This window comes from Talpa occidentalis, unplaced genomic scaffold, assembly GCF_014898055.3.
Source record: "Talpa occidentalis isolate TD23 unplaced genomic scaffold, MPIMG_talOcc4v2.1 talOcc4.18, whole genome shotgun sequence".
Lineage (NCBI taxonomy): Eukaryota > Metazoa > Chordata > Mammalia > Eulipotyphla > Talpidae > Talpa > Talpa occidentalis.
Window position 1 is genome coordinate 12,083,208 of NW_023601851.1, and position 69,746 is coordinate 12,152,953.

The 69,746-nt window shown below is 36.3% G+C and overlaps 2 protein-coding genes across 2 annotated transcripts; one reads left to right on the forward strand and one right to left on the reverse strand.

Moving 5' to 3' along the window:
• Nucleotides 1-10,937: 10,937 nt before the first annotated feature.
• Nucleotides 10,938-25,662, forward strand: LOC119250706 (vacuolar protein sorting-associated protein 54-like). The gene is made up of 7 exons (XM_037518348.2): nt 10,938-11,015; nt 13,756-14,096; nt 17,487-17,616; nt 18,497-18,678; nt 19,269-19,382; nt 22,949-23,012; nt 25,590-25,662. Exons 1-6 carry the CDS (start codon nt 10,938-10,940, stop codon nt 22,971-22,973), a joined length of 870 nt encoding a protein of 289 aa, XP_037374245.2. The 3' UTR covers nt 22,974-23,012; nt 25,590-25,662.
• Nucleotides 25,663-46,909: 21,247 nt separating this feature from the next.
• On the reverse strand, nt 46,910-57,983 carry LOC119250708 (UTP--glucose-1-phosphate uridylyltransferase-like). The gene is given in 9 exon segments (XM_037518349.2): nt 46,910-47,600; nt 49,047-49,094; nt 49,096-49,152; nt 52,017-52,259; nt 52,767-52,964; nt 54,005-54,302; nt 55,434-55,567; nt 57,222-57,407; nt 57,875-57,983. Coding segments are annotated over 9 exon segments (1,275 nt in total). The 5' UTR covers nt 57,878-57,983; the 3' UTR covers nt 46,910-47,492.
• Between the last annotated feature and the right edge of the window lie 11,763 nt (nt 57,984-69,746).

Here is a 69,746-nt window from a genome sequence, read left to right on the forward strand (position 1 = left end):
CAGTGGGAAGTGTTGGCTCATTATAAAATTTATAGTTATTAAAATGGATCTTTTGCACATATATTGAGCTTTATGATTTTAAAAACTATGAATTTACTGCCTAAATTGTTGCAAAGATTGGCAGTTTCAATTACTAAAAATAAATATTTTTACTCATTTTTTATGAAGTGAAAATTTTCTGTTAATAAAAGTGAATGGTGGGCCTCCCAGGTGGCGCAGCGGTTGAGCGCTGGGTTGCGAAGCTGCCCGCGGCTGCGGCACCGGTTCAATCCCCGGCTGCTCCCCGGCCACCGGAGGAGGGTCCCACATGGCGCGAAGACCTCTCCTGCCGCCCGCTGCTCCCCTCAGCAGTGTCCTTCGGTCCTTCTGCCTGCTCTGCTCCCCGCTCTGGCTCTGGTGAATTCTCTCACCCTCCCGCGCTTCTGACTGTACCCAGTGCATGTATAAACAAACAAAAACTAAAAAAAAAAAAAAAAAAAAAAAAAAAAAAAAAAAAAAAACCTCTATTTAAAAAAAAAAAGTGTGAATGGTAATCACTGTGACAATATGTCATTTATGATCTATACTAATTTAAGTGTTGGTGAGGTTAATGGCATTTAAATACTTATTAAGCAAATGCAATATAGGGTCTACATCTATATTTTTTAATAACAAATTTTATTTTTATATTCCCCATACAATTGCAGCCCACCCATTCTGACCCCAGTCCCTCCCCTCCCACCCCCGCCCCCCTAAAAGTGTCTCTGGTTCATATTTTTTGTTGATTTTGATTTTCACTTTCTTATAGTTATTCGTTTTCCTGGTCCCTTATTTAAGTTTTCTAGATTCCTGCTATGAGTGAGACCATCCGGTATTTTTCTTTTTCTTTTTGGCTTATTTCGCTGAGCATGATCCCTTCCAGTGCCATCCATGTTGCTGCAAATTGCATGTGTTTATCTTTTTTGAATGCTGAGTAATATTCATGGTATATATGTACCACATCTTCTTGATCCAGTCATCTATTTTTGGGCATTTGGGTTGTTTCCAAAGCTTAGCTATTGTAAACAGTGCTGCTATAAACATAGGGGTGCAGGTGTTCTTTGGAATTGATGTTTCAGTGTCCTTTGGGTAAATACCTAGGAGTGGAATTGCTGGATCATATGGAAGCTCTATGTTTAGTAGGTCCAGAAATCTCCACACAGCTCTCCACAGTGGTTTGGACCAGTTTGCACTCCCACCAACAGTGCAAGAGTTCCTTTTTCTCCACACCCTCGCCAACATTTGTTGTTGCTAGTTTTGTTTTAATATGTGCCATTCTCACTGGTGTAAGATGGTATCTCATGGTAGTTTTGATTTGCATTTCCCTGATGGCAAGTGATGTTGAACATTTTTTCATATGCCTGTTGGCCATTTGCATTTCCTCTTCAGAGAAGTTTCTTTTTAGCTCTTCTGCCCATTTTTTGACTGGATTCTTTCTTTGTTGTTGTTAAGTCTCATCAGCTCTTTGCAGATTTTTGTGATCAGTCCTTTATCATTAGTGTTGGGTGCAAAAATGTTCTCCCAGTTGGTGGGTTTCTCTCTTGTTTTTGTTATTGTCTCTTTTGCTGTGCAGAAGCTCTTTAATTTGATGTAGTCCCAGCTGTTTATCTTTGCCTTCACTATCACTGCTTGGGTGATGTGTCTGTAAAGATGTCTTTGATGTGCAAATCACGTAGTGTTTTCGCCTATATTTCCTTCTATATATTTTATGTTTTCAGGTATTATGTCTAGTTCTTTAATCCATTTTGAGTTAATTTTTGTGTATGGTGTGAGGTAGTGGTCAAGCTTCATTCTTTTGCATGTAGCGACCCAGTTTTCCCAGCACCATTTATTGAACAAACTTTCTTTGCTCCAATGCATAGTCTTTGCTCCTTTGTCAAAGATTAGTTGACCATAAATCTGTGGATTTATTTCTGGATTTTCTATTCGATTCCATTGGTCTGTATGTCTGTTCTTGTTCCAATACCATGCAGTTTTGATGATTATGGCTTTGTAGTAGAGTTTGAAGTCTGGGAGTGTGATGCCTCCATTCCCTTCTTTTTTTTTCAGGAGAGCTTTGGCTATTCGGGGTTTTGGTGATTCCATATGAATTTCATCAATAATTGTTCTATTTCTTTGAAGAATGACATTGAAATTTTGATTGGAATAGCATTGAATCTGTATATGCTTTTGGTAGGATGGCCATTTTAATAATGTTTATTCTTCCAATCCATGAGCAGGGGATGTCTTTCCATTTCTTTGTGTCTTCTTCTATTTCTTTTAACAGTGTTTTATAGTTTTCTTTGTATAGGTCCTTTACCTCTTTTGTTAGATTTATTCCCAAATATTTGATTTTTTTTTGTTTCAATAAAAAAAAGGGATGGTTTTTTTTGATTCTTCTTCTTCAGATTTATTGTTTGTGTATAGGAAGGCTACTGATTTTGCGTGTTGATTTTGTATCCTGCCACTTTACTGAACTGATTGATGTGTTGAATTAGTTTTTCTGTGGACTTTTTGGGGGTCTCTATGTATAATATCATATCGTCTGCAAATAGTGATAGTTTGACTTCTTCTTTTCCTATTTGGATTCCTTGGATGTCTTTCTCTTGTCTTATTGCCCTGGCTAGGGCTTCCAGTATTATATTGAAAAGCAGTGGTGAAAGTGGACATCCTTGTCTTGTTCCAGATCTTAATGGAATTGCTTTCAGCTTTTCACCATTGAGAATGATACTGGCTGTTGGCTTGTCATAGATGGCCTTTATGATGTTGAGGTATGTTCCTTGTATCCCAAGAATTTCAAGGGCTTTTATCATGAATGGGTGTTGCACTTTGTCGAAAGCTTTCTCAGCATCTATTGATATATCATATGGTTTTTTATATTTTCTTTTTGTTGATGTGTTGGATAACGTTGATTGATTTTCGGATGTTAAACCATCCTTGTGTCCCTGGAATGAATCCGACTTGGTCGTGGTGAATTATCTTATGGATACATTGTTGGATTCTGATAGCTAAAATTTTATTGAGGATTTTTGCATCAGTGTTCATTAGGGAGATTGGCCTGTAGTTTTCCTTTTTTGTGTTGTCCTTAGTTCGGTTTTGGTATTAGTGTATATTGGCTTCATAGTACGTGTTTGGTATTGTCCCTTCCTTCTCAATTTTTTGGAAGAGTTTGTGAAGGATAGGCACTAATTCGTCTCTGAATGTTTGGTAGAATTCATTTGTAAATCCATCAGGTCCTGGGCTTTTGTTTTTGGGGAGGTTTTTGATTACCATTTCAATTTCGCTAATTGTAATTGGTCTGTTTAGGTGTTCTATTTCTTCTTTATCTAGCTTTGGGTGATTGTAGAGTTGTAGGAATTTGTCCATCTCCTCTAGATTGTTAAACTTGTTTCCATATAACTGTTCATAGTAGTTACTGATTATTCTTTTGATTTCTGCTGTGTCCGTTGTGATTTCTCCTCTTTCATTTATGATTCTGTTTATTTGTGCTTTCTCCCTTTTTTCCTTTGTGAGCCTGGCTAGGGGTTTGTCTATTTTATTTATTTTTTCAAAGAACCAGCTCTTGGTTTCATTGATCTTTTGGATTGTTTTTTTAGTTTCAATTTCATTTATTTCTGCTTTGGTTTTTATTATTTCTTTTCTTCTACTGGTTCTGGGGTTTTTTTGTTGTTCTTTTTTCTAGATTTTGAGCTTCGAGATTAGGTTGTTTCTTTGAGTTCTTTCTTGTTTTTTGATGTGAGCTTCTATTGCTATATATTTTCCTCTTATTACTGCTTTTGCTGCATCCCATACATTTAGGATATTGGTGTCCTCCTTGTCATTCAATTCAAAGAATTTTTTAATTTCTTCTTTGATCTCCTCGTTAGTCCAGTGGTCTTCCAGTAGTGTGGCTTTTAATCTCCATGAGGTAGGATAGTTCCTTGCCTTCTTTTTATGATTTATTTCTAGTTTGATGCCTTCGTGGTCAGAAAAGATGGTTGGTATGATTTCAATCTTGGTGTATCTGTTGATGTTTGTCTTGTGCCTCAGTATGTGATCGATCCTGGAGAATGATCCGTGTGCGCTTGAGAAAAATGTGTACTCCGTTTTTTTTGGGTTTAGTGTTCTATAGATGTCTGTTAAGCCCAAATGCTTATTTAGAGCTTTAGTTTCTTTACTTATTTTTTGTCTTGTTGATCTATCCATTGTTGATAGTGGTGTGTTGAAGTCTCCCACTACGTATGTGTTTTCTCCGATGTCTGTTTTCAGAGAGGACAACAGTTGTCTGATATATTTTGGTGCTCTTTCGTTTGGTGAGTATATGTTAATGAGTGTTATTTCTTCTTGAAGTATTGTCCCCTTAATCATAATGTAGTGACCATTGGGGTCTCTTTTTATTTTTTGAGTTTGAAGTCTGTTTTATCTGATATAAGTATAGCTGTTCCTGCTTTCTTTTTTGGCCCATTTGCTTGTAGGATTGTTTTCCATCCTTTGACTTTGAGCCTATTTTTATCTTTTGTAGCTAAATGTGTTTCCTGGAGACAGCAAAAGGTTGGGTTTTGTTTCTTAATCCAGGCTGCAACTCTGTGTCTTTTTATTGAAGAGTTTAGTCCATTTACATTCAGAGTTAATATTGATATGTTAGCATCTGTATTTGCCATTATGTTTGTCTTTCCTTTGATTTTATTTATTCTTTTAATAACTTTTTTTTTTTTGGTCTTCTTTCATTGTTATTCGTCCCTCTGAGGTTCTGGCTTTAGGATTCCTTGTAGTATTTTTTGGAGTGGGGGTTTATTCGTAATGAAATTCCGGAGTTTCTCTTTGTCTGGGAAGGTCCATATTCTTTCTTCATGGAGGAAAGAGAGCTTTGCGGGATAGAGTATTCTTGGTTGGCATCTGTTTTCTTGGAGTCTGTTGACTATGTCCCTCCACTCTCTCCTTGCCCGTAGTGTTTCTTCAGAGAAGTCTGATGTCAGCCTGATTGGTTTTCCTTTGAATGTTATCTGTTTCTTTCCTCTTGTCAGCTTCATTATTTTTTCCTTGTCCTGGATTCTTGGGAGCTTTACTATTATGTGTCTTGCTGTGTTTTTCCTTTCGTCGTGGAAGTTTGGTGTTCTTCTTGCTTCTTGTATATCAATTTTCAGCTCCTTCTTCGCATTTGGGAAGTTCTCTTCAATTATCTCCTGGAATATTTTCTCTGTTCCTACATCTCTCTCCTCTCCTTCTGGAATTCCTATAACTCTTATATTTCCTTTCCTCATGGAGTCAGATAGTTCTCGAAGTCTTTCTTCATTCTTTTTCCTTCGTACTTCTCTTTCCTTTTCTGTTTTGGTTCTTTTTATTTCTGTGTGTTCAAGAGAACTTATTCGTTCTTCCATTTCATCTATTCTGCTTTCCTTGCTTTTCCCGGAGTTCTTTAGTTCCTCCATTAATTCTTTGATCTCCTGCATTTCTTTTACTTCCCTCTTTAGGGACTCAATTTCATTCTTCTGACCATTGTTTTCCCTCTTTAGGGACTCAATTTCCTTCTTCTGATCTATCACTTTTTAAATCATGGCAAATTTAAATTCTCTTTCTGGAAGGCTCAGAAGTTCTTCCAAGTTGCTGTCGTTGCCATCTGGGGAGTGGTTTTCTTTTTGTGGTGTGCTTCTTTCCTGAGGAGTTGTTAGGTTGCGTGTGGTTCTTCTACTCCCTACTGTCTGTTTTCTAATTTGTCGTATGCGTTGGGACACTGTGATGCTCGGACTGACTGGCATCTTGGGTGAACTTCTCCGCTCCCCTCTGGCTCTTCCAGGAGCCATCTCTGCCTTCTGAGGGAGCTTTCTGCTGGTTTTAGGCAGTTTTTACTGAAGAAATGTCCCTGTTCTCAAATGGCGAATCGGGATGCAGTCCCTGCGCCTCCGGTTTCAGGCACACTCTTCTGCGCCCCCGGTCTGCCCCGGACGTGAGTGCCTGCTCCCTCTGTGGGCTCAGACTGCTGGTCGGAAGGGGCCTGGCGTGGAATAACTTCCCGGCTGGCTACTGCAGAAGCCTTCGGGCAGATGAACTTTTATCCACATGTATGCATGCACTGACATAGGTCTTATAAAAAGTGATTATCATTATGTGGTTATTTTCAGATCTTCACATTCACTTAGTACCTATTATGAACATGTTTTATACAAATAGATCATATTTATGTTTTGTTTATTTGTTAACTACACAATGCTGATTAATACCAAAATGCTGAGCAGCATATGTAGATAAAGAGATTTTTGTGTACATTTCAGTAAATTCCCTATGGATAACATATTCCAGATCAATATTCTAGTCTTTTAGACCACAAATTAAAAAGCACAGGTCTCTACCCAAAGAAAACTGGCAAAACATAACAAATGTAATTCTGGATGATAGTTCCCAGCAGTCTGGGGGTGAAGGAGGGAGGAAGGTAAAGAAAGGGCAGGGGGAAGGTAAATAGTGTAGTGACATTGGAGCTTTGGTTGATGGCAAGTGAAGCATGTTGAAGTGTGAAGGTGTACTCCGAAACCTAGGTATTTTTGTAAATGACAAATCAATAATTTTTTATGAAAAAATATTAAAAAGTTAATAAAAATAACTATGGGTTTCATAGAATATTTTTGGTCATCACAGTTTGAGTAGGATAATTTCTAGCTTGTTGGAGGTTGGCCAAAAAAAACCTCTTATATTGTTTTGTCCCTAAATCAATTTCACATGATCCAGTGTAGTGGAATAAGGATTTAACCATTTTTAGAAATGATCAGATTTTAGAAAAATATAATGACAAGGTTGATGTGGAAGGATTTCTTTTCAGCTTATAGAAAACACTGTATGTAGGGTAGAGATTGAGGATCAAGCAATAAAACCCTTGATATTGAATATTTCTTCTTCTGAGATTAAAGTGTGAAATTACATATGTTTGTTTTATTTTAATAGGAAAGACTAGTATCTCTTGTATTTGGACTTTTAAAACAAAGAAAACTTAATTTTTTAGAAATCTATAGTGAAGAAATGATTATTACAGCAAAGAATATCATTAAACAGGTAAGTATATATTTTTATTACATTTTGGTCTAGAATCTTGTAAAAAGTTTTTTGCATGATCCTAGTAATAATGTATGTAGCATAATAGTAATATTTTCTCATTTATTTGAACATAGAAAAAATAGAAGAAAAGCATATCCCTACTAGTCAAAAGATTATCACTTTATTTCTTTGTGTAGCTTCTTAGTTTTTTATTGTTATCACACTGTGAGTATGATTTTGAGTTGTACATGTATTTTAGCTGAATCACAAGATAGCATGAACATATTTTCATTATATAAGCCTTGAAAAACAATTTTTACTGGTTATATAATATTCTACCATTATGTTGGTTAATACTTTTTAACCTTTTCTCTATATTGGCTATTTAGTTTTCAATTTGGTACTATAAGGAACACTGACAGACATCTTTGGTGTAAACTTTGGTTTCCTTGGTTTTTCATATTTAAGACTATTTTCGTATAATTGAGTCTAAGAAGTGGAATTCTCAGTCGGAGAGTGGAAAGTATTTTTAAATTGTTTGGAATGGAGCAGAATTGCTTTCTAGAAAGTTTTTACCAATTTATACTCTCATCAGCAGTAGATAAATATTTATTTGCTCTTACCTAATCTCTAATAAATTATAAATTAAAACTTAATTTATAAATTATAATTTATTTAAGTTATAAATTAAAATTTAATTTATAAATTAAATGATCTTTGATTCTTTTACTCAGAGAAATCTCATTCACTGAACATCAGTTCTATATTTGAAAAAATAATTTTTGATGTATTGATTATACTTCATTGGTAATGATCATTAAATTGACACACATAGTTAGGATTTTAATGTTTTATTTAAGTAAGCTGAAAAAGATTATAGTCACCCCATTTTACCTTTTTCCGTCACTGCCTAAAACACTGTAAAATATTGAAAATTGTTGACAATAGGTACTAACCCAAAATATACATTGTGACTTATGTTTACATAAGCTTTCTAAATGGAACACAAGAATGTTCATGACAGCACTATTTCTAATAGAAACTGGAAACAACCCATCATCAACAGAAAAAAATAAATAGAATGGTGAATGAATAAATTTGTTTGGAGCAATGTGGATAACATCACATATATAGTGAAGAGTCAAAGGAATCAGACACAAAGGAATATACACAATCTCATTCTATGTATGTAAACATTAGACACAGGGAAAATTAATCTAAAGAGTCAGAAATTAGGAGAGTGGCTTCTTTTGGAAAGAAGTAATGACTAGAAGGAGAGCAAGAGAGGAGCTTATAGGCAATTTCCAATTTCATTATCTGAATTCTGTTTACAGAGATAAATTTCTTATCAAAGTTTTTGAGTTTAACATAATTTATACAATTTTCTGTGTATGTATGTCATATTTTTAAGTAAGTTTAAACTGCTATGTTTTAATTTCTAGACTTCTGAAGTATAAGGCTTTGTTGTTGTTTTTTAACTTTAAACTGTTTGTGTATTGCAAGGAAATATAACCTTTAAAATCAATTTTTTGGGGGATTTTAATATGGAACTTCTACCTTAGTCCTACGTATTAAAGTTTTGTGATTTTGGTGTATAATTTTGAAGAACTATATAATAAGACATTTTATTATAGTTCAAGCATACTCTGTAATAATTTAATAGGGTAAGGGTAATGCTACAGTTATTTAAACACATTTAGCTATATATGAGTCAAAACTTCTGGTAAAATTATTATCAACTTCATTGAGGTCCTTTTTATAATGAACATGTAACACTTAGAATTTGAAAGACATTAATCAATTTTTTTTTAAATTTCCAGTGTGTAATTAACAAAATTTTGCAAATAGAAGACATAGACACTGATGCTGTTGTGAAGTAAGTATAAATACTAGGTTAGAAACAATCAGCCAAGGAAAAGATTACCCATCATACTGATAGTGAGGGGGATTTAAAGAATTATTGACTAAGGTACAGGTAGTGTATAGAAAAACTTCAGTACCTTTAAGGAACAAGGGAAAAGAGAAGTTAATAAAACTCAGGAGAAAAATATGTAGTAATTGGAAAAAAATCTATGCTGTTCTCTGGAGGAAGACAATATTTCTGAGCAACCCTTCAGGAAGGGAGATGGAGCTATCAGTTAAGTACCTTTCCTATTTCCAGGCTTTTGTAAGGGCTCATGGTTCTCCAAGCTCTCCAGAGCAGAGAGTAGATGGAGAGGAATAATAATGTAGACATTAAGGGAGAATTGAAGATAATTCATAAAAGAGAAAGTGTGTCAAATATAAATTATTTACTTATCTAATTAGAACCCCGCTTAAAATTGGCTTTAAGAAATTTTAGTATAATTTTGAATTATCCAATCTGTAAATTTTTATCTTCACTCTTGAAATTCTTATTTTATTTTGAGAATAGTGATAAATAATTTGTAACTATGAATTACTCATGCACATGCATCTAAACTTTATTGACCTAAGATGAATGGCAAGAACAATTGAATTTATTAAGGCCAACCTCATAGAATGTGAATTATGGAGTTTTAATTTCTACACTTTTACCTAATGAAAACTCAATTTGAACTGTTAAAACAACTCTAAACATGGCAGAATTCACTAGTAATTGAAACAATTATTGAGACTCTATTAAAAGCCCTATGACCAGGGGCCTCTCCGGTGGTGCAGTGGTTGAGCGTTGGGTTGCGAAGCTGCCCACAGCCTCTACAGTGCCAGTTCAATCCCTGGCCGCCAGGCGAGGGACCCACATGGCGTGCAGACCTCTCCTGCTGCATACTGCTCCCCTCAGTGGCATACTTCGTCAGTCTGCCTTCTCTGCTCTCCCCTGTGGCTCTGGTGAATTCTCTCACACTCCCGCGCTTCTGAGTTTACCCAGTGCTCGTATATATAAATAAATAAATAAATAAATAAATAAATAAATAAATAAATAAATAAATAATCTTAAAAAAAAAAAAAAGCCCTATGGCCATAGAGAGTCAATTGTTTTTTATTTTCTTCTTCCCCAGGGAATTTTCTCAACTTGAACAGGAAACTTTCTATATTTCAAGTATCTTGAAAATAAACTCCTGACCTCAGCAACATTCATTCAAAATTTAGAGTAATAGTCATTGTGGTACTATAAAATATCTTTATGGAATTCTGTTTTACATTAATTTTTTACCTTAAAATTATTAATGTTAGCTATACAAATATTGTCTATACTAGTATGTATTAAGATAATATAATGTATCTCTACACTTATGTATATACCAATATATGTATTTGTATAAAAATATGTGAATAGACTTAAATGCTTATATGATAGTAAAATAAATACTAATATAATATTGGCTAATGCCTATATGTCACTTTCTTATGCACTATAAATCATTCTGATACTTGCCCCTTATTAAGAGGAGAAAATTAGAGCATGGAGGGATTAAGTAACTTGCCCAGAGTTAAAAAGCTAGTGACCTAAGGCAGTATGTCCCAAGAGCCCATGCTCTTAACCATCATGCTATATTAACTTTCATATGTGGAAAGTACTTTTTAGTTTATAGTTTGAAAAGTAGGTTATTATTAAGTTCGTTGGGGAAGATATCATTTAAAAATTTTTATTGTGGAATATATATTTTCCGCCTTTAACAAAAGTTGGTTTATTTGTCTATGAGCTTACTCTCAGTAGTCATTTAGCAGTCACATGGAATTACTATATGATAGTCAGTATACTTGACTGAATTAGCATTAGACATATTAAACAATATGCTTGGTAGTTGACTAATTCAATTCTATGGTTTTAGTTAGATATCTAATGAAATTGAAGTTTATTCTCCTGTTACTAGAGAGTAGTTAGCATGGTTTTCTCCAATTTGTAGGTATTGTGTGACCCAAACACAGTCATTGTTTTTGTTTGAATTATTTTTTCTAGACTTGCAGATCAAATGAGAATGTTGAATTTTCCTCAGTGGTTTGAACTACTAAAGGATATATTCTCTAAATTTACAATTTTTCTACAGAGAGTTAAGGTAAGCTTATGTGATTATTTGTCCATAATATCCCTAAGTTATCAGTTTTCTAGATATATAACATACGTATAGAATCAAAATAGAATAAAGTAATTTCTTTGTTTTTATATTTTTTCTAAAGAAACTTTGTTATAATTAAAATTTAAAGTGCTTAGAGTATCTTGGTAATTTTTATAGTTTTTAATGTTTTGCTTTATCTTACAAAAAATACAATGCTTATTTGGCTTTTCCTGTTATATAATAATATTTTCACTTATGACATTGCAATGCGTGACTTTCTCTAGATTATCTGGAGTTACAATATTGTGAAACACTCAATAATCCCTCCCAATACTTATTCTAGAAATTTAATGTTGCTATAAATACATTTTTGAATTTATAGTGCATATTCAAATTGCCCTACTCATGTGCTTTATTGCAGTTTTCTTTTTTTTATTTTATTGAAGTACCATTAGTTTACATCCTTGTTAGGGTTTTGACAGTATAGGATTTCTCCCTCAGGTGTAGTCACCATAGCATTTCTACCACCAATCACCAATAATCTTCACCATAGTCTGTTGTGCTCTCCCTCCTCCCCTCTTCTCATTCCTATTACTCCCTCTGGACGCCTCAGCTTCATGGTCAGCTTTCACGGGTTGGTTTTAGTATTTGAATTTGTCTTACCCTTTGTTTGGTTTCTTTGTATCCCACTTATAAGTGATACCATCCTGTGTTTCTCTTTTTCTTTCTGCCTTAACTCACTTAACATAACCTCTTCTAGCTCTATCCATGTTGCTGCAAATTACATGAGGTTTTTTTTTGTCTTTTTTTTTTTGATCATTGAGTTGTATTCCATTGTGTATATATACCACATTTTCTCCATCTGTTCATCTGGTTTTGGTTATTTTCATATCTTGGCTGTTGTTAGTAGTGCTACAGCGAACATAGGAGTGCAGTTTCCTTTTGAATTAGTGTTTTTTATATTCTTTGGGTAGATTCCTAGGAATGGAATTGCTGGGTTGTATGGCAGATCCACTTTTAGTCTTTTGAATAACCTCCACACAGCTTTCTCTAGGGGCTGGACCAGTCTATATTCCCACGAATAGTAGAAGAGGGTTCCTTCTTCTCCACACCCTTGCCAGCGTTTGTTGTTGCTGGTCTTTTTGATATGGGCCATTCTCACAAGAATGAAGTGGTATCTGATTGCATTTTTTAATTTGCATTTCCCTGATAATGTGAACATTTTTCATGTGCCTTTTGGCTATCTATATGTCTTCTTTGGAGAAGTGACTATTTAACTCTTTGGCCCAATTTTTGATGGTTTTTATTTGTTGAGGTGTATGAACTCTTTGTAGATCTTTGATATTCATCCCTTGTCAGATGTATGGTGTGCAAATATTTTCTCCCATTCAGTAAGGTGTCTCTTTGTTTTAGTTACAGTCTCTATTGCTATGCAGAAGCTTTTTAGCTTGATGTTGTCCCAGTTGCTTATATTCTCTTTTATTTTCCTTGCTTTGGGGAAAAATCTGTAAAGATATCTCTGAAGCTTGTATCATGAAGTTTTTTGCCTGTCTTCTATGTATTTTATGGTCAGATATTATATCCAGGTCTTTTATCCATTTTGATTGATTTGATTTTTGTGTATGATGTAAAACAGTACTGTTTCATTCTTTTACATGCAGCAGTATTTGAATACCTGCTGTGTGCTAACCACTACTCAAGGCATTATTAGGATTATAGTATCTCATGGAGGCAACATTCTAGGGAAAAAGAGACTTAGAATTAAAAAAATTAACATAGTGATACGAATGGGTAAAGCCATGGAGTTCTGGGAGAATAGTCAGGGAGGGCCTCCTTGTGGAAGTGACATTCGTACAAGAAACTGAATGATAAGAAGGAAATGTGTATGCAAACATCAATGTGAAGAAGATTCCAGGTAATGATATAGGAAAAGTGGAATGTTAGAAGACTAGAAAGAAAACCAGAATGTCTGGAGAGTAGTTTGTGAGTGAGACATAGGCACAAGATGAAATATGTATCGGGCTAGGTAGGTAGGCATGGTAAGGAGTATGAATTTTTTTCCTTTTAAGTAGGCACAACAATGAATATGATTGTCTGACAAGCAAGGTAGTGTTATGTTTAGTGTAACCTTTTAAAGAAGTTATGCAGTGTATTTAAGGGCGCTTTTTATTTTTTTATTTTTTTTTTTTATATAGAGGCATGTTTTCTTTCTTTCTTTCTTTATTTGTTTGTTTTTGTTTATACATGCACTGGGTACAGTCAGAAGCACGTGAGGGTGGGAGAATTCACCAGAGCCAGAGCGGGGAGCAGAGCAGGCAGAAGGACCGAAGCACACTGCTGAGGGGAGCAGCGGGCGGCAGGAGAGGTCTGCGCGCCATGTGGGACCCTCCTCCAGTGGCCGGGGAGCAGCCGGGGATCAAACTGGCGCCGCAGAGGCCGCGGGCAGCTTCGCAACCCAGCTCTCAACCGCTGCGCCACCGGGGAGGCCCTTAAGGGCGCTTTTTAGTTACAAATTCAATGACTACATAGAACTTTATTCCTAAACTTTAGGGGACTTATTTCTCTTGAGTACTTTTTTACAGGTGACCTTTACAGTATAGTAAAAGATCAGTACCAATTTTGATAAGCATGACCGTCACTCATTTATAAGATGTTAAGAGTACATACACAGATTCACTTTTGGGAACTTTAGATAAAAGATATTTTAAACCTTTTTAAAATGTGTCCTGTTTTCTTGTAGGCAACGTTAAATACTATTCACAGTGTTGTTCTCTCAGTTCTTGACAAAAACCAAAGGACTAAAGAATTGGAGGAGATTTCACAACAGAAGAATGCTACAAAAGATAATTCACTGGACACAGAGGTGGCTTATTTAATCCATGAAGGCATGTTTATAAGTGATGCATTCATTGAGGGTGAATTAGCACCTACAGCAGTTGACACTACCTCTCAAAGAAATGTATCTCCAAATAGTGAGCCCTGCAGTACTGATTCCGTATCTGAACCAGAATGTACTACTGATTCTTCATCCAGCAAAGAGCAGACATCATGTTCTGCTACTCCAGGAGGTGTGGATATTATGTGAGTATTATGGCCGCTGCCAATGTAAGGATATTTTGAGTCATTCTATGTAAACTATATGCAGATATGGACACAAAAAAGTAATTTTCTAGGCAGAAAATGGAAAAAGAAAAGTAATGAAAAGAATTAAGTTTTGTCATTATTTTTTTTTATTTTAAAAATGTTGTAAAAGTCACATAACAAAATTTCCCATCTTCACTGTTTCTGAGTACACAGCTCAAATAGTAAGTATATACACATTGTTTTACAACCTATCTCCAGAATGTTTACCTTGCAAAACAAACTATTGAATATACCCCAATAAGCAACATTTCCCAATTTCCTCCTCCACCTATCCCCAGGTAATCACCCTTCTTTCTGTCTTTATGAATTTGAGTACTATAGATATTTCACCTAAGTGCAATCATATAGTTATTTGTTCTTATGTAACTGGCTTATTTAACTTAGCATAATTTTCTCAAGATTCATCCATGTTGTAGTATGTATTGGAATTTCCTTCCTTTTAAAGACTTTTGTGTGTATATACCACATGTTGTTTACCCATTCATCTTTTGGCTATTGTGAATAGAGCTACAGTGAACACAGTTATGCGAATGTCTTTGAGCTCCCATTTTCAAATCTTTTGTCTATTTATACTCACAGTAGAACTGCTTGATCATGTTTTGGAGGGTTTTTTTTTTTTTTCTATTAACATGAAAGAGATCCATTTAAACTTTAAAAAGAAGAAATATTTTGGGGCCTCCCCGGTGGCGCAGCGGTTGAGCGCTGGGTTGCGAAGCTGCCCGTGGCCTCTGCGGCGCTGGTTCGATCCCCAGCTGCTCCCCGGCCACCGGAGGAGGGTCCCAAATGGTGCGCAGACCTCTCCTGCAGACCGCTGCTCCCCTCAGCAGTGTACTTCAGTCCTTCTGCCTGCTCTGCTCCCCGCTCTGGCTCTGGTGAATTCTCCCACCCTCACGTGCTTCTGACTGTACCCAGTGCATGTATAAACAAAAAACAAAAAAATAAATAAATAAAAGCATGCCTCTATAAAAAAAAATATTTTTAAAAAGTAAAATTGCAAGTAATTAAATAAATTATTGTTAAAACCACCAAACTCCCCACCAAACTTCCCAACTTTTTTGATTGGCCCTCTATACCTTTTTTAAAGATTTATTTTTATTTATTTATGCATACAAGAACTGGTATGTAGGCCACATGTGCAGGAGACAGGGAATGAGAGGATTCACCAGAGTCAGAATGGGGAGCAGAACAGGCAGACCTACCAAGATACACTGCTGAAGGGAGCAGTGGGAGAGACAGGAGAGGCCCCCTGAGCCGTGTGGGTCAGCTCCCTGGCCAGGGATCGAACTCAAGCTGCTGTGGCTGGAGGGCTGGAGATAGCCTGACTGATAACACAGAGACCCCTGCATCACCAGATGGCCTCTCTGTCTTTTTTTTTTTTAATATTTTGCATCATTCTTCCTTTTTGTGCAATGTATGCTCACTCTGTACTTTTTTTTTAAGATTTATTTATTTGTTTATACAAAATCTGGGGTATAGACCAGATGTGGGGGAGGGTGAGAGGATTCACCAAAGACAGAGCAGGGAACAAAACAGGCAGACTGACGAAATATACTGCTGAGGGGAGCAGCGGGCGAGACAGGAGAGATCTGCTTTGCCGTGTGGGACCCTCGCCGGCTGGCCTGAATCGAACCCGCGCTGCACAGGTTGTGGACAGCTTCACAGTGCGGCGCTCAACCGTTACCTGTGCCACCAGGGAGACCCTCACTCTGTACTTTTTAAAAGGCTTTTCTTATTTGATGTTTTTATCTTTGTGAATTTGTAGCACATTGCCAAGAATTTCAAATTCTTAATCTTATTGTTAAATGCTGTCAATTTTTAGAAATCCTTCAGAAAATAAAATTTTATTTCAATAGTAAATTAGAGCTTTGAAATTTAAGCAAACAGGCAGCTCTACTGCCCACCTGTGCCTATGCAGGCATCTCTTTTAACAAACATGCTCCTTTCAGAGCAACTCTTTCTGCACACTCATGTCTACAAGTGGCCTTTTTCTTTCCTTTTCTTATATAAGAAATAAGGGACCAGGAAAAAGACTAATCATAATAAAGTAAAATCAAAATCAACAAGCAACTATAAACCAAAGACACACTGGGGGGCGGGCGAGGGAGTAAGATAAAAACAAGGGGGAGGAGTGGGAATTGTATGGGGACTATAACCAAGATGAAAATGCATACATTGTACAAAAATGAAAAATTATGTAAAGATATATAAAATTAAAAAATTATAATATAAATTAAAAATAAATAAAATCTTGGGAAAAAAAGAAATATAAACAGTTTTGTAGGAGGTGGTATGAAATAGCTCTGGACTCGAACAAATGTTGGAGTAGAGGAAGCTTCGAGGTTAGCAATAGAATAATCTAGCATTGTAGTCCTAGCCTCATAATCTTGCCACCTTGGGTAGATCACTTGAACTTTTAAAGATTCAGTTTCCTTGTCTATAATTAGATATGTATGTATCTGTCTTAGAGAGTGAAAATCGAGCAAGATATTTCTGATGGTATTTTTAAAATATTAATTCCTCTTATTTAAAGCATTATTAAATTTGTTTAGTGATATTGTACTTCTGAAGAACAATGTGTAACCTTTCTCTAATATTTAACCCAGGAGGAATAGTTTCCCTCTAATTCTCATACATACAGATTCTTTGTAATGTCTTTGAAAGTTATTTGAATTCAACTAAAAGGGAGAAAAGTAATGCTAATACATTTAATGTGGCTCCTGGTAACAGTTAGCTGAATTCTAAACTTGGAACCAGCAGTCTTTATAAATGATTCAGGGGGATATGTTTAAAACATATTTTTCTTTTTGAAAATTACTTCTTATAACCACTGTTCTACTGTAAATTCCTTGAGGGCAGCAACCTATTGTATCCTCTCCTGTGTATAGCACTTAAACATAGTAAATGCTTAGGAAATAATTAGTTCAGTTGAATTGCACATTAATAATTATTTATAATTACAAATGAAAAAAGGACCTCCTTGCCATAGAGTAATATCCCTTTCTTCTTCCTCCTGCTGTTGCATAACCTACAGCTACCTCCTTGTACCAAAATTAGAAGTTTTGCTTAGATTTTACAGAATATTCAGTTGGAGTGTGAACTATTAAGAACACTACAGCAGAGAGAGAAAATTATCTTATGTAAGATTACGGTAAAATATTGTTTGAACTTCTTTAAGTGATTCTTTACAACAAAAACTATATATTTGATATATTACAGAATTTTTCTGCAAATGTGAATTTTATAGCTTTTTGTATTTTATTGATGTTACCTATGGAGAATAATGTGTTCAAAACTATCCCTGACTTAACCTCTTTTTATCACTTTCAGGGCCAGTGAAGACATGAAATTAACTGACTTAGAGCTAGGAAAACTGGCAAATAATATCCAGGAGTTATTTTATAGTGCCTCAGATATATGCCATGATCGAGCTGTTAAATTTCTCATGTCAAGAGCAAAGGTTAGCTATTTTGATAAAATTTTATACATAATATAATTATTTTGAAGATCTGAAATTACATCCTTGCATGCCCCTGTGTTCCCCATAATGCATATTTTATTTTTAACAATTATGTTAATTGTAGTGGTCTGATTGAAATTTAAAATAACTCAAATAAAAGAAACAGGAAAACTAATCTTCTTTACAAATGAATGATTAAAGGATTTATTTTGAAACGTAATGCCTTAATATTTAATTTGAAATGAATACTGTTTTATATGTGTATATATATGTAAATGTGTGTATAACTAGTCAAACAATGTATTAATAAAATTAATGGAACTCAAATATTGTGAAAATTGTATAGTATGACCTGGACTTATTTATTTTTATATTTTTTTTTAAATTACTTTTTCTTTTTAAGACTTATTTATGAATACAAAAACTGGGTATAGGCCAGAGGTGCAGGGGGTGAGAGGATTCATTTGAGACAGAGTGAGGAGCAGAACCGGTGGAAACAGAGGTTTGCTGCGCCATGTGGGTTAGCTCCCTGGCCAGAGATCGAACTCATGTCATACTAGCTGGAGATAGCTTAATAGTGCTGAGACTTAACCCCTTGTACTACCAGAGAGGCCCATGGACTTGGATTTACTTGAGCTAAAACATTATAGAATGGTTAGAATAAAATCTAGACAATCTTACGCTTTTTATGTTTAAATTCTTAGACTGAATTATTGAGCAATTTCATTTTAAATGAATTTTTAAAATGAATTAAGATGATCATATGGCACATTATAAAATAATATAATATTTACATTTCCTCAGCTAAGTTGGTTTTATAAAATATTCATATTTGCTATTAACTCTCTGTCATGATTTTTGTTTCATCTTTAAAATTCAGGATGGTTTTCTTGAGAAGCTAAATTCTACAGAATTCATAACACTTTCTAGAGTAATGGAAACATTCATTTCAGACACTGAACAAATCTGTGGAAGAAAAAGCATGTCATTACTTGGAGCACTTCAGAGTCAAGCTAACAAATTTGTAAATAGGTTTCATGAAGAGAGAAAAACCAAACTCAGGTATCATTATCATCTCCATTCCATTTTTCAATTTTTTTTCCTTTTCTTTATAAAATATAATTATATTTAAAAGAAGAAAACTTAATTCACTAGCCAAAACCGTTGACATTTTTTTTCTTTTAATTGGGCAGATTGTGGAATTAAAATCACATTTCTTAGCTTTTGAAATGGGACAAAAATGTTTATTTTCATGAAAGTGCTTTCCAAGAAGACACTCAATAGATTGGTTTTTCCTTTCCCACCCAAAGTAAATTCTGTTTCACCACTTTTCTTGGTTAGGCTGGGAGATATTAAAAGGGAAAGCTTTTATGAAAGCATTTGTACTGTTTATGAATGATTTTAGTTTATTACAGTGTTAATCACTGATAAGTCATGGGTACTAATAATAATGGCCATTAACTATTTGAAAACTCAGTGCCTTTTATTGCATGGACTCTCTACTTGATTTAACCAAGATACATGTAGTCTTTGTGGTTACTAAAAAAACAACTAAAGTCTTATGTGCTCACTCAGCTTTTCCTTTTCTGCCAAGGAAGATGGTGTTGAGGTATTATTAAAGTTTACCCTCCTTTCTTTATACTTCTCAATAGCCTCCTCTTAGACAACGAGCGCTGGAAGCAAGCTGATGTTCCTGCAGAATTCCAGGATCTTGTTGACTCCATATCAGATGGAAAGATTGCTTTACCTGAAAAAAAAATCAGGAGGTATGTGTATTTTTTTTAAGCAAAATTTCCTCCAATATTTTAAAATTGTTATTACTGTAATATTTCTTTTCCTTTTTGTCCTATTATTGAGGTAACATTGTTTTACCTCATTATTTTTGTATTAGAAGTATAGGATCTCCCTTCACCAGGTGTTGCCAGGCATTATTACCACACCACACCCACTACCAAGACACCTGTACTCCACCATCATAGTCCATCATGCTCCCTCTTCACTTTGCTCTGGTCTCCCCTCCTCCATCTTCTCACTCCCCCAATAATCTTAGTTCTGTAGTCACCTTCCTAGGGTTAGTTCTTAGTTTTACTTTAATCCTATTTTTGGTTTTTCTGTATCCCATATAGAAGTGACAAATATATTTTGTATGTGTCTGTCCCCTTTGACTTATTTCCCTTAGCCTAGTCCCTTCCAGCTCCATCCATGTTTCTGCAAATGGCAAGAGTTCATCTTTTTTGATAGCTGAGTAGTATTCTATTTAATATATATACCACATCTTCCTGATCCACTTATCTGTATTTGGGCACTTAGTTTGTTTCCATAGCTTGGCTATTTTGTAAATTGTACTGCAGTGCACATGGGAGTTCATGTTTCCATTTGAATTAGTGTTTATATATTCTTCAAAGAAGATATAAAGACAGGCACATGACAAAATGTTTATCATCACTTATTATCAGGGAAAAACATATCAAAACTACAATGAGATATCACCTCACATGTGAGAGTCTGGCCCATATCAAAAAGACCAAAAACAAGTGCTGGTGAGGAATTAGAGAAAAAGAAACCTTCTTGTTAGGAATGTAGGCTGGTCCAGCCCCTGTGGAAAACAATATAGAGGTTTCTCAAAGGATTAAAAATGGATCTGCTGTATGACCCAGCAATTGCACTCCTCTGTCTCTAAGGGAATAATTTAGATATGTTCTTAACCACTGCAACATATTGTTTAGACACATGTATCCATTCATTGAGCACTAGTAAGCTTGTACTGTGTGTCAGATATTGAGATAGAGATAGTTATAATTCTACTTCAAAAGAGCAAAGCTCATTGGAAAAAATATACATTAGCAATCACAAGTATTGTAGTAGTGGTATGGTAGAGAAAACCAAAATATAAAGTAACATAAAAAAGAAAACTATGAAGGAAACTAAGAAGTAAAAGATAGAGAGGTAGGACGAAATGCAGAGGAACATAGAAATAAAAAAAAAATTAATGGAGAAAATTGTCATTAGTTTCACATACTGGTTGGGTTCCATCTGAAAGAAATGCAATGTTTAAGGTATTTTTTGTGTACTAATTAGAGTGGAATTGTCATGCAATAATGTAAACTTATGTAGAACTCATCCTGTAATACTATATATTTGAAATTATGAAGTTCTTTAATGTTTTTGATGCAGGTACCTGCATTTTCAAATTTTGTGTATATGTTGAAAGTTTAATATTTTTACATAGAAATATTTTTAAATTATATACTTCATATTTGTAGAAAATGTAATTGTACTGTTAGAGAAAGACTAAGTGATGAACACTAGAGTTTGACATATAGGAGATCATTTGTAATCTTGGTAATTCAGTGGCATGATAGAGTCAGACTAGTTCAGTGATAAGTAACTCAAAAGGTGAGGAAGAGTTAACCTACCTTTAACAAATGTGATGTGAAGAAGTGTGTGATGAAGTGGCAGCTCAATATTTAAGAGAAATTAGATCACTTAATTCACTAAGGGAGTAAGAGGAGAGTTTTAAGGTAGGAGAAGTTGAATTATTTTTTATGCTTACTATAACTAGAAAGATTAATTAGAATAAGAGTGAGAAAATTATTGTGGAGCAAGGCTCCGGAATTGAATCCAGAGTTAAACAGAGAGACTATCTCTTCTACCACTATAACTAGAGAGAAGGGTGTAAGAACAGATATAAAATAGATAATTCATACCAGACAGAGAGAGGAACTGAAGTAAATGAATTTCTGTTGTCTAGTGACCATTTTTGGTAGATAACAATGTAGATTGGTAGTCAGTTTTTTTCATTGATTGTGTGATATTAGCAAAACAAAAACATTCAAATAGCAAAAGCTGAAAGAAAAATAAATCACTCTAATCATTCTAAATCACAAGTTAAAAATTATAAGACATCACTTATCTACTCTTTCAAGCTATATTTGTGAGGTGCTATGCCAGATGACTAAGACATGTTTTCTCTCCCTGCATAGATCATAGTCTTGCAATATACTGTTGGTAGACGTAACAGTTTTTAATTAAAATGATGAAGTGGTTGAATTTAACCATGTATTTTTCCCTCTAAGTGAACTGTTTATTTTCATTTCATTTCGGGAGGATAATGACAACAGGAGGTTTCTCTTACAAACCCTATTTCTGCCCTAATTTTTTTTTCTTCTCAGGGAGAAGAAAATACATGTATTAGAAGTTCATGTTTTAACATTTGGTAGTTCTTACTAAGTTAAAGGTCTTCGTTTATTATTCATTCATCCACCATTTATTGAGTGACTACCTATTTGGGTAGGCATTGGAGAAACAAAGGTTAATGGATAGCAGTTAATATTAATTGATTGTTTTATAGACAGTTTGTTTTATAGACAGTTTGTTCAAAGCACTTTACATTGTTACCTCATTTATAAGTCCATGGCACTTACTTACCATACTTAACATATTTCACAAATATGGAAACAAAGAAATTAAGCAACTTGCCTAATGTTAGATAGCTAGGAAGTCGTAGAGTTGGGATTCAGAGTTAGGTAGTCTGATTTTTAGGGCCTTTTAACTACTATACTGTGCTGCTTCTCTACCATATAGAAAATAAAGAAACAATCCCTGTCCTCAAAAAATTTAATGACCTACATAGTGAATTGTGATTTGAAATTATAAAATACTGAATTTCTTTAAGCAAATACATTTAATGTAGAACTCAAGGGACTGGAAGCTTAGGGAAGTATGATAATAAAATGATTGGCTGATTAAGGTCAGTAATCTAGCCCACTGTGCTTTTCACAAAATTCGGTATGCAGAATTTTGTTTTATAATGGTAAAAAATATCATATGCTGGAAATAAAGTGACTTCTAGATTTAAATTTTGAATAGTAAATGTATGTCTACTTTGATTATAGGTATTAACCTGTGGTCTAATAATTTTAATAAAGAAAAGACAACCAGTTAAAATGCTAGTTCTGCCTTTCCAATTTTTTTAATTACTTACTGATCATCTATTATGTACAAGACATAGATGATATGCATTTCATCAGCCTTTTAAAAGATAATGCTCCCTGTGTTTAATGGATATAAATTATGAGACTTAAAGAAGTTAATAATTGGCCAGTAATTGGCAAGACTGAAACTCAAATCCAGGTCGCTCTGATTCCAAACCCAGAATACTTTATTCTGTGACAGATTGCTTCCCAAGAAATAGATGTTTGTTTTCAGAAATAAGATGATTCTAATTCCCAAACAAGGACTATCTTCTTCAGCTTTTTCCTAGTTTAAAAATTTTCCTCCAGTATTTACTTCATCTTATATCCATGTCTCACTTATTTGCTTTATTCTCTAGCAAAAGAAGAAAGGAAACCAGCTGAAGTTCTCATTGCTGAGGGACAACAGTATGCCGTTGTTGGGTGAGTGACACTTTCATTAATTAGTTGTCAGTTATTTAAAAAGTAAGTCTTCTTGGGCCTCCCAGGTGGCGCAGCGGTTGAGCGCTGGGTTGCGAAGCTGCCCGCGGCCTCTGCGGCGCCGGTTCGATCCCCGGCTGCTCCCCGGCCACCGGAGGAGGATCCCACATGGCGCGCAGACCTCTCCTGCCGCCCGCTGCTCCCCTCAGCAGTGTACTTCGGTCCTTCTGCCTGCTCTGCTCCTTGCTCTGGCTCTGGTGAATTCTCTCGCTCTCCCGGCTTCTGACTGTACCCAGTGCATGTATAAACCAAGCAAACAAACAAATAGATAAATAAGACATGCCTCTAGAAAAATTAAAAAAAAAAAAGTAAGTCTTCTAGTTCTCTTGATGTGAACTGGGAATTTTGGATTAACAATCTAAAAGCCTACTAAGAATTCAAAAGAAATTTACAGATTCCTTTTTATTTACTGTATGTTGTAGAATTCTGTAGCTATTAGAGAATATACTGGCTTAACAAGAGAGGGATTGGATGATTTTTCTTGTAAAAAAAGAAATCTAGAGGTACACAATCCAAGGTGGTATAGTGGCTCCATAATGTTCCTTTTTTTTCCATGGCTTTTTTAGTGTGTAAAATATAGCACAGTAGTCGAAGTTGTGGGCTCTGGAGTCAAAGTACTTGTGACCTTGGGAAAGAAAGTTGCCCTGGGTATCTCATTTCCTTATTTATAAAACAAAATGTGGAAAATAATACTATTTGTACAATTATTGCAAAGTAAAGAGGCAATAAATGTAAAGTATCTGCCACAGTTCTAGCACCTAGTAAGAAGGTGATGGTTGTTGCTAGTTTTTTTTTTTTTTTTTATCATTTGTCATTAGGTTTTTTACTCTTACCGATAACTGTATTTCAAATTCAAGTTAACTAAGAAAAACATAAGTTCTAGTAATGTTAGTCTGGTATCACATGCTTTTTACTAAATGGGTAACTAAAATAATGTCTTTGTTATTTAATAGCACTTCATGGTTTAAATATTTTCATATAGACCATCTCATTTGATCTTAATAACCATATTGTGAAGTAGACATTTCAGGATTCATGTGCTTTTCTGTAGTTACAAAAATTGAAGCTTAGAAGGTTAAGTAGTTAATATAAATGACTCAAATGGAGCCAAATTTGGAGTCAAGGTTTAGGTCCCCGTTATCTAGAGCAGAATTCTTTATATTTCTTTGTTTTTTTGGGACACTGAATAAGTCTTTTCTGAAATGCCTCTATTGTGGCATTTTATCCTGTATATTAGAATTATTTATTTAATTATCTCTCTCCCTGGTTAGATTCTTGATTCCTCAAAGGTAGGGATCACATCTTAGATTTTGACTTCTCTTGGGATCTAATAAGCACTCAAAAAGTATATCAATTCTTGATATTCAAAATATCAATTCTATGATATTTTTTCTTATTTGTGAAACTCTGAAATACGCACGTTGTAAATTAACAGCTTCTCTGGAGTTCTTTCTCCTCTGGAGTTCTTTTCCTGGAAGGGGAAAGTTTATTTCAATCTCTCTATCATCTTATTCCTTTAATTTAATTATTATTTCTAGTTAAGAAATTATAATTTTAACTTTACTTTTCTGTGCTTAAAGGAACAGTCCCCTCTGGTTTTTCTGGCTTTTGTCTCCTCATGTGGAGATTACTGCCAAAACAATGCCCTGGCCTAAGGGAGAATATTATATCTTCTTAGAAAAGATTATACATGATAGGCAGTGGAATCCTGCACAATAAAGCAGGCTGTAGGATTGTGTGTGTGGATAGTATTATATGGTCTGTGACATTAAGATGGATTGACGTCTAGACACTATCTTTTCTGAATCACTACTTTCTGTATATCCTTCATACTCATAAAATACTATTTTATATATGTCTTCATTTCTAAGCATCTCGTTGGACTTAGAGATCCTATTAGGGCATGTAAGGGCTCTTTCCCTTTTACTTCAAATTTATTTTATCTCCTAGTATTATCTCTTTTCAATATCTGATATGTCCTGTTAATGAATTGATGATAACATTCTCATCTTTAGAGAACTTTTTTTTTTTTTGCTTACCAATAAGCAGGAGTAAATTGTTCTTAGAATCCATTGCAGTTTGTCTTTCACCTCACTAAGAAAATCTGGATTTAGGGTTCCTTCATTAATTCAACAGTTATTAATGAAGACCTACTATATAATAAGATTCACTGGGTAGGCTTTTTATTAGTGTTTCTGAATTAGCCAAGGGAGGGGTACTTTTATATTGAAGTGACTTACTTAATAAGAATGCTACACAAAATAATATGCCCACTGCACAAAAAAAATTAAGGAGGTACTCTTTTCAGTGTCATACAAGTTCTGATCCTGCTATTGCTTGCCCCTGAAATTGAGTGTTTCCTTAATTTTCCACTCTAGGAATCACTTACCTCACCCTAGTCCCTACTTTGCTGCACATGTAGGTAAAATATATAATTTACCAAGTACTGATTTTATATACCAAATCGCTTTAATTTTTCTTGTTCCTACTGCCTATTGGGTCATCTTTCTTTTCTTGCAGAACTGTATTGCTGTTGATAAGAATTATTCTTGAATATTGCCAGTGTGTGGATAATATCCCATCTGTTACTACTGACATGTTTACTCGTCTGTCAGATTTATTAAAGGTGTGTATGATTTTACTCTTGTTAGTGGAAAAATAGTTGGAGGAAGTAATTCGCTAGGATGTGACTGATCTTCCAATTCTAAGACATTTCAAGGTTAAGTTATCTTTAAGACATTTTGTGACATTTGATTGTAGTTGAATCACAACATGTTATTGGAAGAAGGCTGCCTGCTTACTTCCCACTATGCATTTAGTGATTCCTCATTACACTCATAGAGTTGTTAATGACATTGGAGACAGGAGATGATTTGTTCGTTAGGTGCTGAACATGACTGAGGCCACTTAGGTCAAAAAACCTGGACTGGTTTCAAATGTGCATGGAAGAATTCACTGAACTTTACAAAATTCATCTCAATAAGGTTAGATGTTTTTCTTAAATCATTCTTTAAGAACCATTGATGTAAAATGAAAATGTGGTGATAATTTTATTCAGCCATTTCATATTAACAGATATTTTTAGCTGCTAGTTTAGAGAAAAGGCTTTGTCTTTGCAAATGTCTAATCAATTCTGTCCAAAAATCGAGTTGTTATATTTTAGTCCAGAAAGGTTTTGTTTACCCTTGTGAAAATAGGATTATCCAATAAGAATAACTAGAACTGAAGTAGTTTTATGAATGTAAGCTAGATTAATTGCTGAACAACTGATTTTCAGAATTTCTCAAATTTTTTGTAAATATTTTAAATTACCTTCCCCCTCACCTTTTTTGGTCATTACATAAATAGGTTAAAATTGCTTCTAATAGAAAATTCATTTGGTCCTTGAATGAGAGAAAACAGCAATGTTTTTTATAGAACTGTTGCCACACTACCAACATATAAAAAACAGTTTTTAATAAATTGTTTAATATTTTTTCTCCTTCCTTTGTTAGTACTTCAATTCAAGAAGTTGCCAGTTAGTTCTTGGAGCTGGTGCACTGCAAGTTGTCGGACTAAAAACAATAATTACAAAAAAATTTGGGTATGAATTCTTAAATTTAATTCACTTGCTGAGGTGTTACAATGATGTTGCTATACTCATTGTGTTTTTATGGTTCTAAAAGTAACAAACACGGCTTTGTTGGCTTATGTATTACCGTATTGGAAAACTAACTTTTGGGGAAATGTAATGAGGATCTTCTACATTAATAAGTATGTTATTTGGAAGTTGCACCACTTTGGAAAATATTAAGATATAATATGTATGAAGTACTTTGGGGCGCAAGCCGTCTGAATGTTAGAGGAGAATCAGTTGTTCCATTAGTTTCCTTATGCCAACAGTGCTCATGACTTGAGTCTAACTTGGGGACAGCACATTTATTACATTGTTCTGTACCAAACACTTAAACAAAATGAAACGTTGCTTTCTGCCACTGTGTTCTTCACTTATGAAATAAACTGGGATCTGTATAAAATTAAATTTTTTGATACATAATTGAAGTCAACTAATATATTTTTTTTGTTTCTCCATAATATATCCACTCCCTGGATGTTCAGCTCTTTCTTCACGCTGTTTGCAGTTAATTGTACACTACATTCCTGTGATCCGGGCTCATTTTGAAGCTTGACTGCAGCCTAAGCACTATAATATGCTTAGGCATTTTGATCATATTACTAAGGTATTTTAAAATATTTTTCCTACTGGATTTTCATAAATTTAATTCCTCAATTGTTAAGTCTTCTTTAGATTTGTCTCTGGGATTTTAAAATACAATGTCATTTCTCATTACAGGACTACCATGACCACATAGCTGAAATATCAGCTAAACTTGTAGCGATAATGGATATCTTATTTGACAAGCTGTTATCTAAGGTAATGATTTATGGAAATTATTAGGGCTTGCTTAAAGGCCTTGTGACTTTTCATCTTATAAAGATAAAAAATGATGAAAGAGTCATATCTCTTTCAAAGATATCATTCTCTTTCCAAGATAATCATTCACCAATTGTTAGAATATTTTTTAGTTCTTTCCCAAAAAGTGAGCATCTGCTGTTGTAAAGGCCACTTATAATGGCCTAACCCACAATAGTCTAACAAATCAAATTCTTCAGGTTCTAGAAAAACTCAAAAAAAAATAGTTGCCATTCATCTCTGAAGGGGCCAGATAGGTAAGGGGAGGGAAGATTATTTCTAGAATTATAGAAACCCTATACAAAAGTAATTTTATAGTGGCTGCATTTACAAATAACACACTTTCTTTAAAACCCTTGAAAGCCTTCTAGAGGAAGAATTGAAAGAACAAAGATCAAAATAGAAAAGTAAATAAATTGTTTCTGATAGTGTATTATTACTTACTTTCCAGACTAACAAGGCACTTTGAGATGCTCTGTTATTTCCCTCATAGATACACAATTTTTTTTAAAGATTTATTTTTATTTATTTATACAAGCGCTGGGTACAGTCAGAAGCGCCAGAGGGTGAGAGAATTCACCAGAGCCAGAGCGGGGAGCAGAGCAGGCAGAAGGACCGAAGTACACTGCTGAGGGGAGCATTGGGCGGCAGGAGAGGTCTGCACGCCACATGGGGCCCTCCTCCGGTGGCCGGGGAGCAACCGGGGATCGAACCGGCACTGCGGAGGCTGCGGGCAGCTTCGCAACCCAGCGCTCAACCGCTGCGCCACTGGGGAGGCCCTAGATACACAATTTTTACATTAATTTCTTATTTGCTTCTCATTCCCAATCAGTCATTAAAAGGAGTAATATTTCCCAAAGAATTCTCAATTACATTGAGAAGATATCTTCCAAAAGATTTCATTTATCTAGCCCAATCACTTTTGCTCTATCTCACTCTTTTCCTTTCCCTAGGTTCTTCAACCCAGATCTCAGGGAGAAAACAGAAATTTCATAAATTGAAAGTCTGAAGGTTTACTTAGTTCATACTTTTTTGACCAAGAATATGCTTAGAGTAATCTTACAAAGCAAGTCACTTTGATAGGCTTTTTCTCCTACTTGGATCCATCAGATTCTGATAGCAGGAGACAAATCATGAAAAAAAAAAAACAGATAAGGTGGTGTCATTTCACACACATAGACATTTAATTTGGGGAAAGAAGAATAACACAGTAATATAATGAGTCTAAGAAGCTAATAAGTAAGGGTACATTGCTTGGGTAGAGTGATCATTAACATCTAATTTTATTACTGTCTGGACCAGTGTCCCAGCCACCATCCATTCACTCATTCAATTAAATTGTGTTAGGTAACAGCTATATATAAGGGTAAATAAGTCTTTATTCTCAAATACTAATTGTTTAATAGGAAAACTATGTCGATAACTGTAACAGAGGTAGAATATATAAAGTGTCGTGAGAACTGAATTGATTCAGTGCTGTTGTAATTTTTAATACTTTGAAAGCAGTGGCTGCCATCTGGAGAATGAGATTTAGAAAAACTATGGATGAGGCATGTATATATAAGTTCTATATTTTTAGAAGATTTATTTATGCATAGAAGAACTGGGGTGTAGGCCAGAGGTGCAGGGAGTGAGAGGATTCACCAGAGACAGAGTGGGAAGCAGAACAGGTGCATCTACTGAAATACACTGCTAAGAGGAGCAGTGGGTGAGACTGGAGAGGTCTGCTGCACCATATGTGGGTTAGCTCCCTGTCCGGGGATCAAACTCAGGGTACTGTGGTGATAATGTGATAGCACTGAGATTTGCCCCTATTTTACTTTTAAAGAGAGTTAAGATTAAAGTAAATGAAGTTGAGGTGAGGAGATATTCTGAAGGAACAGCATAAACATATGTTGATATGGAGTCATAAAAATAAAGTTTTATATTAGAGTTCTGGAGTAGACCTAAGTTCAAATTCCATGATTTTTCCCATGTTAGCCTTACAGGACCTTAAGTAAATTATTAATCTCCTTAAATCTTCGTTTCTATTTCTAAATAGAGATGATAATAATAGAGCCTCATAAGGTTGTAGTGAGGATAAAGAGATAATATTTGGAGTATTTTTTTTAATCATGTGTCTGAGTATATAGCAAGTTCCAGTAAATATTGACTACTAATGCTTTTGCTGCTGTTAATATTAACAAAAGTAATTCCTTTTACCTAATGTATTAGGGTAGATGAATCAGGAGTAAGAAACATGGTAGTGGAGAGCTCTGACTGCCAGTAGAAAACTAAGCAGTGTAAGTTAGGCTTCTAGAGGTATGAGTTATATTCAGTAAAATTCACCCTTTCTAAGTTTGATGACTTTAACAAATGTACAGTAGTAGAACTACTGTAGCCAGGACATAGACCAAGTTACATCATTGTTAAACATTCTCTTGGGCACATCACCAGTCAGTCCTCTCCTTTTGGCCCCTGACAACCACTGATCTGACTTTCATCCACATAGTTTGCAGTTTCCAGAATGTCTACAAATGGAATTATACAGAATATACACTGTTGTGCCAGATTCCTTTTATTTGCATAATGCTGTTGGGATTCATGGCTGATATAGCATGTGTTAGTGGTTTGTCCCGTTTTACTAGAGTGTTGCCCCTTGTATGGATATATCATGTTTATAGTTGATAGACCTTTGGGTTGTCTATGAAATAATGGGCTGTTATGAATAATCTTGATAAACATCCATGTGTACATCTTTGTGGGTATGTGTTTTCATTTCTTTTGTGTAAATACCTTGGAATGAGGTTGATTGATGGTTGTATAGAAATGTAAAAATTATTGATAACTTTATAAAAAACTGCCAGGTTATTTTCCAAAGCGACTATACCACTTTTTCTTCCTATTTGTGATATATAAGAACTCTAGGTGATATTTAAGAATTCAGGTACCCCAGCACTTTCTATTGTCTGTCTGTTTTTGAATGTTAGTCTAGTAGATCTGTGTAAATTGATTTCTCATTGTGGCTTTAATTTACATAATGATGAATGTGCATCCTCCATGTGTTAGTTTGCCATTTCTTAAAATCAAGTAATATGAATCATTCGGTGTTTAACTTTCTCAGTGATCCTCCTCCTCCAGGGGTAGCTAACCTCTGCTTTGGTCAGTGTAGGATACTGAACTTAGCTGAATGGTGGGAACAGTATTGCAATCCAGAGGACATGAACATAATTCTCATTATTTTTCCCTGCTAGTCTGAAGTGAAAGCTCCCATTCGTTCTGCCTGTTTCAGGAATATTTGTAAGCAAATGGCAAAAATGCATGAAGCTATATTTGATCTCCTTTCAGAAGAACAAACACAAGTGAGTAGTAATTCCTAATTCCTAAATCATTTTGAAAATATATGCCGTATAATATAATGCAGAATTGGAGTGTTTTTACATACTTTTGGCACAGTCATATATCAATATGATTGTCATCATTTTTCAGGTTGTTGTATTGACTAATGGAACATAAATAAAAATTTCTGATTTCAAAGTGCTCTTGCTCTGACAAGCCAGAGCAATAACTTTGCTAAATGGTTAGTATTTCTAAAGGGTAGATTTTGTATTTGTCCTTTGAATATCAGAGATCCTAGGTTCTGCTTACAACATTCACTATATTATTTGTTTAAAGATCAGAGTTGGCATTTATCAATGCATAATAAAATTTTAGCCATTGTGATTATAATCCAAATTGAATTTAGGAGAAACTCATTTTGATTTAATAGTTTGACACATAAAGTAACTCAAGCAATATGCCTTGTAGGTAATATTTGTTAGATCATCAGTCATCTGTAGAGACCACTGACCAGGAAAAATAACAAAATGTTAGTCTCTGTCACATGTCACCTCCTTCTTACTTATGAAGTTATCCATTCTCTGTCCCTCTTACTTCCTCTAGAAAAGTAATGCAGTTCTTTTCATTTATCAGTTACAATCCTATCCCCAACCTCCGTCTCGTCCCTCTTCTGACACTTTAAAAGTTCCAGTATTCCCGGATGGTCTCACTCATAGCAGGGATTTAGAAAACCTAAATAAGGGACCAGGAAAAAGACTAATTGCAATAAAGTAAAAATCAAAATCAACAAGCAGCTATAGACCAGAGACTACAGTGAGGGGCAGGGGGAGGAGAAGAGGGATTAGGGTCAGAAAAAGGGTGTGGGAATTGTATGGGGAATACAACCAAAATGAAAGTGCATACATTATGCAAAAAATGAAAAATGATGTAAGAATTATATAAAATAAAATAATTCTTAAAAAAAGTTGCAAAAAATGAATGATGTAAAAATATATATAAATAAAAAGAAAATTAAAAAAAAAGTTCCAGTATTCCCTTTTTTTCCCTAGTCCTTATCTAACTTAGCTTGTTTCCTCTGTACCAGGTGATCTCATTCAAGCCTAGTCATAGAATGATACAATGTTATCATACAAACCTAGTTGTATAGCTAATGAACTTAATTTTCACTGGAATTTTTGCTGTTTAGATAAGGTTGTTATTTCAGTTTTTCATCAAGTGGTTGAATGCATGAAAATGATATTTGGGAGAAGGTGTCTTTCCTAGTGTTTCTTGCCTGCACTTGTTCCTGCTGGTTTCCTTCACCATGCTACCTCAGACTTCTATCTCTTACTAACTATTACCATTTTTCTTCATGTTTCCATAGGTTTTCATTAATCATAAGCACCCTTATAATTAAGTATCATCCGGCTCCTTGAGAGTTCTGTGAAGACTGAGGGGAACCATGAAATATGGAGCACCCACTAGGGTTTCTTACTTTTTATTTCTTTCTAACCAACCATTTTTTTCACTCTATTTGTAAGATTCCCCCCACCTTAGATAGTCTCACCTTCTGGATTTGCTTTCTGAGTTCTAATCCTAGGGTAAGACTAACCCGCTTAGGGAGCTGGGCATACAGGTATTTTATGTGTTTATTTGCATCATCATTTAAGGGAAATTCACACTAAAACTGGACAAAGGTTAAAAGTTTGATATCAGTAGTGCCACTTGAAAATACCAGTAATTCTACAAAACTTTTCCACAGATGATCTTATAATTTTTCCCATAGAAAATATATTTTTCTACAAAATTGTTTCCATAATTTTTAGATGTTGCCCAATGTAGTATTGGACCACTGCATGAAAATCTGCATGCAGGAACAAATTAAGGTAATTTTACCAGTTTAAAAGAATGAAGGTATCTTTATCTTCATTATAACTTTTTGTTTTCTTTGTCAAGTTCCTATTTAATATATATCAGAATTCTCCATTTATTTTCATTCTTTTTACCTGTCATGGTTGATCCCACTTTCATATTCTAGAGAACTTCTTCCAAGGTACAGAATGACAGTACTAAGTCATATCACTACACAAGTATCACTGAGAGAACAGGAAAAGACAGCTTTATCTAACTACAGAAAAAAAAACCTATACTGAAATAATACTTTCTGAGGAGCATTTTTCAAATGTATGCCAAACAAAATTTTCTAAGGACATTTTCTCTTTCTAACACTAATTTGATATCGATAACACAGATTCTTATATCTTCTATTTAGTAGAGTGTCAAAAATATAATTTTATTTCTTTTCCAGGTGTTATTTTTAAGAACTAATGCAAGTTATAAACTCCACTTGAAAAAACAGTTATCTCATTTAAATGTGATAAATGATGGAGGACCTCAGAATGGGTATGTTTTTGCCATGGTTTTGCCACATACTCCCATATTAAATTGATTTTATTCTTTATACTGATTTTATTCTAGATTTTATTCTTTATACTGTCTTTTTCCATGATGGAGCACAAGTATGGTAAAATCAGCAAAATTTTGCATTTCCTTCCCTCTATGAAGATCTTTTTAATCTGCCTACCTGCCTACCTATTATCTATCTATGTTAAAGTGTTTTATAAGTGATCAATTACTTAACTGATATAGAGCCACCTTGAGGCAGTGTTAGTGGGACCTCCTTAGCTTCCCCAGTATTCTTCCTTTATGCACACAGGAATCAGTGTCCTACTTTGTAGTTGTGTGACCATGTGAAAGTCACACAAACTCTGTCTCATTTGTAAAATGAGAAATAAGATCTGCCTTAAATTCCTTCAAAGGATTGCAAAAAATATATGTATGTATTTTATTGTAAGCTTTTGGACAAATTGTGTTATTGGTGAAATAGTATAGTATAGTATATAGGAGAATGTAGGATTTACAATCAGAAAATTTGGGTTAAGTTCTGCTACTTACTAGTTGTATAACTATGGACAAATCACCTTAATATTTCCTGGGTATGTTATCTATTGCATGGATTTTTAGGGACATAATATTTTATTCCTTGTTAAAGGAGTTTCAGGCTTAAATTTCAAACTTACACAAACAAACTGAAAATTATTTTGAAGTCAGAAATTGACCTCACTGTAAAAAAAAAAAAAAAAAAAAGATAGAAAGATTTTGCAAAAAGCAGTTTAGAAAACTTGGGACTGCTGTGTCTGTGACCAGGCTATATCTGGCAGTAATCTGATTCTTTCCCTTTATTATTATCTGGAGGTTATTTATTTTTTAGAATAGTTATTTTTCAAAAATTTCAAAACATTCAAGTATAGTAGAGTGAATATCAAATTCTTCCCAGAGACTGTTCAAACAAACTAATATTTTTTAAGCCTCACTTAAATCATACCTTCTGCTTTTATTCTCATAACTAAATCTAGGTTGGTGGTTTGACTTTTTTTTTCCAGATTAATAGTTCTAAACCACTCACTTATTATCTATTATTTTGTTAATATAGCTGTTTGGGGGTCAGTACAACCTTAGAAATTTTCACTCACATACTTGGAGACACTAATTCTGTGCAAGTCAATTTATGTTTTTGAGTGATACTTTAAAAGATACAATTCCTTGCAAATTAAACTCTAGACTTAAGTGAGACATACTGACAAACTGTTTATAAGGAAATTTTGTTCCTGAAATGGTTCTAAAAATGTACCTTTTTTTTGAGATGAAAATCCTGTAACATAAAATGGTTTTATTTTATTTTATTTTTTTTCATGAAATTTTATTTTAATATAATTCTGTGACAGATAAATGCCTTCTATTGTTTTGGATCCTTTGTTTTTGAGATGTAGGATATTCCCTATAATGTCAGTCATTTGGCAAAGCTTTTGAACATGAGTGTGTGTATGTGTGCATTTGCTCAATTCCCACATGTCAGGCACCATGCAAGGCTGAGGACAAAGATGAGAAAGTCTCGTTGAGACATGCACAGGGTGGTGGGTGAGAACGTTCAGGACCGAGACAATGTAAGAAACTAGCATTTGGGCTTTATAGGAGCGTGAAGAGAGTGGCCCAAGCCAGTCTTAGGTGGGGCGAGTGAGCCGCAGAAGATTCTAGAAGTGACACTAGAGCAGAGTCTTCCAGGAAGGAAAGGAGCACAGGAAGTACGGTGTAGGGGACAAACCAGAAGGAATGTTCAGCCTAGGCAGCATGTAGGAGGAGGAAAGGCTGGAAAGACAGGAGCCTTATCATGGTGTCCTGGCTGGGGGGTTAGAATACTATTCTCCAAAGTTTATTTTTTTTTATTTTATTTTTTTCCATTTTTTAAAAATTTTAACATTTATCATTTTTTACATTTTTTAAACAATATTTGCTTCCCCCCACCCCCTCAGATTGAGTCCCCATAGAATCTCCTTCCCCAAGGTACCCAAACACCATCACCTCAGTCCCCTATGCTCCTCCCTCTCACTTCTCTCCCTCCTCCTCCCCTGCAGTATGTCTCTGGTTTATAATTGTCTGTTTTTGCTTTGTTGTGTTTTGTACTGTTACTATTTTTTTTTACATTGATGTTTTATTTGGTTCCCCTATATTCCTGTTACAAGTGAAACCATCTGGTATTTTTCTTTTTCCTTCTGGCTTATTTCACTGAGCATAATTCCTTCTAGCTCCATCCATTTTGTTGCAAATGACATGAGTTTATCTTTTTTGATTGCTGAATAATATTCAATTGTGTATATATACCACATCTTCTTGATCCAGTCATCTATTTTTGGGCATTTGGGTTGTTTCCAGGTTTTACCTATTGTAAATACTGCTGCAATAAACATAGGTGTACAGGTACTCTTTTTTTTTTTTTTTTTTTTTTTTTTTTTTTATTTTTTAAATTTTATTTTTATATTCCCCCATACAATTGCAAACGCCCCATTCTGACCCCAATCCTTCCCCTCCCGCCCCCCACCCCCAAAAAGTGTCTCTGGTTCATAGTTTTTTTGTTGATTTTGATTTTCACTTTCTTATATTCATTTTCCTGGTCCCTTATTTAAGTTTTGTAGATTCCTGCTATGAGTGAGACCATCCGGTATTTTTCTTTTTCTTTTTGGCTTATTTCGCTGAGCATGATCCCTTCCAGTGCCATCCATGTTGCTGCAAATTGCATGTGTTTATCTTTTTTGAATGCTGAGTAATATTCCATGGTATATATGTACCATATCTTCTTGATCCAGTCATCTATTTTTGGGCATTTGGGTTGTTTCCAAAGCTTAGCTATTGTAAACAGTGCTGCTATAAACATAGGAGTGCAGGTGCTCTTTGGAATTGATGTTTCTGTGTCCTTTGGGTAAATACCTAGGAGTGGAATTGCTGGATCATATGGAAGCTCTATGTTTAGTAGGTCCAGAAATCTCCACACAGCTCTCCATAGTGGTTGGACCAGTTTGCACTCCCACCAACAGTGCAGAAGAGTTCCTTTTTCTCCACATCCTCGCCAACATTTGTTGTTGCTAGTTTTTTTAATATGTGCCATTCTCACTGGTGTGAGATGGTATCTCATGGTAGTTTTGATTTGCATTTCCCTGATTACAAGTGATGTTGAACATTTTTTCATATGTCTGTTGGCCATTTGCATTTCCTCTTCAGAGAAGTTTCTTTTTAGCTCTTCTGCCCATTTTTTGACCGGATTATTTTCTTTGTTGTTGCTGAGTCTCATCAGCTCTTTGCAGATTTTTGTGATCAGTCCTTTATCATTAGTGTTGGGTGCAAAAATGTTCTCCCAGTTGGTGGGGTTTCTCTTTGTTTTTGTTATTGTCTCTTTTGCTGTGCAGAAGCTCTTTAATTTGATGTAGTCCCAGCTGTTTATCTTTCTCTTCACTATCACTGCTTTGGGTGATGTGTCTGTAAAGATGTCTTTGATGTGCAAATCCCATAGTGTTTCGCCTATATTTTCTTCTATGTATTTTATGGTTTCAGGTCTTATGTCTAGTTCTTTAATCCATTTTGAGTTGATTTTTGTGTATGGTGTGAGGTAGTGGTCAAGCTTTATTCTTTTGCATGTAGCGACCCAGTTTACAGGTACTCTTTTGAATCACTGTTTTTGTGTCCTTTGGGTAGATCCCTAGGAGTGGCATTGCCAGATCGTATTGTAGCTCCATTTTTAGTAGACTGAGGAATCTCCAGACAGCTTTCTACAATGGTTGGACCAGTTTGCACTCCCACCAGCAATGTAGGAGAGTTACTTTTTCACCACATTCTTGCCAACATTTGTTGTTGCTAGTTTTTTTAATATGTGCCATTCTTACTGGTGTAAGGTGGTATCTCAGTGTGGTTTTTGATATGTGTTTCTCTGATATAAGGGATGTTGAACATTTTTTCATATGCCTGTTGGCCATTTGCATTTCCTCTTTGGAGAAATGTCTTTTGAGTTTTTCTGCCCATTTCTTTTTTTTAGTATATGTGCTGCCGAAGCGAGCACCTTCTGCCCATTTCTTGACTGGATTGTTTATTTTGTTTTTGTTGAGCCGTGTGAGTTCTTTGTATATCATTGTGATCAGTTCCTTATCATTTGGATGGAGTTTAAAGATTTTTTTCCCAATCAGTGGGGTGTCTCTCAGTTTTGGTTAATGTCTCTTGCTGTGCGGAAGCTTTTCAGTTTGATGCAATCCCAGGTGTTTATCTTTGTCTTCACTATCACTGCTTTGGGTGATGAGTCTTTAAAGATGTTTTTGAGATGTATGTCTTGTAGTGTTTTACCTATATTTTATTCTATATATTTTATGGTTTCAGGTCTTATGTCCAGTTCTTTTATCCATTTTGAGTTGATTTTTGTGCACAGTGAGATGTAGTGGTCTAGTTTCATTTTTTTTGCATGTGGAGGTCCAGTTTTCCCAGCACCATTTATTGAACAAACTGTCCGTGTTCCAGTGCATGTTCTTTGCTCCTTTATCAGAGATTAGTTGTTCATATAAGTGTGGCTTTATTTCTGGGCTCTCTATTCAATTCCATTGGTCTGTGTGTCTGGTTTTGTTCCAATACCAAACTGTTTTAATTATTATGGCTTTGCAGTATAGATTGAAGTTTGGAAGTGTGATACCTCCTTTCTCCTTTGTTTTCATCAATAGGGCTTTGGCTATTCGTGGTTTTTTTGTGGTTCCATATGAATTTCATCAATATTTGATCTATTTATTTGAAGAATGTCATTGGGATTTTTATTGAAATAGCATTGAATCTGTATATTGCTTTTGGGAGGATGACCATTTTAATAATGTTGATTCTTCCAATCTGTAAGCAGGGGATGTCTTTCCATTTCTTTGTGTCTTCTTCAATTTCTTTTAACAGTGTTTTATAATTTTCTTTGTATAGGTCTTTCACCTCTTTTGTTAGGTTTATTCCCAAGTATTTGATTTTTTTTTGTTTCAATTATAAAAGAGTTTTTTTTTTTATTTTGATTTCTTCTTCTTCCAATTGACTGTGTAGAGGAAGGCTACTGATTTCTGTGTGTTGATTTTGTCTCCTGCTACTTTACTGAACTGGTTGATTATTTTGAGTAGTTTTTCTGTGGAGTTCTTAGGGTTCTCTATGTATATCATCATATTGTCTGCAAATAGTGATAGTTTTACTTCTTCTTTCCCTATCTGGATTCCTTGTATGTCTTTCTCTTGTCTTATTGCCCTGGTTAGGACCTCCTGTATTATTTTGAAGAGCTGTGGTGAGAGAGGACATCCTTGTCTTGTTCCTGACCTTAAAGGAAAGGCCTTCAGCTTTCCACCATTGAGAATAATGTTGGCAGTGGGTTTGTCGTATATGGCTTTTATCATGTAAGGTATGTTCTTTCTATCCTGAGAATTTCAAGGGGCTTCATCATAAATGGATGTTGGACTTTGTCGAATGCTTTCTCAGCATCTATTGATATGATCATATGGTTTTTATTTTTCTTTTTGTTGATGTATTGGATTACGCTTATCGATTTTCATATGTTGAACCATCCTTGTGCCCCTGGGATGAATCCCAGGTGTACTATCTCTTTGATGCATTGTTGGATTCTGTTGGCAAGGATTTTGTTGAGGATTTTTACATCAGTGTTCATTAGGGAGATTGGTCTGTAATTTTTTTTTTTTTTTGTGATGTCTTTGTTGGGTTTTGGTATTAGTGTAATGTTGGCTTTGTAGAACATATTTGGTAGTATTTCTTCTTTTTCAATTTTTGAAAGAGTTTATGTAGGATAGGCACTAATTCACTGCTGAACGTTTGGTAGAATTCATTTGTGAAGCCATCTGGGCCTGGGCTTTTGTTTTTGGGGAGTGCTTTGATTACTGCCTCAATTTTGCTGCTTGTAATTAGTCTGTTTAGTTGTTGTATTTCTTCTCTGTCCAGTTTTGGATGATTATATCATTCTAGGAATTTGTCCATCTCTTCTAGGTTGTTGAGTTTGTTTGCATATAGGTGTTCATAGTAATGTCTGATTATTCTTTTGATTTCTACTGAGTCTGTTGTGATTTCGTCTCTTTCATTTATAATCCTATAATCCTGTTTATATGTGTTTTCTCCCATTTTTTCTTTGTGAGCCTGGCTAGAGGTTTGTCTATTTTGTTTATTTTTTTCAAAGAACCAGCTTTTGGTTTCATTGATCTTTTGGATTATTTAATTCCCAATTCATTAATTTCTGCTTTGATTTTTATTATTTCCTTTCGTCTACTGGCTTTAGGGTTTTTTTGTTGTTCTTTTTCTAGCTCTTGGAGAGATGAGATTAGGTTGTTTCTTTGAGTTCTTTCTTGTTTGTTGATGTGAGCCTGAATTGCTATATATTTTCCTCTTATTACTGCTTCTGCTACATCCCATACATTCTGGAAAATGGTCTCTTCCTTGTCATTCAACTCAAAGTATTTTTTAATTTCTTCTTTGATCCCCTCATTAGTCCAGTGGTCTCCCAGTAGTGTGGATTTCAATCTCCATGAAATGGGAGGGTTCCTTGTTTTCTTTTCATGATTTATTTCTAGCTTGATGCCTTTATGATCAGAGAAGATAGTTGGGATGATTTTGATCTTCATGTATCTGTTAATGTTTGTCTTGTGGCCCAGTATGTTAAAGATTCTGGAGAATGATCCATGTGCACTTGAGAAAAGTGTATGCTCGGATTTTTTTGGGTGCAGTGTCCTATAGATGTCTGTTAAGTCCATGAGTTCTATGTCTTTATTTAGGGCTCTACTGTCTTTGTTTATTTTTTGTCTTGTTGATCTGTCCATTGGTGAGAGTGGGGTGTTGAAGTCTCCCACTATATATGTATTTTCTTTAATGTCTTTTCAGAGCTGATAATAATTGTCTAATATATTTTGGTGCCCTTCATTTGGTGAGTATAAGTTGATGAGTATTATATCTTCCTGATGTATTGTCTCCTTGATCATAATCTAGTGTCTGTCTATGTCTCTTTTTACCTTTTTTAATTTGAAGTCTATTTCATCTGATATAAGTATGGCTGTTCCTGCCTTCTTTTTTGGTCCATTTGCTTGTAGGATTGTTTTCCAACCTTTTACTTTCAGCCTGTGTTTATCTTTTGTGGTTAAATGTGTTTCTTGGAGACAGCAGAAAGTTGGATTTTGTTTTTTAATCCAGCCTGCTACTCTGTGTCTTTTTATTGATGAGTTTTATCCATTTACATTTAGAGTTAATATTGATATGTTGGCATCTATGTTTGCTATTTTGTTTGCCTTTTTTTGTGATTTTATTCCTTGCTTTATTCTGTTCTTGTTCATTCCTTTGTTGGTTTTGGCTTTAGGACCTCTTGTAGAATTTTTTGGAGTGGAGGTTTACTTGTAATGAATTTCTGGAATTTGTTTGAGAAGGTCCATATTTTTTCTTCACAGAGGAAGGAAAGTTTTGCAGGGTAAAGTATTCTTGGTTGGCATTTGTTGTCTTGAAGTTTGCTGAATATGTTACTCCTTCCTCTTCTTGCCCATAATGTTTCTTCGGAGAAGTCTGAAATTAACCTGATTGGTTTTCACTTATAAGTTATCTGTTTCTTCCCCCTTGCCAGTTTCATTATTTTTTCCTTGTCTTGGACTCTTGCAAGCTTTACTATTAGGTGTTTTGCTGTGATTTTCTTTTTCATTGTGGTAATTGGGAGTTCTTGCTTCTTGTATGTCTATATTTGTCTCCTTTTTCATGCTTGGGAAGTTTTTTTCAATTATCTCTTTGAATAATTTTTCAGTTCCTTTGTCTCTCTCCTCACTTTCTGGAATGCCTATAACTCTTGCATTTCCTCTCTTCATGGAGTCTGATAATTGTCTAAGAGTATTCTATACCACTTCATTTGCATTTCTGTCTCCTTTTCTCTTTTGGCTTGTTTTATTTCTGTATCTTCGATAGTACTGATCTGTTCTTCCATTTCATTGATTCTATTTTCATTGCTTTTCCCAGAGTTCTTTATCTCCTCTAGTAATCTTTTAATCTGCGTTTCTTTTCTTTTCTTTCTTAAGGTCTCAATTTCATTCTTCAGTTCATTGATTATTTGTCTCAAATCATTTTTTTCCTTTTTGTTTTCTTTCTGCTTTTTAATCATAATGATTATTAATTCTCTATCTGATAGGCCGAGAAGTTTTTCAGTGTCATTGTTGAGCTCTGGTGACTCTATTTCTTTTTGTGGTGTGTCCTCCTGCGGGCTTGCTTAGTTATTTATATTTTTTCTTCTCCCTGTTGTTTGCTTTCTAATTAGTTCTCTGCATTGGGACATTGTGCCACTGGTGTTGGCAGGCATCTCTTTGGAGTGCTGCTTTAGGGGTCTCAGAAACTGTTTACCAGACTGAGACCAGCACTGGTAGGCCAAAACTCCACCAGGGTGTTGATGCTGTGTTGCTGGGCACTATTTTACGGTTCCCTCCCTCTGTATTTACTCAGTTCAGAGAGGAAATCAGCTAGTTGGTGATTTTGTGCCCACAGCTGTATGGATTCCACGCCCTGAATTCTGCACTCTAGGTCTCAGTTCCAGGGCTATCAGGTCCAAAACGCTGGCTGTCACCTTGTGCAGTGCCTGCTGCTATGGCGCTTCCCACACCCCAGATCCTGCGCCTGGCTCTCAGTTCCAGGACGGGGTCTTACTCCACGCCTTATTTCCCACCTTACCCTGGTTTGTGTGTCCTACCCTCTCTCAGAGCCTGAGGGTGTTTTTGGGAATCTCTGGTTTCCAGCTATCAGGATTTGGTGCTTTTTCTTCCTGGTCAGTAGGTGGCGACAGAGATCTTTATTAGTGTCCTTCCAGAACTGTTTCTCTTTCCTGTGGGCGGGTGGAACAGAGTGGGAGTGGCATAGAGAGCCTCAATGTCATGGGGGTTGCTGTGTCTGCCTTGTGCCCCACCATCGTTGGGATCCCAAGCCCCGAATTTTGTGCCCACGGTCTCAGTTCCAAAGCCCTCAGATCCAGGACGTGGGCTGTAGCCCAGTTCAGTGTCCGCAGAAATGGCACCTTTTGCACCCTGCTCCCAAGTCTGGGCGCCTGGTTTCTGATTACTCAGTGAGGGACATTCACCTCAATGAGAGCTCCCATGCTTCTCCCTGCAAGCCTAGGTCGCAGACGCGGGGACCTGGGCAGCCGCCATCCGTGTATGATTTTCAAGCGAGCTGCTTTTTCCCACAAGCTTACCGGCTGGCCTTGGGCTATTTGTGGGTTTCTGGGAGTTTTTGTTCTCTAATGGCGCCTGGAGCAATTTGTTCACCTCCTCAGCAATTCCTGCACTGTTCTCCACAGTTCCAGCTCACAGGGTGCGGTGCCTGAAATTGTTCCTTTCCACTCACAGTCCTGTTTGATGCGTAGTTTGTTCTTAGTTTTGCTGTTGTTGTTGTTGTTTTCCTCCTTTCTGTTGGTCAGAGTGCCGACTTTGTGGGAGGGGGAGGGTAACAGGGTTCTGAGCTTTCCTCCCTTCTAGTCTCTTTTATGGCAACTTTCTTCTTTGGGCAATTTGCCAGTCTCCCATTTCTCTCCCATGTCCCAGTTCTCACAGGGACCTGCTGCTTTTCCTCCCTATTCACTTTTTTTTTTTTTATGGGAGGTCTTACTCGCAGTGTTCCCCCGCCCTCCGCCATGTTGATTCTGTCCATAAAATGGTTTTAAAATCAACAATTTAGTGGCCCTTGCATACTCACAGTTGTGCATCCACCACCTCTACCTATTGATAGTTCAACAGTTTTTCACTACTCCAAGAAATCCTGTACCCACTAAGCAGTTTGTCCCTTTTCCTCTTAGCCCTGCACTTTTCCAATGAATTTTCTGTATTTTAAGTTATTTAAAAAATAGACATAAAAAGAATAAAATACTTGAATTCCTGCTACTGAGAATTGATCATAAACATCTTTCAGTTTTACTTGAAAAATATGAAAAACATGGCATTTTGAATGAAGCTGAAGTACCCCTTTCATCCCAACTCCAGTTCCATTCACTTTTCCCTAATCTTTAGACAATATTTTTAGTAAGTTTAGTCTACATCCTTCAACTCTTTCTCATTTATTATCTTTATATCTAAGGAAAATGTGTGGTTCTATTTTATAATTTTGTTTACTTACATGGTACTTTGTAGCTTTTTTCCACTGAATTGATTTATCTGTTGACACAGATGTTGCCCTTTCTTTGACTGCTGTGGTGTATTCTCTCACATGAAAAAACATGTTAATGTATACATTTCCCCTAGTGACGGATTTCAAGGTTATATTACTTTTCCCCCCAATACAAACACACTGTAGTGAACATCCCTATACTTGTTTAGGGCGTGATCAGATCACAAGTACATTCCCACTTTACTAGCTATTGTCAGAATGTTCTCCAAAGTGACTGTTCCAAGTTTATACTTCCACCATTTCCCCACATTTTGCCAACATTTGCTGTTAAAGTTTTCATTGTTGCTCATATGCCGGGAGACAATATCTTGTTTTGATTTGCATTTCCTGATGTTTGTCATTGTTTCATGTTTATTGGTCATTCATATTTTCTCATCTTTCCCTGTTTGTGTTCTTTCCCTGTTTTTCTCTTGGGTGTTTTTTATCTTAATTGTACATGCTCTCGTGGTTATATATGCTTTTCTTTTGTGTTCTTTTGTCAATTTTTTTTTCAATTTTGATGTAAACATACACTTTCTATTGAACTGTAAACAGTGTGTCTATTAATTATAACTTGATATTTTTAAATGGAGATTTATGTTAATTTTGTTTAATTTTTGATGTGGGGAGCTTGCCTTAGAAAGGATTTGCTTTGAACTGTTGCTGTCAGTTCAGTATACTTACTAACCACATTTTTTCACAGAAAGTATAGTGTAAATTAAACTTTTCAAAAGACACCCTGAATGAGTTGCAGATGAAAAATATGGTCCTTACTAAACTGTCATGTGAAAACAGGTGAAACTTCAAGTACCTAAGTCCAAAGGTATTTACAAATTAGAACATTTATAAATTAGACTGAATATTAAGGTTGCTTACAACACATTTACCCCCATGTAGTCCAGCAACCTAGAATTTATATATTCATTAAAAAACTGAAGTCAGAGTACTTCTTCTCTATTAAAAACTACTAAATAAATCAGTCTCCTATTTGTTTCTCTCTGGGCCAAATCCATCAAAATATACATCTAATTTGCCAGTTTCTAAACCTGACAGCTCCTATTTTTTATGAATGGGGTGTTGGTATTTCTGTTTATCTGAGCATTCTTTCTGGGAGTATTCTTTCAGCTGTATGTGACGTCTCTCTACTCAAAAGTATAATTCTTTCCTTGTTCATCAAGTGTTAATATAATTATCATAATCAAACTTTATTTCCAGTATTACTTAAACTTGAATTCCCAGCCTTCATTTAACTCCTTGGGATGACATACAGAAACCTTGTCTTTCCCTTGATTACACTTGTCACATGTATGTATACTTTAATGACAATTAACAAATATCTTAAACTATTTTTCTGTTTGATGCTGTTTTAAGCAGTTATATTGGGCACAATTACAAGACTATCTCCAAACTGTGTTGGTTTATTCCTTTTCAAAATGCTTGTTGCAATAGAACATTAAATGGTCTAACTATGTGGTAACAGGAATCCTGCTAAGGGGGATCTTCACATTTGGTCCCTAAGAAATCTGAATTACAAATAATAATTTAGCAACGATGGTAGGGCTCTGATTCTGTAAGCATTGCCACTTTACTCATCTGAATAGAAAGTGGGAGCTTTACTGATTGTAGAACTAAGGCTACCAGATGGGAGGAGAAGGGAAGGAGCCCTTAGGACCATGTAGAGGAATACTGGTGCTCTGGTGATAGGCATGGCAAGTTTAACATACATTTGAAGAGGTGTGAACCTATAGCCCTAAAACATATACAGTATTGTAATCTGTTACTTCAAAGTAATTTTTTTTTTAAGTGTGAGATTCAAAACTAATTTTCTCTCCAATATTTAGGTTGGTCACAGCAGATGTAGCTTTTTTACACTGGAAATCTTCAAGCCTTAAAAGGCCTTAAAGATTTGGACCTAAATATGGCTGATATCTGGGAACAGAAGAGGTGATATGACATACAGGAAAATTGGGTTCTTCATCTGACCATGGGATGTGTATGTTTGTGAAGAAAATATGGATGCCTGTGATTCAAGAACTGAACCTGGAACCCAAAGTTGGGTGGTGTAAGGGTAAAAGGAAAGTATCAGTGTTGGGAAACTGGGATTCAGTGGGATCTACAAGGAATGCCATTTTTGTGCTTCCTTCAGTGAGGAGTAACTGATCAGGTGTCTAACATTTTTCATTCTCTCTGGAAACAGACTCAGGTTTCTTTGGACCAAATCCAAAAGAACACATAGCTGTAACACAGCTGTAGTTGACTAGAATGCTCTGTATACTTTATATTAAAAAATGCTTTGCATTTCTTCCACTGCAATGAAATTCATATGGTGTCCCACCTTATTTAATGATGGTACAATTTAAAATATTAAAATCTTAGTCAACCTCTGTAGAAAGTTTTCTCTATGAAAGTAAAGCTGTTTGAAAAATTATTTTTTTACAGATCTTTCTATAAAAATAAACATCTTTTGATTGCTTGGATTTAGAAATTCAGTTTTTGTTTTAGTGAACAATGTCAAATTTGAGGCTTTGTGTGTCTTGTAGTCAATCTGGGGAAAGCCTTCAGAACAGTCTAAATACTTGAAAGGCTCATCACAAAGATTTTGGCATTTATTTATGCACCTTCGAATAGAAATAATTTTCAGAAGTGTTATGTGAAAGGCTATATAGGTCAATGACTATTTTTATAAAAGTATCTATGAAGCGTTGGTGAATTTTGGCAGGGGGGGAGCTTTTTAGTTCTAGCAAAGTTAAGAATACTTAATCGTGTATTCTGTCTGTTCATGAGTTCTCATTTTAACATTTAGATAACACGAAGTGTGGGCCCCTTGTGTTCTTGTTTTTAAGTTACTTTGGGTGTGTATATGAACAAAGACCAGGGAGAAACAGTACTTCTAAAATATAAGTTGCTATGTTGGGCCAGAAACACAAGATGATAAGTAGTTACTTAAAGACTTTTATAATACCTACCTTCAAGATTAGAATCAGCAGCACTCTACAAATGAAAGTGCCTGTGCCTCACTTCACACCAGGAATCTGCCTAACCCTGTCAGAGTGCCTAACCCTGTGGTGATAATGTACTATGAAACAGTCTTATTTTGTGCTCTTTGGTTTCCTAAAAGGAAAGACTGGGTGTTTTCTTTCCTTTATCATTACAGAGGTATGTCATTGGTTCTTAAACTGTCTAAAATAAAGCTGTAAAAAATTACCAGACTTTAAAAGACAACTTTTTTTTAATAGTATGCAGTAAACTTTAAGCAAGCAGCCTACCTATGCAAGTATGGAAGAAGTGGAAAATGTGATTCTTAGTGAAAAGGCACCAGTTGAACTACCAGCAGACCTGACTTAGAAGGTTGTCCATAATATTTTTCAGAGACAACAGCAAGTCTCAAGAAATGAAACATGAAAGAAAGAGAACTTTTTATAAAGATATAAACCCGCCCACTATACTAGAGAACAAGGATGTGAAAGAAATGCCCCCTACCTCAGCCTATGCCATCCCCTTCAGCTTAGAAAAGAAACACCACTTTATTTCAATAAATGGAGAGTCTGTGGAAAACATGGCAGGCATCCCAGCTTTAGAATTAGATGAAAGGTACTGAATAGCTTCAAGTTTAATTCCTATAAAAATAATGATATGGTTAAGATTCTTAGAAATGCAAAAACTGGATTTATTAGGTAATTGGGCAATGAGTACATATTTCAAGAGCAAATCTTCCAACTGATATAGTAATTTTAGCAAAAGTAAACCATTTCATTTCTCCATTTCATAAAGTTAGCATTGAAAGGTATAAGTGTACACATGTACTGCTTCACAGCTTTATTTTTGAAAACATGAGCAATTCAAAGTGACCATCATCGAGGCCTCTGTTAGATCTTCCAGCAGAGTTGCCCCAGTTTTCAGATTCAATGATATTGCACTTTAATATGAACTTTTAGGATCCTCTTCAAAGAAGAAAAATATTGCTTCCATCTGTGCTTTTCTTAAACTAAAAGCATACTGCAGAAAATTTTAAAAATTAACACTGCAGGGTACAATAACATAGTAAAGTACCTGCCTATTTTAGAACATTTCATTGTAAGAAACTAGCCCAAAATTAGTATAAAGTGCACACAGTATTTTTCCTTTCAGTGGTCCAATATACGAAGATTCCCAGATACAATCTTGTTCTCTAATACTGCTCCAGGTGGGATGTCAATTCTATCACCATGGTTTGCGATGATGATAACTGTTCCCTAAGTGGGGGTGGGGAAATAAAGGTAAGCGTATACTTGAAACTGCAGCTGAGATACAATTTATTTTATTATATTTATCAAGTTTATGTAGCATTCCATTTATAGCAAAGTAATTATAAATAATATTAAAAGTGAAAAATAATATTAAAAGTGGCGCAAGGGGTTAAGACACACCACTGTGAAGCTATCCGTGGCTACTGCAGCACGAGTTGGATCCCCGACCAGGGAGGTGATCCACATGGAGTAGCAGACCTCTGCTCACTCGCCCACAGCTTCCCTCAGCAGTGTATTTCAGTCAGTCTGCCTGTTCTGTTCCCCACTCTGTCTCTGGTGAATCCTCTCACCCTACACACTTCTGGCCTGTACCCCAGTTCTTGTATGCATAAATAAACAAATCTTTAAAAAAAATAAAATGTTAAAAAAAAGTGAAAAACAAAGAATATCTTAAAGAAAATTGTCTTTCTGTTAACAATAGGTCTTTCTGTAACAGTCCTGGCAGCAGTTCTAGATTCCTTGCTTCCTTAGCAGACAGAGGTGGTACCGAGAATAGGAAGTGGACCCAATGCCACAGCACGGTTGGTCCTTTCAAGGAACTACTTGCAAGGTCACCATCATTATCCAGCCTTCTCAAAGAAACCAAATGGTGCTTGGTTTATATTTTTATATATGTGTTTGGGTGTTTATATATATATATATATATATATATATATATATATATGTATATATATATAGACAGAGAACAGTTTACTGATATATTTTTGCATGTCTTAAGTAAGACTATTTAGATGAGGTCATATTGGCAATAAAGTTTTATATATATATTTTTTTTTCCCAAGATCTTCATTTAAGTAGTTTTAACAGGAGGCATATGACATCTAGGTATGGATTTTTTAAAAAAAATACTTGATTAGAAAGAAACTGTTGGATCTTTGGTTCTAATGCTTTAATACTTATATCCATAGCCCTTCCTCTTTGTTATGCTAGGCTGGACTAATACTCAGAGTACCCAAGTACTACAGTAATGTGAAAAAATAATCTTTATACTGATAACAGATTACTTTAACACAAATAGATTACATCCAGTGTAAATAAGTTGTCTTTTTCTCCATTCAGATCCAAATAGTCATCTTGAGTGAGAGCCAATGCTATTTTAACAACTGTCATATTTCAATAAAATTGTAGTAGTTCAATTACTAGTGTTTTCTTTCCATTTGAATGCTATATTCCACAACATTCCTATATACAACAATTATAATTGATTTTAACTGTGTTGTATATCTCTGGAAGACAGTATTAAACCTAAATAGTATGGTAAATTACTTGTTAAAAAATGTGTATAAACAACTGGTAAAGACTAAAAACTATTACTTAAATAAACATAATTAAGGACTAAAATTAAACCTGTTTTGTGAAGTGGTAATAACTTTAATTTTCATCATAGCATACCTTTAAAGAAACATTTTTGCCAAATGTCACATCTCCTGAAACTGTGAGTGTGATCCAATTCAAGCATATCTGGTATACTTTCAAATCTCCTTAGATAATCCTGAACCTGAAAAGAAAAAAAGAAACATGTAAATTGTTTCAAAAGTAGATTAATAAATCTTTGGGGAAAAAAGAGATTAACAAGATAATTTTTTAGAAAGGTTTAGTTTTTTTATGCATGCAAGAACTGGGATCTAGGCTAGAGGTATGGGGGCGGTGAGAGGATTAATCAGAGACAGATTAGGGAGAAGACAGGCAGATCTACTTAAATATACTGCTGAGGGGAACAGAAGCTGAGACAGAAGAAGTCTGCTGCACCATGTGGGTCAGCTCCCTGGCGAGGGATCGAACTCATGCTGCAGTGGCTGGCACTAGCATGACAGCGCTGAGATTTAACCCCTGTGCCACCAGGGAGGCCCACAAGATAATGGAACTGTAAAAACATTTTATATCCAAGCTCAGAGCCTTTATGAAACAAAGCTTTTTAGCACCATATAGGTAGATCCTATACAGAGAGACCAGGAGATTTTAACACTGACCCTAAAATCAAGTGATTACAATATTGCTAAGCACTTCAGACAAAAATAAATGAAGTAAAAGTGAAAAAATAACCAACCAACATGCTAAGAGACAGATGTGTAGTTCAAATAATCTGGAGTTAGTTGGAAAAAGAAAGATCATTATGGTTTAAAGCAAGCTAGACCAGAGCTGGATTTTGTAGGATAAGGAGATTTAATAAGAAAATTATATTTTGGAAAGATAACAGCACAAATTGTTTAATTTCAGGCTCTAGGAATTTTCCCATATGGCATTTACTATTTTGCTGAGAATAACAGACTAAGAAAACTGCCAACGGTTTCCACCACTTGTCTCCTAGCTCATTATTCTGTCCCTACTACTACAATTTAAGGGCAACTGTTCTGATGGCTTGTTCAAGAGAATTGTGCAGTGAATTCTCCTTTTCCCTCATGATTGCATTGATTCCCATCAACGTATAAACATGCTATAAATCCATCTTTGAAAAGCAAAGAAACCTCAAGTCTTATATAAATTGTCTATATCAACATCTCTAATTTCTATTCTCTCGTGAATCCATTCCAGTGAGGCTCCAAAATCTCTATATTGACAAACCTAATGGTGAATTCTCATTCATCTTACTTGAACTGGCAAGAACACCTGACACAAATAATCACTCCCTCTTTCTTGAAACATTTTCTTCATTTTGCCTTTCAGGACAGACACATTCATAGTTTCCTACCCAATTTCTCACCTGCAACTCCTTTGTCATCTTTGCCACATCTTCTAATTCATCCTTATCTCCCTAGACACTGGAGTACCTCAGGGGCTCCATTCTGGACTTCCAGGGAGTGCCACTCACTCCTCAGGTGGTCTTTAAGGGTTTGCAAGCCAGGTATAAACTAACAATTTTCAAATTACCAATCTCACCTGAATCTTTGTTCTGTGCTCCAGACTCTAGAGTCAACTTCTACAATAATAAGTAGAGTACCTGCAAAACTTAATTCCCAACCTTCTCCCCCAACCTACTCTATTCAAGCATGCCCTCATCTTAATATAATAACTGGCAATTCCAGGCTTTCTGGTGCACAGGCCTAAAACTTTGAGATAGCCTTACTCCTTTCTCCTTAACTTTCCCTCCTGTCTTTTCCAACAGCAAATCCTATAGGTATAACTTTCATCTCCGTTCACAGCTCTCCAATGGTAGCTTCCTTATCAGGAAAAAACCCCACTCTCAACACTCACAATGTTCTGCATAATCATTTATCCCTGCCCCCTCACCTGCTTTCTGATCAATTATCCCTACCCCCTCACCTGCTCCAGCCACACCGCTTTTTAATGTCCCCAAAATGTTCTTCCTCGGAGCAACTAGCCATTGGCCTACTCAGCCACCTCACATTGGGGCAGATAAAGTTCTTAACTCTTGTAGGGTGTGGAAGAGGCTATGAAGAATGAGAAGGAAGAGAAAGGAGAGTGACGCTGGGTAGAAAAACAATTGCCCATTCCACCTCAGGTTGTATGAAGCCAATGGGCACTTCTATGCCAGTATTTTCCTTGCCTACCAGGTTAATGAGAGAGGCACCGCAGAACAGGGAGATTCCTAAAATGCCTGATGCTGTCTTACAAGTCTCAGCCCAGTCGTAGGACCCAGAATCATCCCCCATTAATATGTAAGGCAGTACACACATCCCCACCAGATGGCACTAAACCACGACCAGAAGTAGAAGTGGATGGCTAGTAGGACCTTACAAGCCAGCCACAATGGCTCCCAAAATTCATTTCACTGAATTTTGACTAAGTTACTTGGACTCCACTTACTATGTTAGGGTTGGGTTTTACTAGCCATGCCTTCTGTCTGGAACACTTTCTGCCCAACTGGTGAACTCAATTTCTCAGTAAGGCCGTTCACTGGCCACCCCATGTAGAATTACACTACCACCTCCACCACCCCACTTACACATTCCCTATTTTTGTTTTATTTTCCATTTTATATCACTTGGCACACTGTATATTTCATTTATTTATATTACTGTCTTTCCCCACTAAGATATCCTTGAAGGTAAGAATTTTAGTCTGCTTAATTTACTGTTAAAAATATAGCATCTAAAGCACAGCACAGATCATGGAAGGGGCTCAATAAATACTTGTTAGACCAGAAAATTCTTCCACTGATGAAAGCAGTGCTGGTCTTAGAAAATACATAAAACATCCCCAGATGTAAACATTGTTCCCTATACAGTCAGGTTTTCAAAAGTGAGCCACATCTTTTTCTTCCATGGTCGATTCCCTTTTAAAAGACATCAAAGGTTAGTAGTGGAGCTGTAATTAGCCTCCAATTCACATGCCTATCATTTCTTTATAATTACACACTTAAATACAAATTCATGTATATATCACAGCTTTATAATTACATACCTTTGTAAAAGAACTTCCTAATTTAACTAAGAGCACTGTAGGAAATTCCCATTTCTCACTCATTGTCAGAGATCCTGCATTAAGGCTGTAGAGGTTTGACATCACAAGTAAAAGATCTGATGTGGTTTTGACAGGCAGAAAACGGCTCCTAGGAACATTAATACCTAGAGAGTTCTCAAAACTTTTAATGGCGGCTCCAACAGCAGTTTCTAACTGAATGACATTCAGGCCTCCATCCAAAGTCTACAGGAAAGGGATGAGGGGGGAGAGAGAAACAGGTTTTAGGTACATACAACTTAATTCCATATGGGCTGGTTAATGTTTGGGGAGTGGTTTCAGATCTATTGAAGGAAACAATTTTGAAATCTAACATTTATCAAGCACCTGTCATATGTCAGGCGCTTGAACTTTATTCAGTATCATAACTCTTTTGCTCAGTAATATTTCTACTTTACAATAAAAAAAAACAAAGATTCTGAAAATTCATGCAAAGTGCCTATAACTAAGACTGAGATATTCTTTTACTTTTCTATTCAGCCCTCTTGCCTCTGCCACAGCCCAGGGTCAAGTAAAGGCACCGTGGTTGGCATACTAAAGAGTCTTCTGACAAACAGGGCTAAAACCTGGAGAATCTGAATAGGCAAAAAGGAGAAACCAACAGAGTAGACTGGCTGGAGTGGGCAGTGGGTCTGTGTAGCCTACTATGATCTTAGGAACAAGGGAGTCAAATGGGCCAAAACTTTGACTTACCTTTGGATTAACAATGATTTCCATGTCGATAGCATTCTGCTCCTGCAGTCTTTTAACTGCTGCAAGAGAGATCCATAGATTGTTTGTGTTGAATATTTTGAATTTTGATACAGACTTGAACTCATCCACATGTGCTTTTGGCACTTGAGCAATTTCCACCAATCTCAGTTTGCCTTCATACTGAGTGAGTGTCCCACCCTAGAAAAGTATGAAAGAGTGAATATGTGCCCCCAACTTCTCCCAGTCACAACCATACCACATTGTTTGTAGTCTGTGAAAGTTAAAAGAAAAGAAACTAAAGATGAAATCCTCCAGAAATTAGCATTGGCAATGAATGTTTGAAGGTAGAACCAAATAAAAGAATAATTCAAGTTGTCTATGGCTTTCTGCTGCCTATCCACCCTCTTGTCCATAATACAAAAGCAGTGGGAGTGAGAAACAGCATACTTTCACCACCAGTCTTCCCTCTTAGACCCCCTCTGACTGGCCGTAGGACAAAGGGAAAACAGGCACAGTGGACATAAGACAAAGGCACAGTGGACAAGAAGTGGCTCCTGAGTAGCCTCAGCCTGAAGATGTTCTTATAGACACAAGGCCATGGCAGTGGAGGGGGGGGCAATCATTCATGTGAAGGGGACATTTGCAGAGAACCCAGCCCAGGAACTAACCACTTTAGTATTACACACCCTACTGCTCTTACTTTCCACGGGTAGGTTGTAAAATCTTGTGTACCAAATGTCATCACCATAAAACATGCAAGATTAAAAAAAAAAAGTTTTGCTTTGCACCAAACTGAAACTTTTTTTGTACTGCAGAGATATTACAGTGATTAAAAAATACAGAAAATTCCATTAGTTGGGCAGTGAAATAAAAACATTTAAGTAACAAACTAGAAGAATATTAAGGTTTGACCAAACCTCACAATGTTTTCACATGCTTCAGATTTAGTTCATAACTACATGTGGAAGTGTATTCAGTTAAAATTACCCATATGGATTATTTTAAAAAAATAAAGATTTTTAATACTAGTAAATCTGAATTTATGTACACACTTATATCCAATGGAAACTAGGGTACTCTATAGAACACTATCCCACTCCATCTTATATGATGTCATCAAGTGGATAGATATGTCTGCTTAACATAGAAACTTTTCAATACAAGTGTCTGAACTATATAACATGAATGACTGTAAAGATGTTTATCTCCAAACTGCTTCCTTCTCAGTATTTATTTACCTTTACATCTGCACGTTTTTTATTTGTGACTTCCATGACAATTTCACAGTGTTTTCCATTGGGTGGGTTCATTAGATGATTAAGAATATAAAGATCCAAGGTGGCACCCAGATTATTGATGTTAGACACAAAAATATACTCTTTGCCTTCTCCTATAAATGTGTCAAGCAAACCAGAATTGTAGAAACTGGCATAAATATCACCATGACCTGGGGAGTACCAAGCTTCTGTATTCTCCCCTGAGTAAGATACATCCTTTGCTACTGGCAGTAAAGATTCTTTATTAATCCTTGGGTACCTTAAAAAAAACAACAAAAAAACCCAGTTATTTTCAACATCAACTCTGGAGAGTATCTCAGACCTTCAAGTAAAACAATATACTTAAAATTAAGTAAAATTATTCTCCTTTTCAGTCTTTCAATAGTAAGTTACTTAGTCATATGTAAATCCATTTAAGAAAATCTCTCATTAACTATATTGCCAAAAGTCTGTTTTCTAGATAGTGGTATTTACTGCAAATGAGAGTTTTCCATGGTCATGTATATGGGAAAACACCTCATATTTTAAGATGTTAGTATGTTTTATGGCTCTGCAAGAAGAGGAATATATTAAGTAAATTTTCTCAGATTTATTTGGTTTGGGGTTTGGTTTTTCTCCCCTTAAAAACCTATTTAGGAAAAGGTGTGCATCCCTACAGATGGTGGTGCTCTTTCTTTCCCAAAAATCTAGCAGCAGGTTAATGCTCAGGGACATTTGCTGCCTATCACTCATGAGAACATGTGTAGGAGCACAGAAGAGCTAGCACAGAACAGGCTAAAGACCAACCAGAAAACAGAGGCAGAGCACCTACAGCATAAGAAAGTGCCCATGGAAAAATAGGTTTAAAAGAAAAATACAACTAGTGGTACAACTTCAGAACTAGCCCTCTATACGAGCTCATAAAGGTCATGTCTATTCTGACATGGAAGCCTTTTCTCCCAAGTCGCCTGAGCTTCATCACCATTCATCATCTGAATTCTACTTACACTCCTCTTCCCTAAAGTAAATGATTTTTCAGTATAATTTGTTGATTTTCCTCCAACTCTACTAAGAATGTTGAGATAACTTCCCATAGAAAAGAAGGTTATTAATGTTATAGCCTACAGGAGGATTTCAAAGACCCATATGGATTCCAAATATGCCCTTAGAAAGCCGGAACCTCAGCTATCCTCAATTATTCTGTATATGTAACAGAATTCCAAGCAGATTTTCTTTTTAAGAACTAGAAGTTACAGAATCACAGAATGATTATAACAATCACATATGTATTAACAAATGTTCAGCCTTTAAACACAAACATTAGATTTTGGCACATGCTGCTCTGTTTAACAAAACAAAGTTGTTCTTTCTCCCAGGAGTAACATGATCAAAGTTTTTTTACTCCTTGTACCTGCTTTGATTAAAAGTGTAGATTTTCACACGACAATGATTGTACTTTTGTAGTATTTTCTTTGTATCTTCATCCGTGTTGAAAGAGTTCATTAGAACAAGAGGAACATCTGCATTATAGGTTTTGTTCAAATGCTAGGGAGGAAATTGACAATCAGATTACCAAGACTTGTATATCTTTTACTTAAAAGTATAAGATTAACTCTTAATAGTTAATCATAAAATGTCCAAAACTTCATCTACATAAAGCAAAAAATACAGATTTGAAATAAATAAATTAGCATAAACAGACATTCTTCTAAGCAATTCACCATGCACTTGCTCATTAAATCACAACTCTACAAGAGAGAGATTGTTATTATCTGCATTTTACAGATGGCTAATCTGAGGTCCAGTGGCAGAGCTGAGAAGCCCCTGCCCCCATCCCACAGCCTGACTTGGGAGTTATGTGCCCAGTCATAATAACCCTTGGTGGGTCCTTTCTGGGTGACAAGTGCTGCCTAAGCATTTACTCTGTGTCCAGAGGAATGCGGAGATGCAAATAGAAATGTCATAAAGACAAGGCTCTCTATTCTCAGGATTAATGTCAAAAACTGCAATCAGAACCCAAGTAAAATCTTAAACAATCAATAGGAAGAGCTATGACGCAACACAGAGTGGGAACAAAACAAGATCACAGAAGACAGAATGGACTATGTTCAAAGTATGATGCTGTACCAACTAGCTAAGGGACCTTGGGTAAGTAACTCAACCTCTTTATACTTTGGTTTCTCAGTTATATATAACGGAGAAGATAAAAGTACTTATAGAGTTGTTGCCAGAAACAAATGAGTCAACTCATGTAAAAAGCTCAGAGTAATACTTGGTGTACAGGACTGCTGGATAAAGTTAAGTATTATTGTTGTGACTGTCAGTACTGTATTAGACACCAGAAATAAAGGATGAAAAAGGGCCAAATTTGCCCTATAGTTTTCTTAGTGATTATTCTGTTTATATTCTTTGGGAAAGACTAAAATAATCTATTGTCATTTTTTCAAAATTAACTTGTAGGGGCCTCCCTGGTGGTGCAGGCAGTTGAGAGCAGTGCTGTGATGCTGTCCACAGCCACTGCAGTGCCGGTTGGATCCCCACCGGCCTCGGAGCAACCCACATGGCGAGCAGACCTCTCCTGTCTCGCCCGCTACTCCCCTCAGCAGTGTGTTTCAGTCAGTCTGCCTGTTCTGTTCCCCGCTCTGTCTCTGGTGAGTCCTCCATGCTCCTGCACGTCTGGCCTGTACCCCAGTTCTTGTATAAATAAATAAATCTTTAAAAAAATTAACTTGTAAATACAAAAAGAAAGAAAAGAAAAAGACAGGGCCACTGCTCCTGAAGAGTTTATGATCTTTCATTATTGATTTCATCGTAAGGGAAAAGACAAGAACAGTTCTTAGTATCCACACATACAACCAGGTATATTTAATTCTCACTAGCCTCTCAAAAGGGGTTGATAAGACTAGATCATCCCAACTGTGATGAAGGCTGCCACTAAAAAGAAAGGAAGGCGGAGTGGTTGGGACAAAGAAGAATCCAAATATATCCAGAGATATTAGCAACTACAAATGTCATTTAAAGATCAGAAACTTTAACATAACCCAAGGATTTACCCTTAGGAACAGCAAACTTTTTTAATATTTTATGTACTAAAAAACTAAAGACAGTTGATTGGTTTAAATCCACATCTGTTATTTTATAAGGTAACATTTTTAATAACCTATAAACAAAGTGTTGAGAAAAACTAAATGTTACTCACTTCAATTTGCTGAACAGTCAGATCCAAAAAGGTATTCTCATTCCTCACACCAATCATACTTTTGGGACCTTTGCATCCCATGCTGGTTCCCAAACCACCATTGAGTTTCACCACTACCAGCTTGTTCAATACAGAAGATATATTATCAGGTAGGCCCCTGGCCTTTATCTTTTCATAGGGCTGAATCTGAAATTAAAAAAAAAGGATGTAAGTAATTTAAAAAGCTTTGTGAGAAGTTAAATCAATCCTAGGATTATTTCCAAGCTTCCTTAAAGAGTTATGGTTTCTCTGTGGAAAGTTTCAACTGCAATTCCTTTAATGTATGGGCCCCTTTGGTTCAAAATCAAGTACATATAGGCAATTTCCCTTGTACACGGAAGTAATTCAGTGATTCATTTATACTACAATGGAGTACAAGACAGGGTTAAGTTACAGCTACAAATATTTGACTGGCTGATGAGAATACCTAATTTCTTATATTACCTTCAATAATTACAAATTCCCAATTCGCGCCAACAAATAGGATACATAAAATTCAGTCTGTATGTATTAGTGGAGCACTGTGGACCTACTTCACTTCTGGAAAAGCATCTATATGACCACACATTATCCCTTCTGAAGAAGGCAAAAACCAAAACTAAAATGCTCCTTACCATTCTCCATTCAGTTATAAATTTGCTTTCAGAGGAAGGTGGCCTTAGGGTGTAGGGTTTTTGTCATACTTCTAGGTAGAAAAAGGGAGAGAATTCCTTCCTTAAGAATTTAACTGCTGGGCACCATTGTACAAAAGATTACATTTGGAAAATAAAGTGTCTCATTGTTCCAACAAATGTCCTGGTAGGGAGGGAGAGGGCGGGAGCTAGGGCTTGAGAAGAGCCTACTCAGTCTCTTCCCTGTATCCCCCTCATCATTTTCCATGAGCACAGAGCCTTCTCCCGCGAAGGAGGAGAACACTGACACAGTGGAAGCCCACATTGTTTTGTTCAAAGCAGAGGGACAAGCAAGTCTAAACATCTCATAGCAAAAAGGAAGGCATTTAAAAAAGATTACGTTATACTTTCTACTTATAAGTGTGTGTGATGGATGAACTCTATTTGGGAAAGGAGCTGATGGGGTCACACTATAGGGATTAGGCTGCAGAGACAAAATTCCCTTTGTACTTGATCAGACAGACATACATAAGAGTCGTGTGCAGATCCCTCACCACACAATTCTTGTTGTTAACAGCTCTACCACGGAAAACTAGTCGGATTCTTATATCTCCTATTCTACAATACACTACATGAACTGCCAAGCACAGATGCTGACATTTTCTTCCTTGGTGTTAGTACTGAGAAACATGAAGCACTCTTCTCCAACGTTCTCCAGTTAACACTCATTCCAGTTATTCCTTAATGTGGTAGCACTGACAATCTTCCTAGTAAGAAACTCTCAGTGTAGTCATGCATGTTTGAAAGAAGGACTGGTGATAGAAAAAGACTGGAGTAGGGGCCAAGCCTGTGAGCAACATGGCCCTCCAGAAGGTACTACTGTACTGGGATGCTACTGTAACAGAGGAATTGCCATTAAAAGGGGAAGTTCCAGGTTTCCTTCCCACCTAAAGAAGGGCAGGGCTGAATGGCCAGGGGCAGCTATAGAAAACCTGAAGGGGCGACAGAGGCTAGAAACACATGGCGCAGAGAGAGATGTGAAGGAGGGTGTGCTTGCTTCTCAGCTTTGGATTTGTACCAGGGACTTGGGGGACATGGAAGGAAACATATGGAATAGAAATATGGAAAGACAATTGGAAGGGATGTGGGTGAGAGAGGCAGGGAGACTGACAATAGCAGCTGTTATCTTGATTTGTACTTTGATTTTGCTTTTTTGTCCCAGGCTTGCCTGGCCCCTTCTGCCCCTTTCTCTGCCAGAAGGTACCAAAGATTTGTGACCCTGCTCCAGGCCAACCCTGTCTGATTGAGCATTTACACATGAGAGGATATACATCTACCAAAGGGGATATACAGAAGACCACCTGAGATGTGGAAAATGTTCATCATCACTTTTAGGAAGGGGGTAGTTTTCAAAACCGCAATGAGATACCATCTCACAACTGTGAGACTGGCATGCATTAAAAAAGACTTCATGGGCCTCCCCGGTGGCGCTGCGGTTGAGCGCTGGGTTGTGCAGCTGCCCGCAGCCTCTGCAGCGCCAGTTCCATCCCTGGCTGCTCCCCGGCCACCGGAGGAGGGTCCCACATGGTGCGCAGACCTCTCCTGCCGCCCGCTGCTCCCCTCAGCAGTGTACTTCGGTCCTTCTGCCTGCTCTGCTCCCCGCTCTGGCTCTGGTGAATTCTCTCACCCTCCCGCGCTTCTGACTGTACCCAGTGCATGTATAAACAAACAAACAAATAAACAAATAAATAAATAAATAAAATATGTACCTCTTTGAAAGGAAAAAAAAGTTAAAAAAAAAAGACTTCATTAACAAGTGCTGGAGAGGAGTGGAGAAAGAGGAACCCTGATGCACTGCTGATGGAAATGTAAACTCGTGCAGCCATTGTGGAAAGCGATCTGGACCTACCTTAAAAAAAAAAAAAACAAAAAACCCTGAAAACGATACACCATATGATGCGGTAATCTCATTTTTGGGTCTCTATCTGAAGAATATGAATCCATCAATTCCAAAAGTTTTATGCCCCACATGTTTATTGCAGCATTATTTACAATAGCTAGGATTCTAAAACAACCTAAGAGTCTATGATGGAGGATTAAAGATGTGGTATAGCCACATAATGAATATTACATTTATATCAAAATGGAAGGAATTTGAGGGAATTATGTGCAGCAAAGCAGGTCAGAAAGATAAAGACAAATAGTAGACAATTCCACACATTGGGCAAAATGAGGGATCAAAGCAAATGCTGACAGAGCAAAATAATTACAAACTAACATTGATATAACCAAAGCGAAGTTTCTGATATTAAGAGGGAAGGGGCTTGGGAAAAGGGTCAAAGGGGTAGATGGTATGAGAAAAATTGTGTGTGTGTGTGTGTGTGTGTGTGTGTGTGTGTGTAAGAACTGGGATGTAGGGCCTCCCTAGTGGTGCAGGGGTTAAAGACACAGCACCATCAAACTACTGGCAGCCACTGCAGCACGAGTTTGATCCCCTGGCGGCCAGGGAGCTACCCACATGGCACAGCAGACCTCTCCTGCCTTGCCCACCTACTGCTCCCCTCAGCAGTGTATTTCAGTAGATTTGCCTGTTCTGCTTCCCACTCTGTCTCTGGTGAATCCTCTCACCCCCTGCACCTCTGGCCTACACCCCAGTTTTTGTACAACCCTTAACTTTGAATTAAAAGATGAAATGCAACTAGGAGCACAAGAAAGAGAAGTATTGATGATATTGACAGGATTTAGCAGTTAGGAGGATGTTGATGACCTGGTTAAGTGTAATTCATTGAATGATAGAGAAAAACAGATTGTAATGGGTGATGCTTGAAAATAGGAAGTGAGAAAGTAGAGGTGAAACTAACAAATTTTTAAAGTTTTGCTGCTAATAGGTGGGGAAAAAAAGGAATTGGGTATAGGAAGGGATAAGTGTGTGTTGCTATTTTCTTGTTTTGTTGGCACATATTTGAATGTGTCATGTTAATGGAAAGGAATAGAGAGAAAGGGGGAGGCTGATAATGAGACTGGATGATTGATGAAGTAGGGTTCTTGAAAGGGGCACTGATAGAGCAATTGCCTTGAGGTGGGGGATAGCTCTTTTTGTAATCAAAAAGAAGGAGAACAAACAGATGGAGATGCAGGGAAGTGGGAGGAAGTTGAGGACATTCTCATATATGACAACTTTTATTTGCTCTATGAAAGGGGTGTTTAATTGAAGGCATGTTGGTGAGCTTGGTGGATCATGTGATAATATACATAATTTGTCAGCTTTTCCTTAATGAAAAAAGTACCTCTGGTTTAGATATGACTTTTCTGTCATTGAATCTGTAAGAGCTTTCATATGATCCAGGTTTGCAAAATGAGTCAATATATGAAAGTGCCTAGCACAAAACTTGGCACACAGACACTATGTAACAAGGACTTAGTGAATAAGCCTGTGTTCTTGGAACACTTCCTGTACATATGGCATGTCATAAACCCGTTTTACTGTTTACACAGTTTATTTTCTTTCAGGCAAACTTGCTTGTGTTGGGGGAAGAAAAAGAAACAAATTTCAGATTTCAATAATCATACCCTTGTGAACCATAACAGGGCAGGTACTGTTAACTTGTTTTGGGTATTTGGCACTGTTTCCAGAAATAGCACAAATATGCTACCAAGAACTGGGTTAAACTCTTGCTAGTGAGAACAGTGTGTCCATGGCTGTGTGATGAATTCAGCTTTTCTTCTAACTGGAAACTAAGTTGTGAACAGACTTGGCAAGAATGCAGATCATGGTAGACAGATTTTAAAAGATATTTTAAAAAAAAATCTCATAGTTTCTGCAGAAAATCTAGGTTGACATCCCAGTGGGCAGAATATTGTTTAAATTATGTTCTTTAGTAGATTGCTAGCTACTTTCTTTTGTCATTCCCAGAGGAAATTGGGTCTTTGACCAACTCTTTTCTTCTAGTGAGAAGAGAAAACGTATGGAGTGGTCTAGCTTCCCCTGAACATTTTGCAGGAACCTCATGGGTCTTGACTCACCTTATCTGTAACTATAAACTTGCCCTACTGTATATTTAGTTGCAGTGGTTTTTCTCAAACACTGAATTCTATTCATGCCTGGGAGAAAGAGAAACAGGGTGATTAGGATCGAAAGCACAAAGATTGAGCTAATGACTGACTAAAGTGATTCAGTCAGAGTACCACGGAGGCTGTGACTGGCAGTGCATGGTATTCTCTGGTGTCTCTGAACATCACCCGTCCTTGCTTGAGTGATATCTTTGTGCATTTTCCTGGGAGAAATGCGAAGGGAAAAGTGGAAGGCAGATCTAAAAATGTCTTTGTGACTAGGTATGTCTGGTGTGGCTTCTGTTGCCAAATAACTTTTTAACACAGATATCACGTTGACTTGTGGAACTAAACTGAGCTCTGGGGATTGCTTGGGGGACCTCTGGTGGAGGTCAGCACAGCATCACCAACAAAGAGAACTTTTTTGGGCATATAGGGTGATTTATGTGATGGAAAGCTGTGTTGGCTACCAGATTTAACCTATAATAAGCTTTGCACAGGAAGTTCCTTGGCTTCCTGAAATTGAACCATTGGTACCTCTATCTTACTTTGCATATGTGTATGTGTGGGTGGATATAAGTCATGAAACACAAATGAAAGACCTCCAGTGGTGGCTTCTAACAGCACCACTAATCTGATAACTCTGGACATTTTCCCTCTCTTCACACTTCGTTTCTTCCTACCTGTAACTCTTCTTCCCTCTCTGTCCATAGTTCTCTCAGAGCCCTTTTATTGTTAATAGTCAAATAGTCAACACACATTAGCTACATGTTGATTTACATTAATATTGAATAGAAACTTGTGTTCCTCATTTACTTTAGCCACATTTAAAGTGCTCAATCAGTAGCCACATGTGGCCAGTAAAAATTATAGGACATTTCTATAACTGCAGAAAATTTTACTGGACAGTACTGTGTCTAGAGAGTGACTGGAAAAATTGCCATCCTGTTGATCTTTTCACTATATACTTAAATATGAAGAAATATTTTTTACATTGTTTTCAGTTTTGTAAAGTTTTTTTTTTCCTTGACACAATGGTTAGCCCATCAGGGAGGTACTAGTCAGAACATAGGCCTTGAATAATGCCTAAAACCCAAGTCCTGCCATTTCTGCTTTGTTTTCACATGTATCTGAAGAGCAGCATTTTCTTAGATTGATACTTTTGGAACTGGTTACCCCTGTAACCTCCTTTTCATCTTTTAATTCAAAGTTAAGGGTATATTGTTGTTTATTAAATTCAAAAATTTTATTCTATTCCAGTTTTAGTGTCTGCAAATGAAATAAATAAGGTTTATACAGCTTAATTTGCCATGTAATTTCTCAACTTGTACCTGTATTCCCTTTCTTCATAGCAACCCCACATCCTCCCAGAAATGTCACATACACACAAATAGGCTTTATTATTATTTTTTTAAATCTGCATTAATTTGGAAAATCCTTAAATATATGTTTTAAATTTTTTAAAATGTTTATTGCATCTTGAGGACATTATGTTAAGTGAAATATGTAATCACAAGAAGACCTTGTAGGATTCCACTTGTATGAGATACCTAGTATGGTCAAACTCACAAAGTAGAAGGGATATGCCAGGGGTGTGGGTGGAGGAGTGAAATGGGAACTTGTTTTGTAATGGGTATAGTTCCAGTTTTGCAAGATAGAGACTGGTTGTACAACTTTGAATATACTTTAAACTATTGAACTGAACTGTGCATTCAAATATGTTTAAGATGGCAAATATCATGTTATGCATATTTACTATAAGTAAAAACAAAGTGATATAAACCTGTTTCTTACAACTTACTGGTTTCTTTGAGTGTCGTGGCTATTTTTGGCCCTTCGCAATTTCTTCTTTATTTTATTAAAAATGCATTTTTTCTCAGGCCTCCCTGGTGGCCTAGGGGTTGGGTCTCAGCACTGTCACCGCTATAGCCTGAGTTTGATCCCCAGCCAGGGAGCAATCCACATGGCGCAGCAGACCTCTCATGTCTTGCCTGCTGCTCCCCTCAGCAGTGTATATATATATTTATAACTAAAATTCACTCAACAACTTTTTAAGCATCGAGATCCACTGGTGGGTTGAAAGAAAAACAAATGTTTAAGAGAAATAATTTGTCAAAATGCCCACTTATCTCTAACTATCCTGAAAATACATTTCAGTTTACCAATTGTAATAGCAATATTACAATATTTAAATAGAATATTTTATATTAAATATAAAAGCTTACCTTATAAATTTGGAAGTGTCTATGATTCTAAGAATAAAAGGATGAATAAAATGTGCTCCTTGAGGAAATTATTTTTCTATTTGTTTTAATTTTTGCAATAGTAAAGTCAAGATTATTTAACTTGCAAAATTAAATACTGACCTCATTTCAAATGAAATGAAACTCAGTCCTTGATCAGAACACCCTTTATATTACCTAATTATCTTTCATCACCACAGTAAATTGACTTAGGATTATATGATATATCTAAAGAGCTGTTCTATTCACAGGTCCTAAAATTAAATACTAAGAAAAAACAATTTTTCCAAACCAGGTAGTATAGACAAAACTGAGGGGGCTTTACACTAATGTCTATCATGTTCAATTGATAGGCTGATCTTAGCCTGGTTGAACTTGGATTAGCTGTGCTTTGTATCTAATTCCACTGTGAGATCACCGCCACACTAATATGAAATAGATGGTGGTTATTATCTCTTACCTAACACTGCATGGTTTGTTAGTGGACAGAGTATGTAGTGGCCTTCATGGCAAGATTTGAGGGTGGAATAGCCTGGTTATTTGTATGAGTCCTACTGGTGGCAAATGTGCAGAAGTTTCTATCATTAAAGGTATTTGCTAATTTTAAGTTACTAGCTATAATGTAAAGCTTACTAAGTTAGGAGCATTCTCTGTGTGTATGGCACCAATACTAGAAACTTGACATGTCAAACTATGAGTCCCTATAGGCCCAGGAGTAAGACTAAAGTATATACTAGGAAAGAAATAAAAATAAATTGTGCTTATGCTGTGTGTCTATAAGATAATAAGAACAATAAGGATTTAGAGAATGAGTTGGTTAAATTGGTATTTTCCAAAAAATGTGTTCCTCTGAGCTAATTCCACATGGTGTTTATAGGATTCTAATAATCAGATATATTTAAAAAATGCTATTTACTCAGTAAATATCCCACTGGGATATTATATAAGGAACCGATAAGTCCTATAATGCATAAACTTGTTTAATGCAAAGTTCACGGAACATATTTTTATGCGGACTCTTTTTTAAAAAAAAAAATTAAAGTACCAGGGCCTCCCCAGTGGGGTAGTGGGTTGAGTGCAGCGCTGTGAAGCTGTTCACAGCCACTGCAGCACACTGTTCAATTCCTGGCCCGCCAGGGAGATTCCCATATGGCGCAGCAGACCTTTCCTGTCTCGTCTGCTGCTCCTCTCAGCAGTGCATTTTGGTCCTTCTGTCTGTTCTGCTCCCTGCTCTGTCTCTGGTGAATTCTCTCACCCTCCCACACCTCTGGGCTGTACCCCAGTGTTTGTATAAATAAATCTTAAAGAAGTTTTTTTTTTTTAATGTATCCAATGAAATGTAATATCATAACAGATTTTTAACTTTCTATTTGGAATGATTTTAGGTTTACAGAAAAATTGCCAACAGGGGAATTCCTGTACATCTAAAAATTATTATTATTGACTTAAAAAGCAAATAAACTATGAAACATGCTTACTGGAAGCTGTGTTCCAGAATTACCATTCCACGTGGCAGTGGAAGCTTGAGTCCGAGGGAAAATGTCAATGTGGTGGGGTCAAAGCAAGCCAGTAAGATGAAAGACTGAGGTGAGGAAATGCTAAGCACAACTATATAACCTGTCCTCTGGAGTTGTGAATGGAAGGAAAGAAATAGATGAAATGGAAAAGCAGGGGGATGCGGTGCTTAATTTTATATGTCAGCTTGAGTGGACCACAGTACCCAGATATATAGCCAAACATTATTCTGGATATTTCTGTGAAGATATTATTTTGGGTGAGATTATTTTTTAAATCAGTGTATATGAATAAAGCAGATTATTCTGCATTATGTGAGTGGTCCTCATCCAACCAGCTGAAGACTTAAATAGGAAAGACTGACCTACCCAAAACAAGAAGAAATTTTGCCAACAGAATGACTTCCTGTGGGCTCTCTCCAAATGCAACTCTTCCCTGAGTTGTAGGCTCTAGCCTACCCCAGCGGATGTGTGAGATTTCACATTGTTATCATTTATGTGTTCACTGGAGTAGCACATTTAATTTCCTTGAAGAACATTTCTTTTCTTTGCATGCACAACTTGGCAAACTGTTTGGTCCAGAAGGCACAGTTTTTGCTCTGTCTGGGCTTTCCCCACTAAGCTTTCTTACTAAGCTTAATCAGCTTTACATTTAACATGAGAGACTTGTGAGACTTCCTTTCATTTGAATGCAGAGAGGCCTGTAGAGGGTTATTAACTGACCTAATTGCAATAGTGTTGTGTTTCAAGGCAGAGGGAGTTCCAAGGAGAGAGAGTGTGGGGCAGGGGGTGGGGTGTACACACTGTCTGTGGAGCAGTCAGAACACAAAACGTTTATCAGTTAGGTTCACTGTCTTATGTGGGCTCAGTTCCTGGAACCCCCAAACAATTATAGTAGCAACATCACAGATGACTGGTCCCAGGTCACCACAGCAGGTATAATACTGATGAAAAAAATGTGAACTATTGTGAGGATTTCTCAACTGTGACACAGAGAAACAAAGTGAGAAAGTGTCATTGGAAAAATGATGGTGACTTGTTCACAGCAGGGTTACTGTGAACTTTCAATGTGTAAGAAACTTTGTATCTGTAAGACATGCTAAAGTGATATGTAGTAAAATGAGGTTTGCCTGTATACAAATATCCAACCACTTTGCTGCATAATGAAACTAATTATATCAATTACATCTCGGTAAATTTTTTTTAAAAATAAAATGTTGGTTCTAAGATACCTGTCTGGCACCATAGTGCTACAATTGAGGGCTTTCCTAGGGAGATATTTTGTGATAGAGGAGAGTTAATCCAGAATCTCTGTCTTCTATAATAATGGAGGGGATTTTCTGCAATTAAGTGAAAGTCAAGGTCTGAAAGAACATGGGTAGTCTGTAGCATTCCTTACAGAAACCCTGGAGGAGTTACTAAAGGCAAAATAAAAAGGGGGGCATGTGGAGCAGGAGAGCCATGCCTTCAGGAGACTGACAATTTTGTGACGTAAATCTTAGCTATTCTAAGCTAAGGTAGCCACTCACCATGGGTGTGGTTGTTGTGCACTTTATTTTTTTATTTTTTTTTTATAGAGGCATGTTTTATTTATTTATTTATTTGTTTGTTTGATGGTTTGTTTATACAAGCACTGGGTACAGTCAGAAGCGCGGGAGGGTGAGAGAATTCACCAGAGCCAGAGCAGGGAACAGAGCAGGCAGAAGGAGCGAAGTACACTGCTGAGGGGAGCAGCGGGCGGCAGGAGAGGTCTGCGTGCCATGTGGGACACTCCTTTGGTGGCCGGGGAGCAGCCGGGGATCGAACCGGCGCCGCAGAGGCCGCACGCAGCCTCTCAACTCAGCGCTCAACCGCTGCACCACCGGGGAGGCCCTGTTGTGCACTTTAAATGTGGTTAATTTGAATAGACCTGTGTTGTAAATGTAAAATATTGGCCAAAATTTAAAACACTATATAAAAAAGGATAAGAAATGTCTCAATAATTTTCTTATTGATTACATGTTAGAAATTATAATGTTTTGGAAATAAATATAAAGTAAATTAGAATGAATTTTACCTGTTAAATTTTCTATTAGAAAATTTTCTATTATATATGTGGTTTCCATGATAGTTTTTTGGAGACAGTGCTGCTTTAACTGTTAAATAGCAACCAAAGTTCTCTTAAGAAAAAAGACCTGGGCCTCCCCAGTGGTGCAGAGTTTGAGCGCTGAGTTGCGAAGCTGCCTGCAGCCTCTGCAGTGCAGATTCTTCCCCGGTTGCCAGTCGAGGGTCCCACATGGCTTGCAGACCTCTCCTGCCGCCCGCTGCTCCCCTCAGCAGTGTGCTTTGGTCCTTCTGCCTGCTCTGCTCCCTGCTCTGGCTCTGGTGAATTCTCTCACCCTCCCGCGCTTCTGACTGTACCCAGTGCTTGTATAAATAAATAAATAAATCTTTTTTTTTTTTTAAAAAAAAAACACCTATCCTCAAACAATACAGCACAGACTGTAACTGCAGGAAGTGCTACAGATTCGGAGAATGACACAAATGACCTTAAGGTTCTGTCCTAGGGCCAAAGTTTTTGCTGTTTACTTTGCTGATCCCATGAGCCTGTACCTTAAAGGCTTAATTGAAATTTTATAGGAGGAATTTATATTAGAGTGAGTCACCCCAATTTCATAATTTTGTAAGAAAAATGCCTTGCATTTTTGCAATTTCAAGGTTTTCAAAGTGCTTGCATATTCATTATATCACTTCATCTTCCTATCAGCAGACCCACGTACACTCTTCCACTCCACAAACAGAGAAGTAAGGACAAAATTAGAACTCTGGAGATAAGATGGCCACCAAACAGGCTCCAAATATATTTGGCACAGTTCACAGTCATTTCCAGAAATCACACCCCAGCTTTGCACACATGAAGCTTGATGGTTAGGGATCCCCATGTAGGACTTTAAAATTCCTTCTCATGTATGTTCCTTTCCTCTGATACCCATCACACAATTCAACTCATCAAACTCATCAATTCAACACCCCTTATAAGATATTACTTGTTCACACTGAAGTCTAGAAAATGTGCCCAGGGACAAAGAACTAGGGTGAATGTGGGGGTTCACTTAATGTGTTCCCCTCCAGGCTAACAATCTGTGTTGTTGCCCAATGTCTGAAAACAGCCCCCTGGTGTCTCTTACGTGGGAGGGCTGGCCCAGAATCTGCCATCCCATCATCATGGAGGCTCTTACATTAGAGATGAGGAATGGAGAGCTCAAGCAACTGGTCCAAAATTCATATAGATTTTTATGTGTTGGTGCTAAATTCAAGCCCAGGAAATCTGATTCAAAACTGCTCAATTTCTGCATGAGATATGGTTTTATGTACTACATATAAAATGTCTTGTCCAGTGTCAGGAGACATAGTTAAATCTTTAGTAAAGACTGCATATTATTTTTTTTAAACCCTAAAGTGCAGTATGAATTTGTTCTTAGTCCAGTGCTTCAAGTGGAAGATGGCCAATAGGACATAAGCATCACCATAGTAATACTCGGTATTTTTGTTTAACATTAATCTTTACTATTGTCCTACTATAATCAAGTGAAAATATGGCATTTGCTTAAGTCCTGTTTATTTGCATGAATAATCCTTAACTTTCCTTTGGCAATAAAATCACCCCATTCACTAGAAATGTAAAGCAAAACAAAATCATCCAGGAATGGGTATTCCTGTCAATTTTGGAATTTCAAATCAATAAATACTGTGCAGTAACACACCCGTCTGGCCACAAAGGAGATTGCAATAAAATAAAGAGGAAAGCTCATGAATTGGAATGTATTTGTAGTAGAGCTCAGCACTGAAAACACCATCTAATTCATAATCTGGTACCTAAATGAGCTCTAATTTCTCGTCATATATGCAAATATATCATCTCTAAGCCTGACCTCTTTCTTGCTTTTATCCCATATGCTTGGTTTGTCTCTATCTTCTGCCTCTTTTTTCCTGATGTAAATCATTTTCAAACTTCATAGCTACTCCATAGTAATTCATATGTCTACTCGCACAAAACAAAATGCTGTCAAAATTCATTCTTGTCAAAAT

Excerpts from the sequence above, each read along its gene's own strand:
- LOC119250706 (XM_037518348.2), top strand. The coding sequence starts at position 10,938 with ATGTTGAATTTTCCTCAGTGGTTTGAACTACTAAAGGATATATTCTCT. Across the intron at positions 14,097-17,486 it reads CCAGGAGGTGTGGATATTAT|GGCCAGTGAAGACATGAAAT; the intron begins GTGAGTATTATG and ends TATCACTTTCAG. Across the intron at positions 18,679-19,268 it reads GAGAGAAAAACCAAACTCAG|CCTCCTCTTAGACAACGAGC; the intron begins GTATCATTATCA and ends ACTTCTCAATAG.